General features: G+C 43.0%; 12 protein-coding genes across 12 annotated transcripts; 5 read left to right on the top strand and 7 right to left on the bottom strand.

Annotated features, from left to right (window-relative positions):
• Positions 1 to 2504: 2504 nt before the first annotated feature.
• On the bottom strand, positions 2505 to 3602 carry LOC119629681 (chorion class high-cysteine HCA protein 12-like). The gene is made up of 2 exons (XM_038016362.2): positions 3518 to 3602; positions 2505 to 3012 (listed from the first exon to the last, which is right to left on the bottom strand). Exons 1-2 carry the CDS (start codon positions 3566 to 3568, stop codon positions 2674 to 2676), a joined length of 390 nt encoding a protein of 129 aa, XP_037872290.1. The 5' UTR covers positions 3569 to 3602; the 3' UTR covers positions 2505 to 2673.
• A 25512-nt stretch (positions 3603 to 29114) lies between these two features.
• On the bottom strand, positions 29115 to 30212 carry LOC134198681 (chorion class high-cysteine HCA protein 12-like). Its single transcript, XM_038016358.2, has 2 exons — positions 30130 to 30212; positions 29115 to 29622 (listed from the first exon to the last, which is right to left on the bottom strand). The coding sequence occupies exons 1-2, from the start codon at positions 30178 to 30180 to the stop codon at positions 29284 to 29286; spliced, it is 390 nt and encodes a 129-aa protein (XP_037872286.1). The 5' UTR covers positions 30181 to 30212; the 3' UTR covers positions 29115 to 29283.
• A 272-nt stretch (positions 30213 to 30484) lies between these two features.
• LOC101741601 (chorion class high-cysteine HCB protein 12) lies at positions 30485 to 31093 on the top strand. Its single transcript, XM_004933767.4, has 2 exons — positions 30485 to 30561; positions 30643 to 31093. The coding sequence occupies exons 1-2, from the start codon at positions 30511 to 30513 to the stop codon at positions 30994 to 30996; spliced, it is 405 nt and encodes a 134-aa protein (XP_004933824.2). The 5' UTR covers positions 30485 to 30510; the 3' UTR covers positions 30997 to 31093.
• A 2194-nt stretch (positions 31094 to 33287) lies between these two features.
• LOC119629698 (chorion class high-cysteine HCA protein 12-like) lies at positions 33288 to 34219 on the bottom strand. Its single transcript, XM_038016467.2, has 2 exons — positions 34160 to 34219; positions 33288 to 33654 (listed from the first exon to the last, which is right to left on the bottom strand). Exons 1-2 carry the CDS (start codon positions 34208 to 34210, stop codon positions 33346 to 33348), a joined length of 360 nt encoding a protein of 119 aa, XP_037872395.1. The 5' UTR covers positions 34211 to 34219; the 3' UTR covers positions 33288 to 33345.
• A 205-nt stretch (positions 34220 to 34424) lies between these two features.
• Positions 34425 to 35230, top strand: LOC119629605 (chorion class high-cysteine HCB protein 13-like). Its single transcript, XM_038016050.2, has 2 exons — positions 34425 to 34586; positions 34672 to 35230. Exons 1-2 carry the CDS (start codon positions 34536 to 34538, stop codon positions 35131 to 35133), a joined length of 513 nt encoding a protein of 170 aa, XP_037871978.1. The 5' UTR covers positions 34425 to 34535; the 3' UTR covers positions 35134 to 35230.
• Positions 35231 to 39019: 3789 nt separating this feature from the next.
• On the bottom strand, positions 39020 to 39915 carry LOC119629685 (chorion class high-cysteine HCA protein 12-like). The gene is made up of 2 exons (XM_038016392.2): positions 39865 to 39915; positions 39020 to 39358 (listed from the first exon to the last, which is right to left on the bottom strand). Exons 1-2 carry the CDS (start codon positions 39913 to 39915, stop codon positions 39020 to 39022), a joined length of 390 nt encoding a protein of 129 aa, XP_037872320.1.
• A 331-nt stretch (positions 39916 to 40246) lies between these two features.
• Positions 40247 to 40796, top strand: LOC110386575 (chorion class high-cysteine HCB protein 13-like). The gene is made up of 2 exons (XM_038015893.2): positions 40247 to 40297; positions 40383 to 40796. Exons 1-2 carry the CDS (start codon positions 40247 to 40249, stop codon positions 40794 to 40796), a joined length of 465 nt encoding a protein of 154 aa, XP_037871821.1.
• Positions 40797 to 45745: 4949 nt separating this feature from the next.
• Positions 45746 to 46829, bottom strand: LOC119629675 (chorion class high-cysteine HCA protein 12-like). Its single transcript, XM_038016321.2, has 2 exons — positions 46770 to 46829; positions 45746 to 46262 (listed from the first exon to the last, which is right to left on the bottom strand). Exons 1-2 carry the CDS (start codon positions 46818 to 46820, stop codon positions 45915 to 45917), a joined length of 399 nt encoding a protein of 132 aa, XP_037872249.1. The 5' UTR covers positions 46821 to 46829; the 3' UTR covers positions 45746 to 45914.
• Positions 46830 to 47152: 323 nt separating this feature from the next.
• Positions 47153 to 47726, top strand: LOC134198694 (chorion class high-cysteine HCB protein 12-like). Its single transcript, XM_038015890.2, has 2 exons — positions 47153 to 47203; positions 47285 to 47726. The coding sequence occupies exons 1-2, from the start codon at positions 47153 to 47155 to the stop codon at positions 47627 to 47629; spliced, it is 396 nt and encodes a 131-aa protein (XP_037871818.2). The 3' UTR covers positions 47630 to 47726.
• Positions 47727 to 50787: 3061 nt separating this feature from the next.
• On the bottom strand, positions 50788 to 51844 carry LOC119629703 (chorion class high-cysteine HCA protein 12-like). Its single transcript, XM_062673385.1, has 2 exons — positions 51728 to 51844; positions 50788 to 51238 (listed from the first exon to the last, which is right to left on the bottom strand). Exons 1-2 carry the CDS (start codon positions 51776 to 51778, stop codon positions 50921 to 50923), a joined length of 369 nt encoding a protein of 122 aa, XP_062529369.1. The 5' UTR covers positions 51779 to 51844; the 3' UTR covers positions 50788 to 50920.
• Positions 51845 to 57227: 5383 nt separating this feature from the next.
• LOC134198678 (chorion class high-cysteine HCA protein 12) lies at positions 57228 to 58276 on the bottom strand. The gene is made up of 2 exons (XM_038016241.2): positions 58217 to 58276; positions 57228 to 57733 (listed from the first exon to the last, which is right to left on the bottom strand). The coding sequence occupies exons 1-2, from the start codon at positions 58265 to 58267 to the stop codon at positions 57410 to 57412; spliced, it is 375 nt and encodes a 124-aa protein (XP_037872169.1). The 5' UTR covers positions 58268 to 58276; the 3' UTR covers positions 57228 to 57409.
• A 295-nt stretch (positions 58277 to 58571) lies between these two features.
• LOC119629679 (chorion class high-cysteine HCB protein 12) lies at positions 58572 to 59173 on the top strand. The gene is made up of 2 exons (XM_038016342.2): positions 58572 to 58648; positions 58730 to 59173. The coding sequence occupies exons 1-2, from the start codon at positions 58598 to 58600 to the stop codon at positions 59072 to 59074; spliced, it is 396 nt and encodes a 131-aa protein (XP_037872270.1). The 5' UTR covers positions 58572 to 58597; the 3' UTR covers positions 59075 to 59173.
• The last annotated feature ends 9665 nt before the right edge of the window (positions 59174 to 68838 follow it).

The raw sequence follows: 68838 nt of genomic DNA, 5'->3' as shown, positions 1-68838 counted from the left end.
TGTAAAGTTGTATGACGCTCAGTTTGAGTTTAGACCTGGGCTATTGCCTGAGGCAGCTATACTGAATCTCCAACACACCGTTGAAAATACGTCTGTCCAGGCTTGTTTCTTAAACTCACCTAATACTTTGTTCTGGTGGTGTATGACAAGCTTTGGCGAAAGTGGTCGAATGGTCGACCTTCCAGTAGAACCTATTTCACTACTTAAATACTGGTACGGGAATCAGGATAATGTGGTCATATGGTCGGAGTCGCTTTTGGATGTATACATATTGCAGTGTGGTGTCAGGCGGGGCGGGCTAACATCATTGAACCTCTTCAACTTCTATTTGGATCAGCCCAGCAGTGCCGGTTGTTCGGCTAATTAAGTTTTTATAAACAACATTACTTATATAAATTAATATAAATGATATGGTTCTGCCAAGCCCATTAATCAGACCATCATCATCATCATCATCAGCCTTTATCTACCCACTGCTGGACATAGGCCTTCCCCAATGGCTATGTCCAGATCAATCAGACCGATCAATCAGAATTGAAATCCGATCAAAACATACATTATTCAATATTATGTAGCTCCAAACGGATGTGCTCTTAAAGTAGTATCTGCTTTTAAATATTTGGGACATTAAAGTCTTTGATGCTCACAGATGACGTTGACAACGGAATAGAGCGCAGACGGTGGTCGGTTAGCGCTAATATACTGGCTCGCAGTGCACCTTTTACCGCACAAGTGAAGACGACACTCTTCAGAGAAATTGTCAGTTTTTTACACATGCAGCCTGTGGGTCTATCGTACAAAGATAGACTAAAAAGTCTTACAGAATACGTATACAGTATGTTTATTGTTAGCGTACTGATGGGACCGACGCCGTGGTGTAGCGCGTCAGGGATTTTGGGGGTTTTTCAGCGATTATAGGTGGTTTTTCAGAGATTCTCCCACAAGGTGGAATGACCAGGTCAAAGCTGCAATGGATTGTCTCTTCACGTAAGCACCAGACGCGCAGCCGGAAGGGAGGAGTGGCGCTGGGTTGTTAATCTCGTTACTGACAGCATGGCGACCACAACCAGTCTGCCAAAAGTGTAACAACGAAGAAGAAGAATAGAACCTATTGTCTACACATGAAATTGATTATTTACTATGATTATTAATATTTTAATTCTTCCGGAACAATGGCGTATTTTTTTTATACACATACATACTTTAGGTAAATTATGTCGGCAAGAAATACGTAAGTAAAATTATGAAGATATGATCCCTGTGAACTGCAACAAAGCGGTTACTTTGCTTATTTCTAAATGTCATATTATCATGACTGGGATTAAAGACGTAACAGATTGATATCAAAATAAATTATTTCGAAAACTAATCAATATTGTTTTAAATCAATTATAGACGTATCTGCAGCTTAATTTTATCCGTGAAGTCTCGAACATTTTCAGCTATGATTTAGCATTTCTAAACGAAAGAGTTTTTTTACGTTCCTGCAAAATTCGAGTTTTTAATTTGCCTCCTTTTTCTAGAAATGGTGCGATATAAACCAATTGTTTACTAATCTAAAATTATACCTCTTCCCAACTATAGAAGCTTTAGCACGTAACAAATACTGCAGTTGCCTAATATAAAGGACATCATTTCAAGTTTGTCAAGAAATAGAGACAGTGGTTGACAACAAAATAATATAGAAAGTGGAATTAGGAAGTCGGAAGATATTTGAGTATTCCTTGGTGACCGTGTGAATAAGCGTCCCGGGGCTAACAGTCGCATTAACGTGTTTGTATCCCTCTCATAAAGCACCAACAGGGATTCGTTTTTATTTAAGACCAGGTCCGCCGTATCTCCAAGAAGGATGACCGGTCGGTCCTTTTGAGTTAAAGGCCCTTTGCGATGAGATCCTTGCTTTTTAATGTGAGGAAGCTATCTATTATACAGATTTGCCGTTTCTTATTGCGGCTGCCCACTTTGAGACTCGAGTCTCAACTGTATTGTATTGACTGACTGTTCCCCCTCTCACACCGGAGTGCGTAGCTACTTCGTGGCACAATGTTAGTAGAATGATGCTACCTATAATAATTAATAATATTTAATTACGAAAATATAGTTTTTCATGAATGTCATATTTATTACTCTCTCTACTCTTCTCTCTCTCTACTCACTATATCTCATTTCTTCTACAAGTGCAACGGGCTTCTTAGCCTTCGTCGAACTGTTTGTCGAATACCAAGTCCATGAGCATCACAGTGGACATTGACGGCTACTGCTCCAATATCATTATGCTGAGCTGCGCGTTGAGAATACATCCGCCCAAAAATTAAGCAAATGTACAGTTTTTTGTGTGTTTCATGCTTATTACACGATCTCATTCTTTCACAGTAGAAGTCGTTCGTGAACTTTTGTTATGTAATTCTACATGTACATACATATTAGCTGCATCCGGAGTTTCAAAATCGCTATTATCGCTTTGCCAAGATGCCAAGATAATAGATCTAATGAAAATAGACGAATTATGAACTCTCTTTTATTGAAAATTCTATTCAGATCTTTTTTATTACACAAAGATGATAGTTTTCAAACTTAAGCAAAATACAATTATGGTATTGAAAACACAATCAGAATTATTATTGAATCTGGATTTTATTGATTCTTTCAATAATAAATAACTCAGTGTGTTTTTTAGCAGCAACAACATCTACGTCCGCATCCGCATCCACCGCAGCCTCCACAGCCACATCCGCATCCACCGCAGCCTCCACAGCCACATCCGCATCCACCGCAGCCTCCACAGCCGCACCCGCATCCGCAGCAACGTCCGCAGATAGAGACACAACCACTAGCACAGGCAGGACCCCCGTAGCAAACACTACCGCAGATGGGCACGCGACCACAGACACAGGTTTCACCACACACGGGCAGTTCACCGCAGACGTTCACATTACCGTCGCCCTCGCCGCCATAGCAACCGCAACCGCAACCACCACCGCATCCACAGCCACAGCACTGACCGTACGCATTCTAAAACAGCCACATAAATTAAAATTAAACAGTGACACCTTAGTTCCTCTGTACATAACCCACCAGTTTCGTCAATTGTAGAATTAATGTAAGCATCTTCCTCAGTTACAATGTATCTAAAATAATGGAGTCAAAATGTTAACGTACATAAGTATATCACAAAAAGTGTATCTCATATATAACTACCCATCACGTTTTTAATAACAGATTCCACGGTGAAGGCATAATATCGTGTGATGCTTATTAAAATATACGTAATTATTAGCAGTAGCATGGTCTACAATGAGCTGATACGGGCAGGAAACATTGTTCTCCGGTTTGAATGGAGCACTTACAGAACATATCAGAATTCGACCTCATGTCTCAAGATCTATAAAATCCCCTGCGTTATAGTTTTGATTACGAAGATAATCAGGGAACAACGAAAAGGTACAAAAAGGGGTCCACCGACATTAGATTTAAAAAAATTGCTTAAATTTGGAAGCTTTTCAAAAACAAAACTTACTTTGATCAGGCAGCCCTGAACGCAGAGAAGGAGAAGAGCGAAGGTAAACATGATGCTGGATATTCAGGCACTTAATCTTGAATGCTTTAAGCTTCAAAACTTTGTTCTTATATAGTAACTAAGGATCGTGTTCACCTTGAGATAAAAAACAATTCAATGACAAACAGTTGAGAAACAATGATAGTTTGGTTTTTAATCACACAGGTGTTCGTAATTGTTTCCTGATTAGATCGCCCGAAGGACGAAAACTGCAGAATATCTCCAAAGTCACGTCTATATGCTATTTAGATATGAAGCATGCGGATTTTCAAGGAAACTGCTCGGTATAAAAGCTAGTGTAGTGCAGAGTCAACTCATTCTGAAGTAACTCAGTAAAACAACATGGCCGCTAAACTCATTCTCTTCGTCTGCGCCATCGCCCTCGTGGCCCAGGTAAGTCTTTTAATTTTTAAATTGAATTAAATGGACTTAAAATGATTACTTAAAAAGATATAATTGTTTTTTTTTCATAGTCCGTTTTGGGCACCGGTTGCGGCTGCGGCTGTAGAGGTTGTGGCTGCGGCTGTGGATGTTGTGACCGTTTCTGTGTGTGTTCCAACTCTGCTGCTCCTACTGGTCTAAGTATATGTTCCGAGAACAGGTACAATGGTGATGTCTGTGTCTGCGGTGAAGTGCCTTTCCTTGGTACTGCTGATGTCTGCGGCGACATGTGCAGCTCGGGTTGTGGTCGTATCGACTACGGCTGTGGAGACGATTGCATCGGTATCACCCAAAGCTGTGGCGGGTGCGGATGTGGCTGCGGAGGCTGCGGTGGATGCGGATGCGGCTGTGGAGGTTGTGGAGGATGCGGATGCGGCTGTGGAGGCTGCGGTGGATGCGGATGCGGCTGTGGAGGTTGTGGAGGATGCAGATGCGGCTGTGGAGGCTGCGGTTGCTGCTGAAGATGTGGTTGCGGACGTTCATATTGTGACATCTAAAAAAAAGCTCATTGAGTTATGTATTATTAAAAAAATCAATAAAAACCCACATTTAGTAGTTATCCTCATTGTCTTTTCAGTACCGCAATTGAATTCTATTCTAATGTGTGAAATGTTCCTGAATACGTGTTATGTTTTTTAAATGCTTAATTGAGTGGACGAGATGTTATGTGTTTGCTGGAGCTCATAGACATCAACAACGTTAATGCCACCCTACCCGTCTTGAGATATGAGTTCCCAATCTCAGCTTTATAGTACAATGACTGTCCCACCCTTTAAATAGCCATGCGTTACTTGTCAAGGCAGAAATGGACGGGGTGTTGATACTTAACTATGAGGGCTCCCAGACGCCCTACCGTATATTTTTTGATTGGAAAAAACGTGGCTGTCAAATATATTGAACCGACACGGTCACATCTGATATCGAATATAATTAGATAGATAGAGCAATAGAATAGCAATAGAAGTTTCTCTCTAGCCTAGAAGAGCCTCTAAAAATTGAATGTTTAAATGTTGGATTGCTCGATTTAACTTATTTCTAAAATACAGATAGTAGCTTTGTTGTGCCCCTGGCATAGCTGATGTATTCCGATTGATGCACAAGGACAGGTATCATTCCATAACAATTGAATTCTATCTATTTGCAAACAGTACAGTCATTAGACATAAATAGACATAAGTAATATAATGAAATTTAGATATTTAAGGATATCAAAAAATTACATGTTTAAATTTAACTTATACAAATTTTAGACAAGTAGCAACATCGCTACAGTATTTTATACACAATTTCCTAGCTATAAATTTAGCTAAAAAAATACCTGCTTCTATTGAGTAGGAAAAAAATATCAAATGTTTTAAGACTTTGGAATCTGTTTCCAATTTAAATTAATTAGTAAGACAAAGGAGTCACACTCTTGCAATTACAACAAATAGACTATACCCATCAAAAGACGTTAAGATTTCAATTATTAACATATTCAATTTGGTGCATCAAAATTTACAAGGGATGATGGGTAAAGAGCTAGAAATTGAAATGTTTTTAAATATACATAATATTAATGTATTCTGTGTCACTGAGCACTGGTTTAGAGACTATGAATTATTGTTTAATTTTAATGATCACCAGTTGTCAAGTTCCTTCTGCAGAGAGAACGCTATTCGCGGTGGCTCACTAGTTAGTAAATGTTTGAAATCTAAGGAACGAAAGGATGTAGTGGCCCTCTCTGTTGAGAGAATTATTGAAATTTCCTGTGTTGAGCTTGAGCACCTCATCGTTGTCTGCGTCTAAAGACCTCCTGATGCGTTTTATGATTCTTTTGAAAATATTTTGGAAAATGTATTGCTAAACCTTTCTGTCTCTAATAAATAATTTTTTATATGTGGTGATTTTAATATTAATCTTTTAGAAAACACAAATACCACTATTAGATTCAGAACATTGTTAAAGTAATATAAGCTCCCAAACTTATTTTTAGAGCCTACTAGGACAACGACTACATCGGCAACATGTTTAGATAACATATTTACAAATGTAACACCGATTAACAAAAAAAATATTAATCAGTTAACATCAGACCATAGTCATTCCGATAGAGGCACCCGTCACGTGCGGACGTGCTCATCGTCCACTCGATCGGCCGGTCTTTGTTCGCCCGGCTTTTGTTAGCCCGGCCATTGTTCGCGCGGCCTGTGTTCGTGATACATCTGCCGACCAAGTGTGTTTCCTGGAAGCTTTTATTTGTTTTGTTTAAGTTATTTTTGTGTTCGTGGAACATTTGCCGACAAAGTGTTTTCCTGCAAGTATTTATTTGTTTTGTTTCTTTTTGTAATTTCTGTTTTGTTGTGCTTTTTCTTTGTCCTGTAGTAATCGCGCCGCATTGCCACCTGTGTTCAATAGAACCGCTCAGGTCCGAGAAGCTGGGGCCTCGCCGCAAGGCGAGTGTTTTCAAGACCCGGGGCCGCCCCACCTGGGCACTCAGCGATCATGGACGCTGTATTCGCGGAATTCCTCCGACTTCGCCACCCACAGCTCGCCTCAGAGTTTCTGGCCTTCAAGACCGATCACACCGCGAGCCCTCTCGTGGACTCCGCTGAGCTCGCTGCTCCTGCGTCGCCTGTACCTGCGTGCAAAGCTTCTGCATGGAGTACCGCAGCCTCCGTCGTGCCTGCCGTTCCCGCGTCGCCTATACTGGCGAGTAAAACTGCTGCGTCGTCCGCCGTGGCCACCGTTCCAGCAGCGCGATCATCCGCAGCCTCCGTCGTGCCCTCCATAACACCTGCTCGTAGGTCACCTGCGCCCGCCTCCTCGTCCTCCGACTCTGACTCGGAGATGGAGGTCGACCTCGCTCCCGCCTCATCGACGGATGGATTCACCCTGGTACAAAAGGGTAAGAAGCGTGCCGCGGAGTCTCGAGCTCCCGCGGCCACTAAAATTAGCAAAGCCGTGAACGCGTCGCGCCCCCGCCCTCAGACTCCTGTTGCGCCCCCAGCCCGTGCCACTCCGTCGCCGCGTGCGGTGGCACAAAATAAAACCCAGACCCCTCCCCCGGTTATCCTTCAGGAGAAGGCAGCTTGGGATCGAGTTTGCCTGGCCCTTAAGGCCAAAAATATAAATTTCACGAATGCCCGTAACCTCGCGAACGGCATTCAAATTAAGGTTCAAACACCCGACGACCATAGGGCCCTCTCTTCTTACCTCCGTAAGGAACGTATAAGTTTCCATACTTATACGATCCAGGAGGAGCGCGAATTCCGCGTTGTAATACGCGGAATCCCTAAAGAGTTAGAGGTAGAGCTCGTCAAGGCCGATCTGTTAGAACAGGGCTTTCCAGTGAATTCTGTGCACCGTATGCACACCGGTCGCGGTAGGGAGCCATATAATATGGTTCTAGTCACCCTCCAGCCTACTCCCGAGGGTAAGAAAATCTTCAACACACAGACCGTCTGTAGGCTCTCCGGTATCGCCATCGAAGCCCCCCATAAAAAAGGCACTCCTAGCCAGTGCCATAACTGTCAATTGTACGGGCACTCTTCCCGTAACTGTCACTTGCGCCCCCGATGTGTTAAGTGTTTGGGCGATCACGCCACGGCCCTCTGCGCTCGCGACCAAAAAACCGCGACGGAACCGCCTAGCTGCGTCCTGTGTCGAACACAGGGTCACCCCGCGAATTACCGTGGTTGCCCCCGAGCCCCTAAAATAAATCGCCGCGTCGCCCGCCAAAACCGCCTCCGAGCTTCCGACCCAGACATCAAAGCCTCGGCACCCTCTGCGTCGCAGGCTAAGCCAGCGTTCGTTCCGGCGGCGGTGCCCAGTGTCTCGGCCTGGGCAAAACCGCTGCCGTACACGAACACGGCTACAACTCCCTCCTCCGCGATTCGTCCCGCCCCCGCGACTCGTCCCTCTCCCGCGACTTGCCCTCCGACCGCGTCCGAAAATCTCACTTTAGCGATCGACTTCTTTCAGTCGATCAACTTTGAGCGCGTTAACGCTTTGGGCGACGCCATTCGCGCTGCCTCCACTGCACAACACTTTATCGCCGTTGTGCAAGAATACGCCGACGTATACGCGTCATTAAATACGTACGTCCTCCCCTCACTCCGCCGGTAATCAATGGCGTATATAAGTAGAATAAAGCCCCTATCCGTAACGATAGGATTTTTTAACGCTTACGGTCTCGCAAATCAACGTGATCAGGTTTCTGACTTTTTGCGTGACCATCAAATTGATATCTTTTTAGTGCAGGAGACCCTACTTAAGCCCGCGCGCCGTGACCCTAAAATCGCGAACTATAACATGGTCAAGAACGACAGGCTCTCTGCCCGTGGTGGTGGTACCGTCATTTACTATAGAAGAGCCCTGCATTGCATCCCGCTCGATCCTCCCGCGCTCGCTAATATCGAAGCATCAGTGTGCCGAATCTCACTGACGGGACACGCGCCGATCGTTATCGCGTCCGTTTATCTTCCACCGGATAAGATCGTTCTAAGCAGTGATATCGAGGCGCTGCTCGGTATGGGGAGCTCTGTCATTCTGGCGGGCGACCTAAATTGTAAACACATCAGGTGGAACTCACACACCACAACCCCGAATGGCAGGCGGCTTGACGCGTTAGTCGATGATCTCGCCTTCGATATCGTCGCTCCGCTAACCCCGACTCACTACCCGCTAAATATCGCGCATCGCCCGGATATACTCGACATAGCGTTATTAAAAAACGTAACTCTGCGCTTACACTCGATCGAAGTAGTTTCAGAGTTAGATTCAGACCACCGTCCCGTCGTTATGAAGCTCGGTCGCGCTCCCGATTCCGTTCCCGTCACGAGGACTGTGGTGGATTGGCACACGCTGGGCATCAGCCTGGCTGAATCTGATCCACCATCGCTCCCGTTTAACCCGGACTCTATCCCGTCTCCTCAGGATACCGCTGAAGCCATAGACATCTTAACGTCACACATCACCTCGACATTAGATAGGTCATCGAAACAAGTTGTAGCGGAGGACTTCCTTCACCGCTTCAAATTGTCCGACGATATTAGGGAACTCCTTAGAGCTAAGAACGCCTCGATACGCGCCTACGACAGGTATCCTACCGCGGAAAATCGTATTCGAATGCGTGCCCTACAACGCGACGTAAAGTCTCGCATCGCCGAAGTCCGAGATGTCAGATGGTCTGATTTCTTAGAAGGACTCGCGCCCTCCCAAAGGTCTTACTACCGCTTAGCTCGTACTCTCAAATCGGATACGGTAGTAACTATGCCCCCCCTCGTAGGCCCCTCAGGCCGACTCGCGGCGTTCGATGATGACGAAAAAGCAGAGCTGCTGGCCGATACATTGCAAACCCAGTGCACGCCCAGCACTCAATCCGTGGACCCTGTTCATGTAGAATTAGTAGACAGTGAGGTAGAACGCAGAGCCTCCTTGCCATCATCGGATGCGTTACCACCCGTCACCCCGATAGAAGTTAAAGACTTGATCAAAGACCTACGTCCTCGCAAGGCTCCCGGTTCCGACGGTATATCTAACCGCGTTATTAAACTTCTACCCGTCCAACTCATCGTGATGTTGGCATCTATTTTCAATGCCGCTATGGCGAACTGTATCTTTCCCGCGGTGTGGAAAGAAGCGGACGTTATCGGCATACATAAACCCGGTAAACCAAAAAATCATCCGACGAGTTACCGCCCGATTAGCCTCCTCATGTCTCTAGGCAAGCTGTATGAGCGTCTGCTCTACAAGCGCCTCAGAGATTTCGTCTCATCCAAGGGCATTCTCATCGATGAACAATTCGGATTCCGTACAAATCACTCATGCGTTCAACAGGTGCACCGCCTCACGGAGCACATTCTTGTGGGGCTTAATCGACCAAACCGTTATACACGGGAGCTCTCTTCTTCGACGTCGCAAAAGCGTTCGACAAAGTCTGGCACAACGGTTTGATTTTCAAACTATTCAACATGGGCGTGCCGGATAGTCTCGTGCTCATCATACGGGACTTCTTGTCGAACCGCTCTTTTCGATATCGAGTCGAGGGAACTCGCTCCTCCCCACGACCTCTCACAGCTGGAGTCCCGCAAGGCTCTGTCCTCTCACCCCTCCTATTTAGCTTATTCGTCAACGATATTCCCCGGTCGCCGCCGACCCATTTAGCTTTATTCGCCGACGACACGACTGTTTACTATTCTAGTAGAAATAAGTCCCTAATCGCGAAGAAGCTTCAGAGCGCAGCCCTAGCCCTAGGACAATGGTTCCGAAAATGGCGCATAGACATCAACCCAGCGAAAAGTACTGCGGTGCTATTTCAGAGGGGAAGCTCCACACGGATTTCCTCCCGGATTAGGAGGAGGAATCTCACACCCCCGATTACTCTCTTTAGACAACCCATACCCTGGGCCAGGAAGGTCAAGTACCTGGGCGTTACCTTGGATGCATCGATGACATTCCGCCCGCATATAAAATCAGTCCGTGACCGTGCCGCGTTTATTCTCGGTAGACTCTACCCCATGATCTATAAGCGGAGTAAAATGTCCCTTCGGAACAAGGTGACACTTTACAAAACTTGCATAAGGCCCGTCATGACTTACGCGAGTGTTGTGTTCGCTCACGCGGCCCGCACACACATAGACACCCTCCAATCCCTACAATCCCGCTTTTGCAGGTTAGCTGTCGGGGCTCCGTGGTTCGTGAAGAACGTTGACCTACACGACGACCTGGGCCTCGAATCAATTCGGAAATACATGAAGTCAGCGTCGGAACGATACTTCGATAAGGCTATGCGTCATGATAATCGCCTTATCGTTGCCGCCGCTGACTACTCCCCGAATCCTGATCATGCAGGAGCCAGTCACCGTCGACGCCCTAGACACGTCCTTACGGATCCATCAGATCCAATAACCTTTGCATTAGATGCCTTCAGCTCTAATACTAGGGGCAGGCTTAAGGACCCCGGTAACCGTACTCGTCGAACTCGACAAAGAGGTCGACGTGCAACCTAACCCATGCATCAGCCCGCTTAGTTTCTCGCCGGATCTTCTCAGCGGGTCGCGATTCCGATCCGGTAGTGGATTCATTCGCGAAACAATTGCTCTTGAGTTGTTAGGTCTCCTTCGGAGGCGCTCGGGCAGTTGTTAGCAAATCCCACCCCTCTTGGCTGAGCCTTTGCTCACCTGTCCTGGTGAAACTGGAAAGGCCTTCGGGCCACCAGTAGACTTTCAATCATATAAAAATAAAAAAAATCAGACCATAGTGGACAATTTGTGTCTTTTGAATCTAATATGAATTCTAAAGATAAAAATACTCTTGTGATTGTTCCTATTAATAAAAAACGAATTGAGAAGCTTAGAAATAATATTATGCAAGAACATTCAGAAATTATTCATAACAAAAACCCAAATTTGTCATACTAGAATCTGTTTGAGAGAATTAATTTGGTCTTTACTGATGTATTTATTCCTAAAACTGTAACATTAAAAACAAAACAGTGTTCAGAGAGTGGGCCGCCACCGGAGTGTACAAAAGTAAAAAAAAGTTGTATGATCTGTACTCTGAAAAAGTTTATAATAATGATGAAACATTTCATCAATATGTCAGGACCTATTCAAAACTATTTAGAAAAGTTTGTTTAGCGGCAAAATCTTTACATTTAAGTGATTTAATAAAAAATGCCCCTGACAAGATAAAGATGACTTGGAACATCATTGGTAGAGAAAGTGGAAAAGTCAGAAATAGCCACCAAGAATTCTCATTAAAAATAGATGATAAATTGGTAACTAGTCATGAAGATGTGGCTAATGCTTTTGAAAAGTTTTTCTCTGACATTCCAGTTTCAACTACCACTTCTCTAAATTCATCCCCCACAGCAGCTGAAATATTATTGCATAACCATGTCAACAAACGTAATGAAATTTTCATATTTAAGAAAATTAATTCAAGCAATATAATAAAAAGTTTTAATAGCCTTAACGTAAAAAATACAGCTGACTTGTGGGGAATATCAGTAAAGGTTTTGAAGTCTGTAATAGACATTATTGCTCCTCGTCTTGTTAGTATTTTTAATGATTGTATTAGGTGTGGTGTATTTCCTGACTAAATGAAACATACAAGTGATTCCTCTTTTTAAATATGGTAGTACTGATGACCCCTCTAACTATAGACCTATTTCAGTACTTACAGTACAAATCGGACCAGTAGTTCCTGAGATTAGCGCGTTCAATCAAACAAACAAACAAACTCTTCAGTTTTATAATACTAGTATACAAATGTACAATTTTTGTGAGTTTCATGTTTATGACGCGATCTAATTTCTTTACAGTAGAAGTCGTTTGTGAACTCATGTTAGGTATTTCTGCATGTAAATACATATTAGCTGCAGCGAAGTTTAAAAGCCGCCATTATCGCTTTGCTGGATGTGACCAAGACAACAGATCCAATGAAAATAGACGAAACATAAACTCGCTTTTGTTGAAAACTCAATTTAGAATTTTTTTATTGCACAAAGATGTTTGTTTTCAAGCTTAAATCAAATACAATTGTGGCATTGAAAAAACTATAAGAATTATTATTGAATCTGGGTTTTTTGAATTTTTTCAATAATAAATAACTCAATCAGTTTTTTAGCAGCAACAACATCTACGTCCGCATCCGCATCCGCATCCGCATCCGCATCCTCCGCAGCCTCCACAGCCGCATCCGCAGCCTCCGCAGCCTCCACAGCCGCATCCACATCCGCAGCAACGTCCGCAGATAGAGACACAACCACTAGCACAGGCAGGGCCCTTGAAGCAAACACCACCGCAGATGGGCACGCGACCACAGACACAAGTTTCACCACACACGGGCAGCTCACCGCAGACGTTCACATTACCTTCGCCCTCGCCGCCATAGCAACCGCAACCGCAACCACTACCGCATCCACAGCCACAGCACTGACCGTACGCATTCTAAAACAACCACATAAATTAAAATTAAACAGTGACACCTTAGTTCCTCTGTACATAGCCCACCAATTTCGTCAATTGTAGAATTTGAGCAAGTATCTACCTTAGTTACAATGTATCTAAAGTAGTGGAGTCAAAAAGTAGATGTACATAAATGTATCATTTACGTACTCATCACGTTTTTAATAAAAATTTCCACGGTGAAGGAATAATATCGTGTAATGATTATTGAATGCAACATGGTCTATTATGAGCTGCTACGGACAGGAAACATTGTTCTCCGGCTTGAAGGGAGCACTTGTAGAACAAATCAGAGTTAGACCTCATGTCTCAAGATCTGTGAAATCCTCTACGTTATCGTTTTTATTACGATGATAATCAGAGAACAATGAAAGGGTACAAAAGGGGACTACCGATATCAAAGTTAAAAATATCGCTTAAATTCGGAAAATTTTAAAAAACAAAACTTACTTGGATCAGGCAACCCTGAACGCAGAGAAGGAGAAGAGCGAAGGTAAACATAATGCTGGATATTCAGGCACTTAATCTTGAATGCTTTAAGCTTCAAGACTTCGTTCTTATATAGTAACTAAGGATTATGTTCACCTTGAGATAAGAAGCAATTCAATGACAAACAGTTTAGAAACAATGATAGTTTGGTTTTTAATCACACAGGTGTAGAGCTCGTCAAGGCCGATCTGTTAGAACAGGGCTTTCCAGTGAATTCTGTGCACCGTATGCACACCGGTCGCGGTAGGGAGCCATATAATATGGTTCTAGTCACCCTCCAGCCTACTCCCGAGGGTAAGAAAATCTTCAACACACAGACCGTCTGTAGGCTCTCCGGTATCGCCATCGAAGCCCCCCATAAAAAAGGCACTCCTAGCCAGTGCCATAACTGTCAATTGTACGGGCACTCTTCCCGTAACTGTCACTTGCGCCCCCGATGTGTTAAGTGTTTGGGCGATCACGCCACGGCCCTCTGCGCTCGCGACCAAAAAACCGCGACGGAACCGCCTAGCTGCGTCCTGTGTCGAACACAGGGTCACCCCGCGAATTACCGTGGTTGCCCCCGAGCCCCTAAAATAAATCGCCGCGTCGCCCGCCAAAACCGCCTCCGAGCTTCCGACCCAGACATCAAAGCCTCGGCACCCTCTGCGTCGCAGGCTAAGCCAGCGTTCGTTCCGGCGGCGGTGCCCAGTGTCTCGGCCTGGGCAAAACCGCTGCCGTACACGAACACGGCTACAACTCCCTCCTCCGCGATTCGTCCCGCCCCCGCGACTCGCCCCTCTCCCGCGACTTGCCCTCCGACCGCGTCCGAAAATCTCACTTTAGCGATCGACTTCTTTCAGTCGATCAACTTTGAGCGCGTTAACGCTTTGGGCGACGCCATTCGCGCTGCCTCCACTGCACAACACTTTATCGCCGTTGTGCAAGAATACGCCGACGTATACGCGTCATTAAATACGTACGTCCTCCCCTCACTCCGCCGGTAATCAATGGCGTATATAAGTAGAATAAAGCCCCTATCCGTAACGATAGGATTTTTTAACGCTTACGGTCTCGCAAATCAACGTGATCAGGTTTCTGACTTTTTGCGTGACCATCAAATTGATATCTTTTTAGTGCAGGAGACCCTACTTAAGCCCGCGCGCCGTGACCCTAAAATCGCGAACTATAACATGGTCAAGAACGACAGGCTCTCTGCCCGTGGTGGTGGTACCGTCATTTACTATAGAAGAGCCCTGCATTGCATCCCGCTCGATCCTCCCGCGCTCGCTAATATCGAAGCATCAGTGTGCCGAATCTCACTGACGGGACACGCGCCGATCGTTATCGCGTCCGTTTATCTTCCACCGGATAAGATCGTTCTAAGCAGTGATATCGAGGCGCTGCTCGGTATGGGGAGCTCTGTCATTCTGGCGGGCGACCTAAATTGTAAACACATCAGGTGGAACTCACACACCACAACCCCGAATGGCAGGCGGCTTGACGCGTTAGTCGATGATCTCGCCTTCGATATCGTCGCTCCGCTAACCCCGACTCACTACCCGCTAAATATCGCGCATCGCCCGGATATACTCGACATAGCGTTATTAAAAAACGTAACTCTGCGCTTACACTCGATCGAAGTAGTTTCAGAGTTAGATTCAGACCACCGTCCCGTCGTTATGAAGCTCGGTCGCGCTCCCGATTCCGTTCCCGTCACGAGGACTGTGGTGGATTGGCACACGCTGGGCATCAGCCTGGCTGAATCTGATCCACCATCGCTCCCGTTTAACCCGGACTCTATCCCGTCTCCTCAGGATACCGCTGAAGCCATAGACATCTTAACGTCACACATCACCTCGACATTAGATAGGTCATCGAAACAAGTTGTAGCGGAGGACTTCCTTCACCGCTTCAAATTGTCCGACGATATTAGGGAACTCCTTAGAGCTAAGAACGCCTCGATACGCGCCTACGACAGGTATCCTACCGCGGAAAATCGTATTCGAATGCGTGCCCTACAACGCGACGTAAAGTCTCGCATCGCCGAAGTCCGAGATGTCAGATGGTCTGATTTCTTAGAAGGACTCGCGCCCTCCCAAAGGTCTTACTACCGCTTAGCTCGTACTCTCAAATCGGATACGGTAGTAACTATGCCCCCCCTCGTAGGCCCCTCAGGCCGACTCGCGGCGTTCGATGATGACGAAAAAGCAGAGCTGCTGGCCGATACATTGCAAACCCAGTGCACGCCCAGCACTCAATCCGTGGACCCTGTTCATGTAGAATTAGTAGACAGTGAGGTAGAACGCAGAGCCTCCTTGCCATCATCGGATGCGTTACCACCCGTCACCCCGATAGAAGTTAAAGACTTGATCAAAGACCTACGTCCTCGCAAGGCTCCCGGTTCCGACGGTATATCTAACCGCGTTATTAAACTTCTACCCGTCCAACTCATCGTGATGTTGGCATCTATTTTCAATGCCGCTATGGCGAACTGTATCTTTCCCGCGGTGTGGAAAGAAGCGGACGTTATCGGCATACATAAACCCGGTAAACCAAAAAATCATCCGACGAGTTACCGCCCGATTAGCCTCCTCATGTCTCTAGGCAAGCTGTATGAGCGTCTGCTCTACAAGCGCCTCAGAGATTTCGTCTCATCCAAGGGCATTCTCATCGATGAACAATTCGGATTCCGTACAAATCACTCATGCGTTCAACAGGTGCACCGCCTCACGGAGCACATTCTTGTGGGGCTTAATCGACCAAACCGTTATACACGGGAGCTCTCTTCTTCGACGTCGCAAAAGCGTTCGACAAAGTCTGGCACAACGGTTTGATTTTCAAACTATTCAACATGGGCGTGCCGGATAGTCTCGTGCTCATCATACGGGACTTCTTGTCGAACCGCTCTTTTCGATATCGAGTCGAGGGAACTCGCTCCTCCCCACGACCTCTCACAGCTGGAGTCCCGCAAGGCTCTGTCCTCTCACCCCTCCTATTTAGCTTATTCGTCAACGATATTCCCCGGTCGCCGCCGACCCATTTAGCTTTATTCGCCGACGACACGACTGTTTACTATTCTAGTAGAAATAAGTCCCTAATCGCGAAGAAGCTTCAGAGCGCAGCCCTAGCCCTAGGACAATGGTTCCGAAAATGGCGCATAGACATCAACCCAGCGAAAAGTACTGCGGTGCTATTTCAGAGGGGAAGCTCCACACGGATTTCCTCCCGGATTAGGAGGAGGAATCTCACACCCCCGATTACTCTCTTTAGACAACCCATACCCTGGGCCAGGAAGGTCAAGTACCTGGGCGTTACCTTGGATGCATCGATGACATTCCGCCCGCATATAAAATCAGTCCGTGACCGTGCCGCGTTTATTCTCGGTAGACTCTACCCCATGATCTATAAGCGGAGTAAAATGTCCCTTCGGAACAAGGTGACACTTTACAAAACTTGCATAAGGCCCGTCATGACTTACGCGAGTGTTGTGTTCGCTCACGCGGCCCGCACACACATAGACACCCTCCAATCCCTACAATCCCGCTTTTGCAGGTTAGCTGTCGGGGCTCCGTGGTTCGTGAAGAACGTTGACCTACACGACGACCTGGGCCTCGAATCAATTCGGAAATACATGAAGTCAGCGTCGGAACGATACTTCGATAAGGCTATGCGTCATGATAATCGCCTTATCGTTGCCGCCGCTGACTACTCCCCGAATCCTGATCATGCAGGAGCCAGTCACCGTCGACGCCCTAGACACGTCCTTACGGATCCATCAGATCCAATAACCTTTGCATTAGATGCCTTCAGCTCTAATACTAGGGGCAGGCTTAAGGACCCCGGTAACCGTACTCGTCGAACTCGACAAAGAGGTCGACGTGCAACCTAACCCATGCATCAGCCCGCTTAGTTTCTCGCCGGATCTTCTCAGCGGGTCGCGATTCCGATCCGGTAGTGGATTCATTCGCGAAACAATTGCTCTTGAGTTGTTAGGTCTCCTTCGGAGGCGCTCGGGCAGTTGTTAGCAAATCCCACCCCTCTTGGCTGAGCCTTTGCTCACCTGTCCTGGTGAAACTGGAAAGGCCTTCGGGCCACCAGTAGACTTTCAATCATATAAAAATAAAAAAAATCAGACCATAGTGGACAATTTGTGTCTTTTGAATCTAATATGAATTCTAAAGATAAAAATACTCTTGTGATTGTTCCTATTAATAAAAAACGAATTGAGAAGCTTAGAAATAATATTATGCAAGAACATTCAGAAATTATTCATAACAAAAACCCAAATTTGTCATACTAGAATCTGTTTGAGAGAATTAATTTGGTCTTTACTGATGTATTTATTCCTAAAACTGTAACATTAAAAACAAAACAGTGTTCAGAGAGTGGGCCGCCACCGGAGTGTACAAAAGTAAAAAAAAGTTGTATGATCTGTACTCTGAAAAAGTTTATAATAATGATGAAACATTTCATCAATATGTCAGGACCTATTCAAAACTATTTAGAAAAGTTTGTTTAGCGGCAAAATCTTTACATTTAAGTGATTTAATAAAAAATGCCCCTGACAAGATAAAGATGACTTGGAACATCATTGGTAGAGAAAGTGGAAAAGTCAGAAATAGCCACCAAGAATTCTCATTAAAAATAGATGATAAATTGGTAACTAGTCATGAAGATGTGGCTAATGCTTTTGAAAAGTTTTTCTCTGACATTCCAGTTTCAACTACCACTTCTCTAAATTCATCCCCCACAGCAGCTGAAATATTATTGCATAACCATGTCAACAAACGTAATGAAATTTTCATATTTAAGAAAATTAATTCAAGCAATATAATAAAAAGTTTTAATAGCCTTAACGTAAAAAATACAGCTGACTTGTGGGGAATATCAGTAAAGGTTTTGAAGTCTGTAATAGACATTATTGCTCCTCGTCTTGTTAGTATTTTTAATGATTGTATTAGGTGTGGTGTATTTCCTGACTAAATGAAACATACAAGTGATTCCTCTTTTTAAATATGGTAGTACTGATGACCCCTCTAACTATAGACCTATTTCAGTACTTACAGTACAAATCGGACCAGTAGTTCCTGAGATTAGCGCGTTCAATCAAACAAACAAACAAACTCTTCAGTTTTATAATACTAGTATACAAATGTACAATTTTTGTGAGTTTCATGTTTATGACGCGATCTAATTTCTTTACAGTAGAAGTCGTTTGTGAACTCATGTTAGGTATTTCTGCATGTAAATACATATTAGCTGCAGCGAAGTTTAAAAGCCGCCATTATCGCTTTGCTGGATGTGACCAAGACAACAGATCCAATGAAAATAGACGAAACATAAACTCGCTTTTGTTGAAAACTCAATTTAGAATTTTTTTATTGCACAAAGATGTTTGTTTTCAAGCTTAAATCAAATACAATTGTGGCATTGAAAAAACTATAAGAATTATTATTGAATCTGGGTTTTTTGAATTTTTTCAATAATAAATAACTCAATCAGTTTTTTAGCAGCAACAACATCTACGTCCGCATCCGCATCCGCATCCGCATCCGCATCCTCCGCAGCCTCCACAGCCGCATCCGCAGCCTCCGCAGCCTCCACAGCCGCATCCACATCCGCAGCAACGTCCGCAGATAGAGACACAACCACTAGCACAGGCAGGGCCCTTGAAGCAAACACCACCGCAGATGGGCACGCGACCACAGACACAAGTTTCACCACACACGGGCAGCTCACCGCAGACGTTCACATTACCTTCGCCCTCGCCGCCATAGCAACCGCAACCGCAACCACTACCGCATCCACAGCCACAGCACTGACCGTACGCATTCTAAAACAACCACATAAATTAAAATTAAACAGTGACACCTTAGTTCCTCTGTACATAGCCCACCAATTTCGTCAATTGTAGAATTTGAGCAAGTATCTACCTTAGTTACAATGTATCTAAAGTAGTGGAGTCAAAAAGTAGATGTACATAAATGTATCATTTACGTACTCATCACGTTTTTAATAAAAATTTCCACGGTGAAGGAATAATATCGTGTAATGATTATTGAATGCAACATGGTCTATTATGAGCTGCTACGGACAGGAAACATTGTTCTCCGGCTTGAAGGGAGCACTTGTAGAACAAATCAGAGTTAGACCTCATGTCTCAAGATCTGTGAAATCCTCTACGTTATCGTTTTTATTACGATGATAATCAGAGAACAATGAAAGGGTACAAAAGGGGACTACCGATATCAAAGTTAAAAATATCGCTTAAATTCGGAAAATTTTAAAAAACAAAACTTACTTGGATCAGGCAACCCTGAACGCAGAGAAGGAGAAGAGCGAAGGTAAACATAATGCTGGATATTCAGGCACTTAATCTTGAATGCTTTAAGCTTCAAGACTTCGTTCTTATATAGTAACTAAGGATTATGTTCACCTTGAGATAAGAAGCAATTCAATGACAAACAGTTTAGAAACAATGATAGTTTGGTTTTTAATCACACAGGTGTTCGTAATTGTTTCCTGATTAGATCGCCCGAAGGACGAAAACTGCAGCATATCTCCAAAGTCACGTCTTTATGCTATTTAGATATGAAGCATGCGGATTTTCAAGGAAACTGCTCGGTATAAAAGCTAGTGTAGTGCAGAGTCAACTCATTCTGAAGTAACTCAGTAAAACAATATGGCCGCTAAACTCATTCTCTTCGTCTGCGCCATCGCCCTCGTGGCCCAGGTAAGTCTTTTAATTTTTAAATTGAATTAAATGGACTTAAAATGATTACTTAAAAATATATAATTGTTTTTTTTTTCATAGTCTGTTTTGGGCACCGGTTGCGGCTGCGGCAGTAGAGGTTGTGGCTGCGGCTGTGGAGGTTGTGGCTGTGGATGTTGTGACCGTTTCTGTGTGTGTTCCAACTCCGCTGCTCCTACTGGTCTAAGTATATGTTCCGAGAACAGGTACAATGGTGATGTCTGTGTCTGCGGTGAAGTGCCTTTCCTTGGTACTGCCGATGTCTGCGGCGACATGTGCAGCTCGGGTTGTGGTCGTATCGACTACGGCTGTGGAGACGATTGCATCGGTATCACCCAAAGCTGTGGCGGGTGCGGATGTGGCTGCGGAGGCTGCGGTGGATGCGGATGCGGCTGTGGAGGTTGTGGAGGATGCGGATGCGGCTGTGGAGGCTGCGGTGGATGCGGATGCGGCTGTGGAGGTTGTGGAGGATGCAGATGCGGCTGTGGAGGCTGCGGTTGCTGCTGAGGATGTGGTTGCGGACGTTCATATTGTGACATCTAAAAAAAAGCTCAATGAGTTATGTATTATTGAAAAAATCAATAAAACCCACATTCAGTAATTATCCTAATTGTCTTTTTAGTACCGTAATTGTATTTTATTCTAATGTGTGAAATGTTCCTGAATACGTGTTATGTTTTTTAAATGCTTAATTGAGTGGACGAGATGTTATGTGTTTGCTGGAGCTCATAGACATCAACAACGTTAATGCCACCCTACCCGTCTTGAGATATGAGTTCCCAATCTCAGCTTTATAGTACAATGACTGTCCCACCCTTTAAATAGCCATGCGTTACTTGTCAAGGCAGAAATGGACGGGGTGTTGATACTTAACTATGAGGGCTCCCAGACGCCCTACCGTATATTTTTTGATTGGAAAAAACGTGGCTGTCAAATATATTGAACCGACACGGTCACATCTGATATCGAATATAATTAGATAGATAGAGCAATAGAATAGCAATAGAAGTTTCTCTCTAGCCTAGAAGAGCCTCTAAAAATTGAATGTTTAAATGTTGGATTGCTCGATTTAACTTATTTCTAAAATACAGATAGTAGCTTTGTTGTGCCCCTGGCATAGCTGATGTATTCCGATTGATGCACAAGGACAGGTATCATTCCATAACAATTGAATTCTATCTATTTGCAAACAGTACAGTCATTAGACATAAATAGACATAAGTAATATAATGAAATTTAGATATTTAAGGATATCAAAAAATTACATGTTTAAATTTAACTTATACAAATTTTAGACAAGTAGCAACATCGCTACAGTATTTTATACACAATTTCCTAGCTATAAATTTAGCTAAAAAAATACCTGCTTCTATTGAGTAGGAAAAAAATATCAAATGTTTTAAGACTTTGGAATCTGTTTCCAATTTAAATTAATTAGTAAGACAAAGGAGTCACACTCTTGCAATTACAACAAATAGACTATACCCATCAAAAGACGTTAAGATTTCAATTATTAACATATTCAATTTGGTGCATCAAAATTTACAAGGGATGATGGGTAAAGAGCTAGAAATTGAAATGTTTTTAAATATACATAATATTAATGTATTCTGTGTCACTGAGCACTGGTTTAGAAACTATGAATTATTGTTTAATTTTAGTGATCACCAGTTGTCAAGTTCCTTCTGCAGAGAGAACGCTATTCGCGGTGGCTCACTGATTCTCGTTAGTAAATGTTTGGAATGTAAGGAACGAAAGGATGTAGTGGCCCTCTCTGTTGAGAGAATTATTCAAATTTCCTGTGTGGAGCTTGAGCACCTCATCGTTGTCTGCGTCTACAGACCTCCTGATGCGTTATATGATTCTTTTGAAAATATTTTGGAAAATATATTGCTAAACCTTTCTGTCTCTAATAAATAATTTTTTATATGTGGTGATTTTAATATTAATCTTTTAGAAAACACAAATACCACTATTAGATTCAGAACATTGCTAAAGTCATAAAACCTCCCAAACTTATTTTTAGAGCCTACTAGGACAACGACCACATCGGCAACATGTTTAGATAACATATTTACAAATGTATCACCGATTAACAAAAAAAAATATTAATCAGTTAACATCAGACCATAGTGGACAATTTGTGTCTTTTGAATCTAATATGAATTCTAAAGATAAAAATACTCTTGTGATTGTTCCTATTAATAAAAAACGAATTGAGAAGCTTAGAAATAATATTATGCAAGAACATTCAGAAATTATTCATAACAAAAACCCAAATTTGTCATACTAGAATCTGTTTGAGAGAATTAATTTGGTCTTTACTGATGTATTTATTCCTAAAACTGTAACATTAAAAACAAAACGGTGTTCAGAGAGTGGGCCGCCACCGGAGTGTACAAAAGTAAAAAAAAGTTGTACGATGTGTACTCTGAAAAAGTTTATAATAATGATGAAACATTTCATCAATATGTCAGGACCTATTCAAAACTATTTAGAAAAGTTTGTTTAGCGGCAAAATCTTTACATTTAAGTGATTTAATAAAAAATGCCCCTGACAAGATAAAGATGACTTGGAACATCATTGGTAGAGAAAGTGGAAAAGTCAGAAATAGCCACCAAGAATTCTCATTAAAAATAGATGATAAATTGGTAACTAGTCATGAAGATGTGGCTAATGCTTTTGAAAAGTTTTTCTCTGACATTCCAGTTTCAACTACCACTTCTCTAAATTCATCCCCCACAGCAGCTGAAACATTATTGCATAACCATGTCAACAAATGTAATGAAATTTTCAAATTTAATGAAAATTAATTCAAGCAATATAATAAAGTTTTAATAGCCTTAACGTAAAAAATACGGCTGACTAGTGAGAAATATCAGTAAAGGTTTTGAAGTCTGTAATAGACATTATTGCTCCTCATCTTGTTAGTATTTTTAATTATTGTATTAGGTGTGGTGTATTTCCTGACTAAATGAAACATACAAGTGATTCCTCTTTTTAAATATGGTAGTACTGATGACCCCTCTAACTATAGACCTATTTCAGTACTTACAGTACAAATCGGACCAGTAGTTCCTGAGATTAGCGCGTTCAATCAAACAAATAAACAAACTCTTCAGTTTTATAATACTAGTATACAAATGTACAATTTTTGTGAGTTTCATGTTTATGACGCGATCTAATTTCTTTACAGTAGAAGTCGTTTGTGAACTTATGTTAGGTATTTCTGCATGTAAATACACATATTAGCTGCAGCGAAGTTTAAAAGCCGCCATTATCGCTTTGCTGGATGTGACCAAGACAACAGATCCAATGAAAATAGACGAAACATAAACTCGCTTTTGTTGAAAACTCAATTTAGAATTTTTTTATTGCACAAAGATGTTTGTTTTCAAGCTTAAATCAAATACAATTGTGGCATTGAAAAAACTATAAGAATTATTATTGAATCTGGGTTTTTTGAATTTTTTCAATAATAAATAACTGAATGAGTTTTTTAGCAGCAACAACATCTACGTCCGCATCCGCATCCTCCACAGCCGCATCCGCAGCCTCCGCAGCCTCCACAGCCGCATCCACATCCGCAGCAACGTCCGCAGATAGAGACACAACCACTAGCACAGGCAGGGCCCTTGAAGCAAACACCTCCGCAGATGGGCACGCGGCCACAGACACAGGTTTCACCACACACGGGCAGCTCACCGCAGACGTTCACATTACCTTCGCCCTCGCCGCCATAGCAACCGCAACCGCAACCACTACCGCATCCACAGCCACAGCACTGACCGTACGCATTCTAAAACAACCACATAAATTAAAATTAAACAGTGACACCTTAGTTCCTCTGTACATAGCCCACCAATTTCGTCAATTGTAGAATTTGAGCAAGTATCTACCTTAGTTACAATGTATCTAAAGTAGTGGAGTCAAAAAGTAGACGTACATAAATGTATCATTTACGTACTCATCACGTTTTAATAACAATTTCCACGGTGAAGGAATAATATCGTGTAATGATTATTGAATGCAACATGGTCTATTATGAGCTGCTACGGACAGGAAACATTGTTCTCCGGCTTGAAGGGAGCACTTGTAGAACAAATCAGAGTTAGACCTCATGTCTCAAGATCTGTGAAATCCTCTACGTTATCGTTTTTATTACGATGATAATCAGAGAACAATGAAAGGGTACAAAAGGGGACTGCCGATATCAAAGTTAAAAATATCGCTTAAATTCGGAAAATTTTAAAAAACAAAACTTACTTGGATCAGGCAGCCCTGAATGCAGAGAAGGAGAAGAGCGAAGGTAAACATAATGCTGGATATTCAGGCACTTAATCTTGAATGCTTTAAGCTTCAAGACTTCGTTCTTATATAGTAACTAAGAATCATGTTCACCTTGAGATAAGAAGCAATTCAATGACAAACAGTTGAGAAACAATGATAGTTTGGTTTTTAATCACACAGGTGTTCGTAATTGTTTCCTGATTAGATCGCCCGAAGGACGAATACTGCAGAATATCTCTAAAGTCACGTCTTTATGCTATTTAGATATGAAGCATGCGGATTTTCAAGGAAACTGCTCGGTATAAAAGCTGATGTAGTTCAGAGTCAGCTCATTCTGAAGTCATTCAGTGAAACAACATGGCCGCTAAACTCATTCTCTTCGTCTGCGCCATCGCCCTCGTGGCCCAGGTAAGTCTTTTAATTTTAAATGGAATTAAATGGACTTAAAATATGTAATTACTTAATAATATTTAATTGTTTCCTTTGTTCATAGTCCGTTTTGGGCACTGGTTGTGGCTGCGGCTGTAGAGGTTGTGGCTGCGGTTGTGGAGGATGTGGAGGTTGTGGCTCTGGATGTTGTGACCGTTTCTGTGTGTGTTCCAACTCGGCTGCTCCTACTGGTCTAAGTATATGTTCCGAGAACAGGTACAAGGGTGATGTCTGTGTCTGCGGTGAAGTGCCTTTCCTTGGTACTGCTGATGTCTGTGGCGACATGTGCAGCTCGGGTTGTGGTTGTATCGACTACGGCTGCGGAGACGGTTGCGTCGGTATTACCCAAAGCTGCGGTGGGTGCGGAGGCTGCGGCTGTGGATGCTGCGGTGGATGCGGATGCGGCTGTGGAGGCTGCGGCGGATGTGGATGCGGCTGTGGAGGCTGCGGTCGATGTGGATGCGGCGGATGCGGCTGTGGAGGCTGCGGTTGCTGCTGAGGATGCGGTTGCGGACGCTCATGTTGTGGTGTCTACTCAAAAGCTCATTGAGTTATGTATTACTGAAAAAAATCAATAAAAGCCACATTCAGTATTTATCGTCATTGTCTTTTCAGTACCACAAATATATTTTATTGGAAGTTTGTGAACTCTTCTTGAATACGTGCTAGATTCTTTTGATTGCTTAATTGCGTGGACGAGGCCCGTCTGATGCTATTTTTTCTTAGTGGCTAGATGGTTGGACAAGCTCACAGCCCACCTGATATTGAGTGGTTACTGGAGCCTATAGACATTTACAACGTAAATGCCGCCATCCACATTGAGATATAAGTTCTAAGGTCTTATATTGTTACAACGGCTGCCCCGCCCTTCAAACCGGAACGCATCACTGCTTCACAGAAATAGACAGGGTGGTGGAAGCTACCCGTGCGAACTCACAAAACGTCCTACCAGTAATTACGCAAATTATAATTTTGCGTGTTTGATTTTTATTACACGATTTTTATTACATTTTGTTATTCCTTATCCGTAGAAGTCAATGTTTAAATGTCAGGACAGATTGACAGATTTAATTTATTTTTAAAATTCAAACAGAAGCTTGATTATGCCCCTGGCATAGCTGATGTATTCTCATTTGACGCACAAGAACAGGCATTATTCTATAACAATTGAATTCTATCTATTCGCAAACAGTACAGTAATTATAGGTCACTGTAACTAAACATCGGGCGACTGTGATAAAACCTCCAGTTTTTAGTCACAATCCTAGATCAGTGAAGAAGAAAAATGGTCGTATGCGGACATTGAGTATCTCGGGGTGTCTTTGAATTAGTACACATTCCCGAGCGACGCGCATGGATCTACCTTTTGGTTAGATAATGCAATCACGACTGAGATTGCGAGAAAATCGGCTATATGCATGAACATCAGATACAAAGTGTCGTAATGGGATCATTTTATTGTGGAGTTTAATTATGACTTAAACGCTGCAATGCCTAAAGCCGAGCAGCAATGCTCCGTACCAGACAATGGAGTTTGGGACTTTTTTATCCTTTGTTTCAGCCACTATTGCGTGCCTGACGCTCTAATGAAAACTGATAGGATCTCGATGACCACAGAAGATGCATCGTTTGTGGTCATCAACTATAGACCCATATCACTCGCAATGATAATTGCCAAGGTGTTGGTCAGTATAATTGAGACCCAATTGCGTCAACATGTAAAGTTGTATGACGCTCAGTTTGAGTTTAGACCTGGGCTATTGCCTGAGGCAGCTATACTGAATCTCCAACACACCGTTGAAAATACGTCTGTCCAGGCTTGTTTCTTAAACTCACCTAATACTTTGTTCTGGTGGTGTATGACAAGCTTTGGCGAAAGTGGTCGAATGGTCGACCTTCCAGTAGAACCTATTTCACTACTTAAATACTGGTACGGGAATCAGGATAATGTGGTCATATGGTCGGAGTCGCTTTTGGATGTATACATATTGCAGTGTGGTGTCAGGCGGGGCGGGCTAACATCATTGAACCTCTTCAACTTCTATTTGGATCAGCCCAGCAGTGCCGGTTGTTCGGCTAATTAAGTTTTTATAAACAACATTACTTATATAAATTAATATAAATGATATGGTTCTGCCAAGCCCATTAATCAGACCATCATCATCATCATCATCAGCCTTTATCTACCCACTGCTGGACATAGGCCTTCCCCAATGGCTATGTCCAGATCAATCAGACCGATCAATCAGAATTGAAATCCGATCAAAACATACATTATTCAATATTATGTAGCTCCAAACGGATGTGCTCTTAAAGTAGTATCTGCTTTTAAATATTTGGGACATTAAAGTCTTTGATGCTCACAGATGACGTTGACAACGGAATAGAGCGCAGACGGTGGTCGGTTAGCGCTAATATACTGGCTCGCAGTGCACCTTTTACCGCACAAGTGAAGACGACACTCTTCAGAGAAATTGTCAGTTTTTTACACATGCAGCCTGTGGGTCTATCGTACAAAGATAGACTAAAAAGTCTTACAGAATACGTATACAGTATGTTTATTGTTAGCGTACTGATGGGACCGACGCCGTGGTGTAGCGCGTCAGGGATTTTGGGGGTTTTTCAGCGATTATAGGTGGTTTTTCAGAGATTCTCCCACAAGGTGGAATGACCAGGTCAAAGCTGCAATGGATTGTCTCTTCACGTAAGCACCAGACGCGCAGCCGGAAGGGAGGAGTGGCGCTGGGTTGTTAATCTCGTTACTGACAGCATGGCGACCACAACCAGTCTGCCAAAAGTGTAACAACGAAGAAGAAGAATAGAACCTATTGTCTACACATGAAATTGATTATTTACTATGATTATTAATATTTTAATTCTTCCGGAACAATGGCGTATTTTTTTTATACACATACATACTTTAGGTAAATTATGTCGGCAAGAAATACGTAAGTAAAATTATGAAGATATGATCCCTGTGAACTGCAACAAAGCGGTTACTTTGCTTATTTCTAAATGTCATATTATCATGACTGGGATTAAAGACGTAACAGATTGATATCAAAATAAATTATTTCGAAAACTAATCAATATTGTTTTAAATCAATTATAGACGTATCTGCAGCTTAATTTTATCCGTGAAGTCTCGAACATTTTCAGCTATGATTTAGCATTTCTAAACGAAAGAGTTTTTTTACGTTCCTGCAAAATTCGAGTTTTTAATTTGCCTCCTTTTTCTAGAAATGGTGCGATATAAACCAATTGTTTACTAATCTAAAATTATACCTCTTCCCAACTATAGAAGCTTTAGCACGTAACAAATACTGCAGTTGCCTAATATAAAGGACATCATTTCAAGTTTGTCAAGAAATAGAGACAGTGGTTGACAACAAAATAATATAGAAAGTGGAATTAGGAAGTCGGAAGATATTTGAGTATTCCTTGGTGACCGTGTGAATAAGCGTCCCGGGGCTAACAGTCGCATTAACGTGTTTGTATCCCTCTCATAAAGCACCAACAGGGATTCGTTTTTATTTAAGACCAGGTCCGCCGTATCTCCAAGAAGGATGACCGGTCGGTCCTTTTGAGTTAAAGGCCCTTTGCGATGAGATCCTTGCTTTTTAATGTGAGGAAGCTATCTATTATACAGATTTGCCGTTTCTTATTGCGGCTGCCCACTTTGAGACTCGAGTCTCAACTGTATTGTATTGACTGACTGTTCCCCCTCTCACACCGGAGTGCGTAGCTACTTCGTGGCACAATGTTAGTAGAATGATGCTACCTATAATAATTAATAATATTTAATTACGAAAATATAGTTTTTCATGAATGTCATATTTATTACTCTCTCTACTCTTCTCTCTCTCTACTCACTATATCTCATTTCTTCTACAAGTGCAACGGGCTTCTTAGCCTTCGTCGAACTGTTTGTCGAATACCAAGTCCATGAGCATCACAGTGGACATTGACGGCTACTGCTCCAATATCATTATGCTGAGCTGCGCGTTGAGAATACATCCGCCCAAAAATTAAGCAAATGTACAGTTTTTTGTGTGTTTCATGCTTATTACACGATCTCATTCTTTCACAGTAGAAGTCGTTCGTGAACTTTTGTTATGTAATTCTACATGTACATACATATTAGCTGCATCCGGAGTTTCAAAATCGCTATTATCGCTTTGCCAAGATGCCAAGATAATAGATCTAATGAAAATAGACGAATTATGAACTCTCTTTTATTGAAAATTCTATTCAGATCTTTTTTATTACACAAAGATGATAGTTTTCAAACTTAAGCAAAATACAATTATGGTATTGAAAACACAATCAGAATTATTATTGAATCTGGATTTTATTGATTCTTTCAATAATAAATAACTCAGTGTGTTTTTTAGCAGCAACAACATCTACGTCCGCATCCGCATCCACCGCAGCCTCCACAGCCACATCCGCATCCACCGCAGCCTCCACAGCCACATCCGCATCCACCGCAGCCTCCACAGCCGCACCCGCATCCGCAGCAACGTCCGCAGATAGAGACACAACCACTAGCACAGGCAGGACCCCCGTAGCAAACACTACCGCAGATGGGCACGCGACCACAGACACAGGTTTCACCACACACGGGCAGTTCACCGCAGACGTTCACATTACCGTCGCCCTCGCCGCCATAGCAACCGCAACCGCAACCACTACCGCATCCACAGCCACAGCACTGACCGTACGCATTCTAAAACAGCCACACAAATTAAAATTAAACAGTGACACCTTAGTCCCTCTGTACATAACGCACCAGTTTTGTTAATTGCAGAATTTATGTAAGTATCTACCTCAGTAACAATGTATCTAAAGTAGTGGAATCAAAAAGTTAACGTACATACATATGTCATAAAAAGTGTATCTCATACGTAACTACCCATCACGTTTTTAATAACAGATTCCACGATGAAGGCATAATATCGTGTGATGTTTATTAAAATATACGTAATTATTAGCGGTAACATGGTCTACAATGAGCCGATACGGGCAGGAAACATTGTTCTCCGGCTTGAACGGAGCACTTAGAGAACACAATATCAGAAGTCGACCTCATGTCTCAAGATTTATGAAATCCTGTATGTTTTTGTTTTTAGTACGATGATAATCAGAGAACAATGAACAGGTACAAAAGAGGTATACCGATTTAAAGTTTAAAAAACATGCTTACATTCGGAAGTTTTTAAAAAATAAAACTTACTTGGATCAGGCAGCCCTGCACGCAGAGAAGGAGAATAGCGAAGGTAAACATGATGCTGGATATTCAGGCACTTAATCTTGAATGCTTTAAGCTTCAAGACTTCGTTCTTATATAGTAACTAAGGATCATGTTCACCTTGAGATAAGAAACAATTCAATGACAAACAGTTGAGAAACAATGATAGTTTGGTTTTTAATCAAACAGGTGTTCGTAATTGTTTCCTTATTAGATCGCCCGAAGGACGAAAACTGCAGAATATCTCAGAAGTCACGTCTATATGCTATTTAGATATGAAGCATGCGGATTTTCAAGGAAACTGCTCGGTATAAAAGCTGATGTAGTTCAGAGTCAACTCATTGTGAAGTCATTCAGTGAAACAACATGGCCGCTAAACTCATTGTCTTCGTCTGCGCCATCGCCCTCATGGCCCAGGTAAGTCTTTTAATTATAAATTGAATTAAATTGACTTAAAATGATTACTTAAAAATATTTAATTTTTTCATTTGTTCATAGTCCGTTTTGGGCACCGGTTGTGGCTGCGGCTGTAGAGGTTGTGGCTGCGGTTGTGGAGGTTGTGGCTGTGGATGTTGTGAGCGTTTCCCTGTATGTTCCAACTCTGCTGCTCCCACTGGTCTAAGTATATGTTCCGAGAACACGTACAAGGGTGGTGTCTGTGTCTGCGGTGAAGTGCCTTTCCTTGGTACTGCTGATGTCTGTGGCCAGATGTGCAGCTCGGGTTGTGGTTGTATCGACTACGGCTGCGGAAACGGTTGCGTCGGTATCACCCGAAGCTGCGGCGGGTGCGGATGCGGCTGTGGAGGCTGCGGTGGCTGCGGATGCGGCTGTGAAGGCTGCGGTTGCTGCTGAGGATGCGGTTGCGTACGTTCATGTTATGGCGTCTACTACAAATCTCATTGAGTTATGTATTATTAAAAAAATCAATAAAATCCACATTCAGTATTTATCCTCATTGTCTTTTCAGTACGACAATTGTATTTTATTGGAACGTGTGAACTGTTTTTGAATAAGTGATAAATTCTTTTAATTGCTTATTTCGGTGGACGAGGCCCACCTGATATTATTTTTTGATGGATGGTCTATCCGTTCTTCGTTAAATAAAGCAGCACGACACGAGAACCCTCTCATCGTGGCCGCCGGTAACTACATAGCCGATGCTGCGGACCAAATGATAAACAGTCGACGTCGGCCAAAAGACGTCACCTCCGATCCTCCCGGTCCACTAACGGTGCTTTTAGGTACCCCAAGTACCGGTCATCGTTCTTGTCGAACCCGTCGCTTGCGACGAAGAGTTCGGCGAGTAAATTAACCCACAGACACAGCTCACTGAGTTTCTCGCCGGATCTTCTCAGTGTAGGTCGCGTTTCCGATCCGGTGGTAGATTCTGCAAAGCACGGCTCTTTCTAGGGTTCGTGTTAGCAACGTCAGGTTTGAGCCCAGTGAGCTCACCTACTAGCCCGGCGAAGCCGGCATGGTCTCTCTAGAGTCTAGAGTCTAGACCATCAACTTAGGCAGAAAAAAAAGTGTCCACCAGCGGCAGCTTCTTAGTACCACGCACTCGCGTACGCAGCACACCACATCTTGCTGTCTCGCTGTCATCGCTACTCAATGACTTGCTAGCCTGTGCTCTGAAAATAGGTATATTCCATGATGGTTTGCAGCGATTTATAGCTGTTACTAGAAATTACCTAAGCTAATATTATTAGTACCTTACAAATGTTTTAGATATACTGTTAATTTGTAAGAAGACTAAAATAAATTATGCATTGACCAGGGCCCATAGACATCAACAACGTAAATGTCGCCCTACCCGTCTTGAGATATGAGTTCCAAATCTCAGTTTCATAGTTGCCCCATCCTTTAAATTGCCATGCGTTACTTGTCAAGGCAGAAATGAACGAGGTGTTGATACTTAACCATGAGAGCTCACCGACGCCTTACCACCAATATGTTTTTTACAAACAAACAAATTAAAGAGCGGACGGTTAGCGTGGTATGGACATGTGATGCGTAGAGAGAACATACGTGTGACTAGGAGATGTATGGAAATAGTAGTGCAAGGTAGAGGGGGAAGAGGTCGACCGAAGAAGACATGGATGGCGTGCGTGAATGACGATATGAAAAAGAGAGGTGTGAGTGTTGAGATGACGGCTGATGAGTATGGAAGAGAAAATTTTGTTGTGCCGACTCCACCTAATTGGATAAGGTGGAGAAAAAGAAGTAGTTTTTTTTTGGTTGGAAGAAACGTGGCTATCAAAAAGATTGAAGCGACACAGTCACATCTGATATCGATAGGGAATAGAAGCTTCACAAAATTTTCAGAAAACCTATTAGCTTAAAAAAATTTAAATATTTAAATGTCAGAACAGATTGTCAGATTTAATTTATTTCTAAAGTTCAGATAGTAGCTTGATTATGCCCCTGGCATAGCTGATGTATTCCGATTTGAAGCACAAGGACAGGCATCATTCTATAACGATTGAACTCTATCTATTCTCAAACAGTGCACTAATTATAGGTCACTATAACGAAACACTGGGTGACTGTGATAAAATCTCCAGTTTTTGTCAGAGTATTGGATCAGTGAAGAAGAAAAATAGTCGTATGCGGGGATTGAGTAACTGGGGGTGTCTTCGACATTCCTGGGTGACGCGCACGGTACTGCTTCTTGTCGTACCGCTCTTTTCGATATCGAGTCGAAGGAACCCGTTCCTCCCCGCGATCGCTCACCGCTGGAGTCCCGCAAGTAAGTGGATGACCTGGGCCTCGAATCAATCCGAAACCACATGAAGTCAGCATCGGAACGTTACTTCGATAAGGCTATGGCGTCATGATAATCGCCTTGTCGTTGCCGCCACCGACTACTCCCCGAATCCTGATCACGCAGGAGCCAGTCACCGTCTACGCCCTGGACACGTCCTTACGGATCCATCAGATCCAATAACCGTTAAATTAGACAACTTTAGCTCGGAGACTAGGAGTAGGGACCCCGGTAACCTTACTCGTAGAGCTCGACAAAGAATTCGATGTACAAAACTCGCTTTTATTAAAAACTCTATTTAGATTTTTTTTATTATACAAAGATGTTTGCTTTCAAACTTAAATCAAATACAATTGTGGTATTGAAAAAACTATGACAATTATTATTGAATCAAAATTTTATTGATTTTTTCAATAATAAATAACACAATGAGTTTTTTAGCAGCAACAACATCTACGTCCGCATCCGCATCCACCGCAGCCTCCACAGCCACATCCGCATCCACCGCAGCCTCCACAGCCGCATCCGCATCCGCAGCAACGTCCGCAGATAGACACACAACCACTAGCACAGGCAGGACCCCCGTAGCAAACACTACCGCAGATGGGCACGCGACCACAGACACAGGTTTCACCACACACGGGCAGTTCACCGCAGACGTTCACATTACCGTCGCCCTCGCCGCCATAGCAACCGCAACCGCAACCACTACCGCATCCACAGCCACAGCACTGACCGTACGCATTCTAAAACAAACACATAAATTAAAATTAAACAGTGACACCTTAGTTCCTCTGTACATAACCCACCAATTTCGTTAATTGTAGAATTAATGTAAGTATCTACCTCAGTTACAATGTATTTAAAGTAGTGGAGTCAAAGAGTAACCGTACATATGTACGTATGTCACAAAAATGTATCTCATACGTACCCATCAGGTTTTTTAATAGTAGGTTCCACGATGAAGGCATAATATCGTGTGATGTTTATTAAAATATACGTAATTATTAGCGGTAACATGGTCTACAATGAGCCGATACGGGCAGGAAGCGTTGTTCTCCGACTTGAATGGAGGACTTAGAGGACATATCAGAGTTCGACCTCATGTCTCAAGATCTATGAAATCCCCTATGTTTTCGTTTTTGTTACGACGATAATCAGAGAACAATGAAATGGAGCAAAAGAGGTCTACCGATTTAAAGTTTAAAAAAAATTGCTTACATTCGGAAGCTTTTAAAAAATAAAACTTACTTGGATCAGGCAGCCCTGCACGCAGAGAAGGAGAATAGCGAAGGTAAACATGATGCTGGATATTCAGGCACTTAATCTTGAATACTTTAAGCTTCAAGACTTCGTTCTTATATAGTAACTAAGAATCATGTTCACCTTGAGAAACAATTCAATGACAAACAGTTGAGAAACAATGATAGTTTGGTTTATAATCAAACAGGTGTTCGTAATTGTTTCCTTATTACACCGCCCGAAGGACGAAAACTGCAGAATATCTCCAAAGTCACGTCTATATGCTATTTAGATATGAAGCAGGTGGATTTTCAAGGAAACTGCTCGGTATAAAAGCTGATGTAGTTCAGAGTCAACTCATTCTGAAGTCATTCAGTGAAACAACATGGCCGCTAAACTCATTCTTTTCGTCTGCGCCATCGCCCTCGTGGCCCAGGTAAGTCTTTTAATTTTTAAATTGAATTAAATGGACTTATAATTATTACTTAAAAATATTTAATTGCTTTTTTTTTATTTCATAGTCCGTTTTGGGCACCGGTTGCGGCTGCGGCTGTAGAGGTTGTGGCTGCGGTTGTGGAGGTTGTGGCTCTGGATGCTGTGAGCGTTTCTGTGTCTGTTCCAACTCTGCTGCTCCTACTGGTCTAAGTATATGTTCCGAGAACAGGTACAATGGTGATGTCTGTGTCTGCGGTGAAGTGCCTTTCCTTGGTACTGCCGATGTCTGCGGCGACATGTGCAGCTCGGGTTGTGGTTGTATCGACTACGGCTGCGGAGACGATTGCATCGGAATCACCCAAAGCTGTGGCGGGTGCGGATGTGGCTGCGGAGGCTGCGGTGGATGTGGGTGTGGAGGCTGCGGTGGATGTGGCTGCGGAGGCTGCGGTGGATGTGGATGTAGGTGTGGAGGCTGCGGTGGATGCGGATGCGGCTGTGGAGGTTGTGGAGGATGCAGATGCGGCTGTGGAGGCTGCGGTTGCTGCTGAGGATGTGGTGTCAAACGTTCATGTTGTGGCGTCTACTAAAAAGCTCATTGAGTTATGTATTATTGAAAAAATCAATAAAAACCCACATTTACTAATTATCCTCATAGTCCTTTCAGTACCGCAATTGTATTTTATTCTAATGTGTGAAATGTTCCTGAATACGTGTTAGGTTTTTTCAATTCTTAATTGAGTTATATGTTTACTGGAGCTCATAGACATCAACAATGGTAATGCCACCCTACCCGTCTTGAGAAATGAGTTCCCAATCTCAGCTTTATAGTATAATGGCTGCCCCATCCTTTAAATAGCCATGCGTTACTTGTTAAGGCAGAAACAGGCGGGGTGTTGATACTTAACCACGAGGGCTCAGAGACGCCCTACCACTAGTATGTTTCTTGGTTGGAAGAAACGTGGCTGTCAAATATATTGTAGTGACACGGTCACATCTGATATCGATTATAATTTAACAATAGAAGCTTTATAAAATTTTCAGAAAACCTATTAGCTTCAAAATATTTGAATGTTTAAATGTCAGGACAGATTGCCAGATTTAATTTATTGCTAAAATTCAGATAGTAGCTTTATTATGCCCCTAGCATAGCTCATGTATTCCGATTTGACGCACAAGGACAGGCATCATTCCTGAATTCATTGAATTCTATGTATTCTCAAACAGTACAGTTATTATAGTTTACTATAACGAAACACTGGGCGACTGTGATAAAACTTCCAGTTTATGTCAGAATCTTAGATCAGTGAAGAAAAAAAATGGTCGTATGCGGACATTGAGTACATGGGTTTTCTTTGATTTCATAAAAATTTCTGAGTGACGCGCATGGTACTAAATTTTAGTTAGATAATAAAGATTTGTCGAGTTCGACGAGGATGGTTACCGAGGTCCGTAAGCCTAGGGGACTTCTTGTCGAACCGCTCTTTTCGATATCGAGTCGAACGAACCCGCTCCTCCCCGCGACCGCTCACGGCTGGAGTCCCGCAAGTAAGACCTGTAAGTAACCTGGGCCTCAAATCAATCCGAAAACACATGAATTAGTCAGCATCGGAACGTTACTTCGATTAGGCTAAGCGTCATGATAATCGCCTTTTCGTTGCCGCTGCTGACTCTCGCCGAATCCTGATCACGCAGGAGCCAGTCACCGTCGACGTCCTAGACACGTCCTTACGGATCCACCAGATCCAATAACTCTTACATTAGACGCCTTTAGTTCTAACACTAGGAGTAGGCTCAGGGACTTCGGTAGCCGTACTCATCGAACTCGGCAAAGAGTTTGACGTGAAACCTAACCCATGCATCAGCCCGCTGAGTTTCCCGCCGGATCTTCTCAGCGGGTCGTAATTCCGATCCGGTAGTAGATTCATTCGCGAAACAGTTGCTCCCGAGTGTTAGGTCTCCTTCGGAAGCGCTGGGGCAGCTGTAAGCTTATCCCACCATCCTGGCTGAGACTTTGCTCGCCCGCCTGTCCTGTTGAAACTGAAAAGGCCTACGAGCCAATAGTAACAGTTCGATAAAAAAAAAGATTGGCCGGGTAATGTCTGATTGTTCAAAAGACACTTTTTCTGTTATTAAACAAATTGCTTATTATTCTGAAATTATACCTCTTCCCAAACTTAGAAACTTGTTTTTGTCTTCCATGTTTACATAACAAATACTGCAGTTACACAATTAATGCTTAATATAAAGGACGTCTAACCGGTGGAGCGAGCAGTCTTCAGAAAGGGTTTTTCAACGATTGACCACATTCGTACTCTTGAATTGATAATGGAAAAGTATCAGAAATACGAAAGAACACTTTATATATCATTCATCGACTACCAGAAAGCCTTTGATACAGTAAGAGTACATACAAGTATCTGAGAAAGCTTAAAGGAATAAGGAGTGGAGGAAGCATATGTAAAAATCATCAAATCCATTTATAAAAACAACAACGGTGACTTTAAACTTGAAACCTCAGGCTCTAGCTTCCCAATAGAAAGGGGAGTAAGACAAGGCGATCCGCTGTCTCCAATAATATTTATAGCTGTCCTCGACGCGATCATAAACAAACTAGACTGGAGCAAACGAGGAATATACATAAATTGCACCTGCTTAAGCCACCTGAGATTCACTGATGACCTAGTTCTGCTATCCGAGTCATCCTCCCAACTACAGAACATGGTAGAAACCCCACACCTAGCTAGTGTAAAGGTAGGAGTAGAGATGAATGTTACAAAGGCTAAGACAATGATAAATAGCTCGAGAAGACCAATAACTGTCAATAGCAGATCATTAGAATACGTGGAAAAATATGTCCAACTATAAGCTTCGACAGGAAAAATAAAAAACATAGAAATCGAGAAAAAAATAAAATCAACATGGAACAAGTCGTCGTGGCCTAAAGGATAAGACGTCCGGTGCATTCGTGTTGAAGCGATGCAACGGTGTTCGAATCCCGCAGGCGGGTACCAATTTTTCTTATGAAATACGTACTCAACAAATGTTCGCGATTGACTTCTACGGTGAAGGAATAACATCGTGTAATAAAAACCAAACCCGCAAAATTATAATTTGCGTAATTACTGGTGGTAGGACCACTTGTGAGTCCGCGCGGATAGGTACCACCGCCCGGCCTATTTCCGCCGTGAAGCAGTAATGCGTTTCGGTTTGAAGGGTGGGGCAGCCGTTGTAACTATACTGTGACCTTAGAACTTGTATCTCAAGGTGGGTGGTGCGTCTACGTTGTAGATGTCTATGGGCTCAGGTAACCACTTAACACCAGGTGGGCTGTGAGCTCGTCCACCCATCTAAGCAATAAAAAAATATATTGGGGTCTCAAGGATATTTTTAAAAGTAATCTACCACAATCCATTATAACAAAAGTCATGAACTCGAGCCTCTTACCATGTCTGACATAATATGGTTGCCAAACGTAGTAATTCACTGCTGAAACAAGAAAAAAGATAAGCGTTTGTCAGAGAAGACTTGAACGAAGCATGCTAAAGATAAGGAAGCTGGACAAAATACGACACACTTAAATAAGAAATATAACGAAAGCAACAAACGCTCTGAGTTACGCTCAAAAATTGTAATCGAAGTGGACGGGACATGTTGCATGACTGACTGATCACAGATGGACCAAAACAGTTAGTTTCTGGAATGGTTTCCTATGCAAAAGAGCAAGAGGTAGACCTATAACAAGATGGAAAGACGATATTAAATATTCTGGTCCTGGCAGCTGGTCCAAACTGGAAAAAAGTAGCTGAAGACAGAATCAAATGGCAGAATTTTGGTGAAGGCATCATTGGAGGAGGCCTTCACCCAATCTGGGGTTGAAGACGACGTGCACCGTATCTACACGCAGGATGATCGATTGGTCCTCTTGAGTTACAGGCTTATTGCGATAAGTTCCTTGTTTTTCAAGGCGACTGAGCGGTCTATTAGACAGATATTGGCTGCTCCGCCCCACATACCATAATGCGTATCTACTTCGTGGCAGAATGCTGGTAGGATGATCCTACCTATATATTTGATTACAAATTTACAATTTTTGTGAGTTTCATGTTTATTGCACGATCTCATTTCTTCATAGTAGAAGTCGTTCGTCAACTCATGTTAAGTATTTCTGCAAGTAAATAAATATTAGCTGCATCTGGGGCTTAAAAACCGCCATTATCGCTTTGCCGAATGCTACCAAGACAACAAATCTAATGAAAATAGCCGAATTATGAACTCGCTTTTATTGAAAACTCTATTTAGATTTTTTTTACTACACAAAGATGTTTACTTTCAAACATAAATAAAATAAAATTGTGGTAATGAAAATACAATAAGAAATATTATTGAATCTAAGTTTTGTTGATTTCTTCAATAATAAATAACTTATAGAGTATCTTAGCAGCAACAACATCTACGTCCGCATCCGCATCCTCCGCAGCCGCATCCGCATCCACCGCAGCCTCCACAGCCTCCACAGCCACACCCGCATCCACCGCAGCCTCCACAGCCGCATCCGCATCCGCAGCAACGTCCACAGATAGAGACACAGCCACTAGCACAGGCAGGGCCCCCGTAGCAAACACTACCGCAGATGGGCACGCGGCCACAGACACAGGTTTCACCACAGACGGGCAGTTCACCGCAGACGTTCACATTACCGTCGCCCTCGCCGCCATAGCAACCGCAACCGCAACCACCACCGCATCCACAGCCACAGCACTGACCGTACGCATTCTAAAACAAACACATAAATTAAAATTAAACAGTGACACCTTAGTTCCTCTGTACATAATCCACTAGTTTCGTCAATTGTAGAATTAATGTAAGTATCTACCTCAGTTACAATGTATTTAAAGTAGTGGAGTCAAAGAGTAACCGTACATATGTACGTATGTCACAAAAATGTAACTCATACGTACCCATCAGGTTTTTTAATAGCAGCTTCCAAAGTGAAGGCACAATATAGTGTGATGATTATTAACATACACGTAATTATTAGCGGTAGCATGGTCTACAGAGAGCTGATACGGGCAGGAAACATTGTTCTCCGGCTTGAAAGGAGCACTTAGAGAACACAATATCAGAAGTCGACCATATGTCTCAAGATTTATGAAATCCTGTATGTTTTTGTTTTTAGTATAATGATAATCAGAGAACAATGAACAGGTACAAAAGAGGTATACCGATTTAAAGTTTAAAAAAAATGCTTACATTCGGAAGCTTTTAAAAATAAAACTTACTTGGATCAGGCAGCCCTGCACGCAGAGAAGGAGAATAGCGAAGGTAAACATGATGCTGGATATTCAGGCACTTAATCTTGAATGCTTTAAGCTTCAAGACTTCGTTCTTATATAGTAACTAAGGATCATGTTCACCTTGAGATAAAAAACAATTCAATGACAAACAGTAGAGTAAACAATAATAGTTTGGTTTTTAATCAAACAGGTGTTCGTAATTGTTTCCTGATTACACGGCCCGAAGGGCGAAAACTGCAGAATATCTCCAAAGTCACGTCTATATGCTATTTAGATATGAAGCAGGTGGATTTTCAAGGAAACTGCTCGGTATAAAAGCTGATGTAGTTCAGAGTCAACTCATTCTGAAGTCATTCAGTGAAACAACATGGCCGCTAAACTCATTCTCTTCGTCTGCGCCATCGCCCTCGTGGCCCAGGTAAGTCTTTTAATTTTTAAATTGAATTAAATGGACTTAAAATGATTACTTAAAAATATTTCATTGTTTTTTTTTTATTTCATAGTCTGTTTTGGGCACCGGTTGCGGCTGCGGCTGTAGAGGTTGTGGCTGCGGTTGTGGAGGTTGTGGCTCTGGATGTTGTGACCGTTTCTGTGTCCGTTCCAACTCTGCTGCTCCTACTGGTCTAAGTATATGTTCCGAGAACAGGTACAATGGTGATGTCTGTGTCTGCGGTGAAGTGCCTTTCCTTGGTACTGCCGATGTCTGCGGCGACATGTGCAGCTCGGGTTGTGGTTGTATCGACTACGGCTGCGGAGACGATTGCATCGGTATCACCCAAAGCTGTGGCGGATGCGGATGTGGCTGCGGAGGCTGCGGTGGATGTGGATGTGGGTGTGGAGGCTGCGGTGGATGCGGATGCGGCTGTGGAGGTTGTGGAGGATGCAGATGCGGCTGTGGAGGCTGCGGTTGCTGCTGAGGATGTGGTGTCAAACGTTCATGTTGTGGCGTCTACTAAAAAGCTCATTGAGTTATGTATTATTGAAAAAATCAATAAAAACCCACATTTACTAATTATCCTCATAGTCCTTTCAGTACCGCAATTGTATTTTATTCTAATGTGTGAAATGTTCCTGAATACGTGTTAGGTTTTTTCAATTCTTAATTCAGTGGACGAGATGTTATATGTTTACTGGAGCTCATAGACATCAACAATGGTAATGCCACCCTACCCGTCTTGAGAAATGAGTTCCCAATCTCAGTTTTATAGTACAATGGATGCCCCATCCTTTAAATAGCCATGCGTTACTTGTTAAGGCAGAAACAGGCGGGGTGTTGATACTTAACCACGAGGGCTCAGAGACGCCCTACCACCAGTATGTTTCTTGGTTGGAAGAAACGTGGCTGTCAAATATATTGTAGTGACACGGTCACATCTGATATCGAATATAATTTAACAATAGAAGCTTTATAAAATTTTCAGAAAACCTATTAGCTTCAAGATATTTGAATGTATAAACGTCAGAACAGATTGCCAGATTTAATTTATTTATAAAATTCAGATAGTAGCTTTAATATGCCCTGGCATAGCTGATGTGTCTCGATTTGATGCACAATAACAGGTATCATTCCATAACAACTGAATTCTATGAATTCTCAAACAGTACAGTTATTATAGTTTACTATAACGAAACACTGGGCGACTGTGATAAAACTTCCAGTTTTTGTCAGAATCTTAGATCAGTGAAGAAGAAAAATGGTCGTATGCGGACATTGAGTACATGGGGGTTTCTTTGATTTCATACAAATTTCTGAGTGACGCGCATGGTACTAAATTTTAGTTAGATAATAAAGATTTGTCGAGTTTGACGAGGATGGTTACCGAGGTCCGTAAGCCTAGGGGACTTCTTGTCGAACCGCTCTTTTCGATATCGAGTCGAACGAACCCGCTCCTCCCCGCGACCGCTCACGGCTGAAGTCCCGCAAGTAAGACCTGTAAGTAACCTGGGCCTCAAATCAATCCGAAAACACATGAATTAGCATCGGAACGTTACTTCGATCAGGCTAAGCGTCATGATAATCGCCTTATCGTTGCCGCTGCTGACTCTCGCCGAATCCTGATCACGCAGGAGCCAGTCACCGTCGACGTCTTAGACACGCACTTACGGATTCACCAGATCCAATAACTCTTACATTAGACGCCTTTAGCTCTAACACTAGGAGTAGGCTCAGGGACTTCGGTAGCCGTACTCATCGAACTTGGCAAAGAGTTTGACGTGAAACCTAACCCATGCATCAGCCCGCTGAGTTTCCCGCCGGATCTTCTCAGCGGGTCGTGATTCCGATCCGGTAGTAGATTCATTCGCGAAACAGTTGCTCCCGAGTGTTAGGTCTCCTTCGGAGGCGTTCGGGCAGCTGTAAGCTTATCCCACCACCATGGCTGAGCTTTTGCTCGTCCACCTGTTCTGGTGAAACTTAAAATCCCTCCGAGCCAATAGTAACACTTCGATAAAAAATTAAAAAATTACCCGGGTAATGTCTGATTGTTGAAGACACTTGTTCTTTTGTTAAACAAATTGCTTATTATTCTGAAATTATACCTCTTCCTAAACTTAGAAACTTGTTTTTGTCTTCCGTGTTTACATAATAAATACTGCAGTTACACAATTAATGCTTAATATAAAGGACGTCTAACCGGTGGAGCGAGCAGTCTTCAGAAAGGGTTTTTCAACGATTGACCACATTCGTACTCTTGAATTGATAATGGAAAAGTATCAGAAATACGAAAGAACACTTTATATATCATTCGTCGACTACCAGAAAGCCTTTGATACAGTAAGAGTACATACAAGTATCTGAGAAAGCTTAAAGGAATAAGGAGTGGAGGAAGCATATGTAAAAATCATCAAATCCATTTATAAAAACAACAACGGTGACATTAAACTTGAAACCTCAGGCTCTAGCTTCCCAATAGAAAGGGAAGTAAGACAAGACGATCCGCTGTCTCCAATAATATTTATAGCTATCCTCGACGCGATCATAAACAAACTAGACTGGAGCAAACGAGGAATATACATAAATTGCACCTGCTTAAGCCACCTGAGATTCACTGATGACCTAGTTCTGCTATCCGAGCCATCCTCCCAACTACAGAACATGGTAGAAACCCCACACCTAGCTAGTGTAAAGGTAGGAGTAGAGATGAATGTTACAAAGGCTAAGACAATGATAAATAGCTCGAGAAGACCAATAACTGTCAATAGCAGATCATTAGAATACGTGGAAAAATATGTCCAACTATAAGCTTCGACAGGAAAAATAAAAAACATAGAAATCGAGAAAAAAATAAAATCAACATGGAACAAGTCGTCGTGGCCTAAAGGATAAGACGTCCGGTGCATTCGTGTTGAAGCGATGCAACGGTGCTCGAATCCCGCAGGCGGGTACCAATTTTTCTAATGAAATACGTACTCAACAAATGTTCGCGATTGACTTCTACGGTGAAGGAATAACATCGTGTAATAAAAACCAAACCCGCAAAATTATAATTTGCGTAATTACTGGTGGTAGGACCACTTGTGAGTCCGCGCGGATAGGTACCACCGCCCGGCCTATTTCCGCCGTGAAGCAGTAATGCGTTTCGGTTTGAAGGATGGGGCAGCCGTTGTAACTATACTGTGACCTTAGAACTTGTATCTCAAGGTGGGTGGTGCGTCTACGTTGTAGATGTCTATGGGCTCAGGTAACCACTTAACACCAGGTGGGCTGTGAGCTCGTCCACCCATCTAAGCAATAAAAAAATATATTGGGGTCTCAAGGATATTTTTAAAAGTAATCTACCACAATCCATTATAACAAAAGTCATGAACTCGAGCCTCTTACCATGTCTGACATAATATGGTTGCCAAACGTAGTAATTCACTGCTGAAACAAGAAAAAAGATATGCGTCTGTCAGAGAAGACTTGAACGAAGCATGCTAAAGATAAGGAAGCTGGACAAAATACGACACACTTAAATAAGAAATATAACGAAAGCAACAAACGCTCTGAGTTACGCTCAAAAATTGTAATCTAAGTGGGCGGGACATGTTGCATGACTGACTGATCACAGATGGACCAAAAAAGTTAGTTTCTGGAATGGTTTCCTATGCAAAAGAGCAAGTATACCTATAACAAGATGGAAAGACGATATTAAATATTCTGGACCTGGTAGCTGGTCCAAACTGGAAAAAAGTAGCTGAAGACAGAATCAAATGGCAGAATTTTGGTAAAGGCATCACTGGAGGAGGCTTTCACCCAATCTGGGGTTGAAGACGACGTGCACCGTATCTACACGCAGGATGGTCGGTTGGTCCTCTTGAGTTACAGGCTTATTGCGATAAGTTCCTTGTTTTTCAAGGCGAGTGAGTGGTCTATTAGACAGATATTGGCTGCTCCCCCCCACATACCATAATGCGTATCTACTTCGTGGCAGAATGCTGGTAGGATGATCCTACCTATATATTTGATTACAAATTTACAATTTTTGTGAGTTTCATGTTTATTGCACAATCTCATTTCTTCACAGTAGAAGTCGTTCGTAAACATATGTTAAGTACTTCTGCATCTACATATTAGCTGCATTCGGAGTTTAAAAACCGCTATTATCGCTTTGCTGAATGCGACCAAGACAACAAATCTAATGAAAATAGCCGAAGTATGAACTCACTTTTATTGAAAACTCTATTTAGATTTTTTTACTACACAAAGATACCTTTAAACATAAATAAAATATAATTGTGGTAATGAAAATACAATAAAAATTATCATTGAATCTGGATTTTGTTGAGTTTTTCAATAATAAGTTAAGTAGCTTAATGAGTATCTTAGCGGCAACAACATCTACGTCCGCATCCGCATCCTCCGCAGCCGCATCCGCATCCACCTGACTAGCAGGTCATAAATTCTGTCACATGTTTAATGTAAAATAATTGAAACAAGTTTATTCATTATGTAACCATCACAAAAATGTACCTCTGTTAAGCCCCAATAAGAAACTCCCAACCATACCATGAGCGAGGATGGAAAATGACCTCGTTGGTCACGCGGAATACGGTTGCTCGCTTCTTCACTACTGTGTGCGTACACCGTATCATTTTGTTTGTTGTAGCTCTCTTCTACGGAAAAAAATTTTTCATCCAAAAAAAGAATTTCCCGATTTTTTTTTCCCGCGTACCGCTTCAACAAACCGCGGCATCTCTTCAGTCTCAGGTCCATTAGACGAGCATTCAAACGATGTCCTGTTTTTATTCGATATGCCCGAAGCCCTAAGTCTTCATTTAACACCCTTTTTACCGTGGTTCTGCTTAACCCCATCTGAAGGGCCAACAGTTTCTGCTTACGTTTGGGATTTCTTTGAATTCGCGCCTTCACAGCTTTTATCACTGCTGGAGTCCTAACAGACCGAGGGCGACCACTTCTTGACCTGTCATCTACACTAGAGCCTTCATTGTATCGTTTGATGGTACGATAAACGAATCTTTTGGTTATATTCAAATTTTTCAGTATGTTGAAAATTTGAATTGGCGCGTAACCGCAACGATGCAACGCAATAACTGCAACAAGGTCTTCTTTAAGCGTCCACTCCATATTTAAAAATGAGTAAAATTCTAAAATAATACATTTTTATTTTCATGAACAATTCGAAATTCGAATTCAATAAACTTTTTTGTGGCCAGTATTCTAAAAGAAAAGTTTTTACTGTGTGACAATACTTATGACCTGACTAGTTATTACAAGATCTCATTTCTTCATAGTAGAAGTCGTTCGTCAACTCATGTTAAGTATTTCTGCAAGTAAATAAATATTAGCTGCATCTGGGGCTTAAAAACCGCCATTATCGCTTTGCCGAATGCTACCAAGACAACAAATATAATGAAAATAGCCGAATTATGAACTCGCTTTTATTGAAAACTCTATTTAGATTTTTTTTACTACACAAAGATGTTTACTTTCAAACATAAATAAAATAAAATTGTGGTAATGAAAATACAATAAGAAATATTATTGAATCTAAGTTTTGTTGATTTCTTCAATAATAAATAACTTATAGAGTATCTTAGCAGCAACAACATCTACGTCCGCATCCGCATCCTCCGCAGCCGCATCCGCATCCACCGCAGCCTCCACAGCCTCCGCAGCCTCCACAGCCACACCCGCATCCACCGCAGCCTCCACAGCCGCATCCGCATCCGCAGCAACGTCCACAGATAGAGACACAGCCACTAGCACAGGCAGGGCCCCCGTAGCAAACACTACCGCAGATGGGCACGCGGCCACAGACACAGGTTTCACCACACACGGGCAGTTCACCGCAGACGTTCACATTACCGTCGCCCTCGCCGCCATAGCAACCGCAACCGCAACCACCACCGCATCCACAGCCACAGCACTGACCGTACGCATTCTAAAACAAACACATAAATTAAAATTAAACAGTGACACCTTAGTTCCTCTGTACATAATCCACTAGTTTCGTCAATTGTAGAATTAATGTAAGTATCTACCTCAGTTACAATGTATTTAAAGTAGTGGGGTCAAAGAGTATCCGTACATATGTACGTATGTCACAAAAATCTAACTCATACGTACCCATCAGGTTTTTTAATAGCAGCTTCCAAAGTGAAGGCACAATATAGTGGGATGATTATTAACATACACGTAATTATTAGCGGTAGCATGGTCTACAGAGAGCTGATACGGGCAGGAAACATTGTTCTCCGGCTTGAACGGAGCACTTAGAGAACACAATATCAGAAGTCGACCTCATGTCTCAAGATTTATGAAATCCTGTATGTTTTTCTTTTTAGTACGATGATAATCAGAGAACAATGAACAGGTATAAAAGAGGTATACCGATTTAAAGTTTAAAAAAAATGCTTACATTCGGAAGCTTTTAAAAAATAAAACTTACTTGTATCAGACAGCCCTGAAGACAGAGAAGGAGAATAGCGAAGGTAAACATGATGCTGGATATTCAGGCACTTAATCTTGAATACTTTAAGCTTCAAAACTTCGTTCTTATATAGTAACTAAGGATCATGTTCACCTTGAGATAAAAAAAACAATTCAATGACAAACAGTTGAGAAACAATGATAGTTTGGTTTTTAATCAAACAGGTGTTCGTAATTGTTTCCTTATTACACCGCCCGAAGGACGAAAACTGCAGATTATTTCCAAAGTCACGTCTATGTGCTATTTAGATATGAAGGAGGTGGATTTTCAAGGAAGTTGCTTGGTATAAAAGCTGATGTAGTTCAGAGTCAACTCATTCTGAAGTCATTCAGTGAAACAAGATGGCCGCTAAACTCATTCTCTTCGTCTGCGCCACCGCCCTCGTGGCTCAGGTAAGTCTTTTAATTTTTAAATTGAATTAAAAGGACTTAAAATGATTACTTAAACAATTAAATTGTTTCATTTGTTCATAGTCCGTTTTGGGCACCGGTTGTGGCTGCGGCTGTAGAGGTTGTGGCTGCGGTTGTGGAGGTTGTGGCTGTGGATGTTGTGAAAATTTCCGTGTATGTTCCAATTCGGCTGCTCCTACTGGTCTAAGTATATGTTCCGAGAACAGGTACAAGGGTGGTGTCTGTGTCTGCGGTGAAGTGCCTTTCCTTGGTACTGCTGATGTCTGTGGCAACATGTGCAGCTCGGGTTGTGGTTGTATCGACTACGGATGCGGAAACGGTTGCGTCGGTATCACCCGAAGCTGCGGCGGGTGCGGATGCGGCTGTGGAGGCTGCGGATGCGGCTGTGGAGGCTGCGGTTGCTGCTAAGGATGCAGTTGCGGACGTTCATGTTGTGGCGTCTATTAAAAAGCTCATTGAGTTATGTATTATTGAAAAAATCAATAAAACCGACATTCAGTAATTATCCTCATTGTCTTTTCAGTACCACAATTGTATTTTATTGTAATGTGTGAAATGTCCCTGAATACGTGTTAATTGCTTATTCTTTTAATTGCTTAATTGGGTGGACGAGGCTCACCTGATGTTATGTGTTGACCGGAGCCCATAGACATCAACAACGTAAATGCCTCCCTACCCTTCTTGAGATATAAGTTCCCAATCTCAGTTTTATAGTACAACTAGCTGTACCCGTCCGCTTCGCTGGGCATTTAAAATTAACATTATTATATCTCACCCCCACAAAGATTCTCATCATTAACGCCCCCGGAACTGGTGTAGGGAATCCAACACTCATATAAATATTACCCTATCCATTAAGTACATGAATTTTCTACATGTATACCAAGTTTCAAGTCAATCGGATGCATGGTTCAGTAGTTATAACGGAATATCCGTAAAAACCATTGTAGATTTATATGTTAGTACACTTTAAATAGCCATGTGTTACTTGTCAAGGCTGAAATGGACGGGGTGTTGATACGTAACCATGAGTAATTCCAGGATGTTTTTTGGTTGGATAAAAGTTGGCCGGCAAATTTATTGAAGAATCACGGTCACATCTGATATCAAATATAACTAAATAGGCAATAGGAGCTTAACTTCTTTTTCAGAAAACTAATAGTAAAAAAAATTTTATGTTTAAATGTCAGGATAGATTGTCGGATTTAATTTATTTCTTAAATACAGATAGTAGCTTGGTCGTATGCTCCTGGCTCAGTGCACAAGAACAGGCATCATTCAATTACAATTGAATTCTATCTCTTCGCAAACAGTACAATGTTAACGTACTTATAGTACTTATAAATCACGACAACTCGACTCCAGGTGGCTGTGGTGAGTGAAGCCAATAAGTGTGGCTAATTGAATAGTCTATTAAATTCCTAATACGGACTTAAGCCTTAGGGCTTCGATTCATTCGTGATCTTCTTAATGTAATTTTATCTTCCAAATACTGCGCAAAGCTTGGCCTAGTTTTACCCCTCAATTTAGTGGTAGCGACACGTGCAGATCACCTGTATGGGTGGATAACTCTACTGACTTCTGCGGTACAACACTAGACCATTTCGGTCTTAAGATTATCAAACAAAATCGCTTATTTTTATTAATGGACAGCCTTATTTTTCACTACGCATCATATTACGGTACCTTGCTATGGTACTTCAAAAATTAATCAAGTGTTGGTAGAAGAAGAGTTTGTTCATTATATTCGAGTACTCTTTACTTGGGACCTGTTTTTTCGTCAAATCGGTTATTCTAATAGATCACTATCTACACTTGGCGGCTCTATATATCATTTGTGGGACACCCTGAATATAAACAGCCAAGGTATTAGATTGTAAAATTTTGAGTTCCTATATTTAAAAGTTTGTCTGTTTCAATACATCTAAATAATGTGATTCAAATATGTTTATCTAACACGTTTTTAATAACAATTTCCACGGTGGTAGGTAATAACTACTGTACTGAGTCCATTATGAGCTAATGCATTGTTCTACGGCTTGAAGGGAGCACTTACTGAACAAATCAGAATTCGACCTCACGCCTCAAGGTCTGTGAAATCCGTTTTAGTTTTTATTGCACTGATATTCAGCAAACAACGAAAACGCACTAAGCCGAGAGTAATAAAAATCATATGGTCAAATATGGGAAGACTAAAAAAGTTAAACATATTTGGATTCTGATTCACAACTCTGAGCGCAGATAAGGAGAATAGATAGAACAGAAGGTAACAATGCTCAGAATTTTGGGAATCTTGAATACTTCAAGCGTCAAGACTTCATTCTTATATCGAGGGGACACAGATGATGATCTTCAATTATGTTTAAACCATTCAAATGGCTGAAGAAGCTTTTTTGTTGATGACAGCTTTTTCAAAATTTAAACTTTTAATAGCTTTTCTGTAAAGTTGCAACGTCGCTTACACCAAATAGCCATTCGCCCCTCGATATAGTAACTGAGGATCATGTTAACCTTGAGATATGAAACAATTCAATTCAATTCATTTATTTATCAGATAACAATAATCCATCAATCCACGTACACATCAAAATCACAATTTAATTACAACAGGTACATAATATAAAAAGCAAAATAAAATAAGCAAAGAATAAACAAGTAGTTAGGCCTTCTCAGCTAAGATTATAATGAAACAGTTGAGAAAAAACGATAGTTTGATTTTTAATGAAACAGGTGTCCGTAATTGTTTCTTGATTACACCGTCCGAAGGACGAAATTCCAGAATATCTCTGAAGTCACGTCTATATGCTATTTAGATACAGAGCAAGTGGATTTTCAAGGAAGCTGCTTGGTATAGAAGCTGATCCAGTTCAAAGTCAACTGATTCTGAAGTCGCTACCTACTTCGTGGTTCAGGTAAGTCTTTCAAAATTAAATTTGAAATAAGTGGACATAGAGCGGTAAATACTTAACCGTTCCGCAGTCCAGCCAGTTCAGTTTTGGGCATTGGTTGTGGTTGCGGTTGTGGAGGTTGTGGCAACGGCGGTTACAGCTTTGGGAGTCTGAGCGCTGGATGGGATAGATTCTCTGGTGGGGGTCTCAGTGTCTTCTGCTTGCTGCTCCTACTGCCCAGGGTTTGTCGGTGTCTGCGGTAACATGCCTTACCTCGGTACTACTGATATCGCTAACTAATTCCCCACCGCTAGTGCTAGTAGTCTCAACTACTCGGCTCGACGAACGAATCAACGAATCGGCTATGACGCTGGCTATGGTCTCAGCTTCGGAGACGGCTGTAGAGGTGTAGGTGTAGGTGACTATCAAATGTTGCAAAGGAACGCATAATTATTATTATTGGTGCAGGACAGAGTATGGGGTTTTTTATTACTTAGACGGGTCTATGAGCTCACATCCCACCTAGTATGAAGTGGTCATGCGTGTATACCTCAACAACTTGGGACACTCGGGCCACACACGTGGGCCACTTGCAATTCATAATCTTTAGAGCGTATTGTCAGCATAAGCGCTTTGCTGGATGCGACCAAGACAACAGATCTAATGAAAATAGACGAATTATGAACTCGCTTTTATTGAAAACTCAATTTAGATTATTTTTTTTGCATTGTGGTATTAAAAATACAATGAGAATTATTATTGAATCTGAATTTTACTGATTTTTTCAATAATAAATAACTCAATGGGTTTTTTAGCAGCAACAGCATCTACGTCCGCATCCGCATCCTCCGCAGCCTCCACAGCCGCATCCGCATCCACCGCAGCCGCATCCACCGCAACCTCCGCACCCGCATCCGCAGCAACGTCCGCAGATAGAGACACAACCACTAGCACAGGCAGGGCCCTTGAAGCAAACACCTCCGCAGATGGGCACGCGGCCACAGACACAGGTTTCACCACACACGGGCAGCTCACCGCAGACGTTCACATTACCTTCGCCCTCGCCGCCATAGCAACCGCAACCGCAACCACCACCGCATCCACAGCCACAGCACTGACCGTACACATTCTAAAACAGCCACATAAATTAAAATTTAACATTGACACATTAGTTTCTCTGTACATAATCCACAATTTCGTCAATTGTAGAATTTGAGTAAGTATCTACCTCAATTATAAGGTATCTAAAGTATTGGAGTAAAAAAGTAGACGTACATAAATATATAATTTACGTACCCATCACGTTTTTAATAATAATTTCCACGGTGAAGGAATAATATCGTGTAATGATTAAATTATTAAATGCACAATTACTAGTGGTAACATGATCTATTATGAGCTGCTACAGACAGGAAAAATTGTTTTCCGGCTTGAAGGGAGCAAGCACTTACAGAACAAATCAGAATTCGACCTCATGTCTCAAGATCTGTGAAATCCTCTACGTTTTCGTTTTTATTACGAAGACAATCAGAGAACAATGAAAGGGCACAAAGAGATCTACTGCTATTAAGTTAAAAATATTACTTACATTCGGAAGATTTTAAAAAATAAAACTTACTTGGATCAGGCAGCCCTGCACACAGAGAAGGAGAAGAGCGAAGGTAAACATGATGCTGGATATTCAGGCACTTAATCTTGAATACTTTAAGCTTCAAGACTTCGTTCTTATATAGTAACTAAGAATCATGTTCACCTTGAGATAAGAAACAATTCAATGACAAACAGTTGAGAAACAATGATAGTTTGGTTTTTAATCAAACAGGTGTTCATAATTGTTTCCTGATTAGATCGCCCGAAGGACAAAAACTGCAGAATATCTCCAAAGTCACGTCTATATGCTATTTAGATATGAAGCATGCGGATTTTCAAGGAAACTGCTCGGTATAAAAGCTGATGTAGTTCAGAGTCAACTCATTCTGAAGTCATTCAGTGAAACAACATGGCCGCTAAACTCATTCTCTTCGTCTGCACCATCGCCCTCGTGGCTCATATAAGTCTTATAATTTTAAATTTAATTAATTGAACTTAAAATGATTACTTAAAAATATTTAATTTTTTCATTTGTTCATAGTCCGTTTTGGGCACCGGTTGCGGCTGCGGCTGTAGAGGTTGTGGCTGCGGTTGTGGAGGTTGTGGCTCTGGATGTTGTGACCGTTTCTGTGTCCGTTCCAACTCTGCTGCTCCTACTGGTCTAAGTATATGTTCCGAGAACAGGTACAATGGTGATGTCTGTGTCTGCGGTGAAGTGCCTTTCCTTGGTACTGCTGATGTCTGCGGCGACATGTGCAGCTCGGGTTGTGGTTGTATCGACTACGGCTGCGGAGACGATTGCATCGGTATCACCCAAAGCTGTGGCGGATGCGGATGTGGCTGCGGAGGCTGCGGTGGATGTGGATGTGGGTGTGGAGGCTGCGGTGGATGCGGATGCGGCTGTGGAGGCTGCGGTGGATGCGGATGCGGCTGTGGAGGCTGCGGCGGATGCGGCTGTGGAGGCTGCGGCGGATGCGGCTGTGGAGGCTGCGGTGGATGCGGATGCGGCTGTGGAGGCTGCGGTGGATGCGGATGCGGCTGTGGAGGCTGCGGTGGATGCGGATGCGGCTGTGGAGGCTGCGGCTGCTGCTGAGGATGCAGTTGCGGACATTCATGTTGTGGCGTCTACTAAAAAGCTCATTGAGTTATGTATTATTGAAAAAATCAATAAAACCCACCTTCAGTAATTATCCTCATTGTCTTTTCAGTACCACAATTGTATTTTATTGTAACGTGTGAAATGTTCCTGAATACGTGTTAATTGCTTATTCTTTTAATTGCTTAATTGGGTGGACGAGGCTCACCTGATGTTATGTGTTGACCGGAGCCCATAGACATCAACAAATGGCGCCCTACCCGTCTTGAGATATAAGTTCCTAATCTCAATTTTATACTACAACTAGTTGTACCCGTCCGCTTCGCTGGGCATTTAAAATTAACATTATTATATCTCACCCCCACAAAGATTCTCATCATGAACGCCCCCGGAATAGGTGTAGTAAATCCAACACTCATATTAAATATTAGCCTATCTATTAAGTACATGTATTGTCTATATGGATACCAAGTTTCAAGTCAATCGGATGCATGGTTCAGTAGTTATAACGGAACATCCGTAAAAACCACGGGGGAAGCGCGATATATCGGCCATCAGAGTCTCTCTCGAAGCGTTGTACACAAGAGGCGATTAAAACTTGTGTCTGAAGTGGAGAATTCTCTGGGGCGGGTTCCCAAGTGGGGTGAACTGAATTCAGTTCAGTTCAACCCATTGAAGACACAGGTTTGCGCGTTCACTGCGAGGAATGACCCTTTTGTCATGGCGCCGGAATTTCAAGGAGTATCCCTGCAGCTTTCTGCGAGTATCAGGATTCTAGGGGTCGATATTTCGAACGATGTCCAATATTGGAGTCATTTGGAAGGTAAAACCAAATTGGCCTCTAAAATGTTAGGAGTCCTCAACAGCGCGAAGCGGTATTTCACGCCTGGGCAGAGACTTGCGCTTTATAAAGCGCAGGTCCGGCCTCGCGTGGAGTACTGCTCCCACTTCTGGGCCGGGGCTCCCAAATACCAGCTACTTCAATTTGACTCCATACAGAAACGGGCTGTTCGGATGGTCGATAGTCCCGCTCTCGCGGATCGCTTGGGGCCTCTGGATCTACGGAGGGACTTCGGTTCTCTCTGTGTTTTATACCGTATGATCCATGGGGAATGCTCTAAGGAATTATTCGAGATGATCCCCTCATCTCCTTTTTATCATCGCACCTCCCGCCATCGGAGCAGAGTTCATCCATATTATCTGGAACCACTGCGTTCATCGACAGTGCGTTTCCAAAGATCTTTTCTGCCACGTACCATCCGGCTTTGGAATGAACTCCCCTCCACGGTGTTTTCCGAGCGCTATTACATGTCCTCAAACGAGGCTTGCAGAGAGAACTTAATGGTACGCAGCGGCTTGGCTCTGCCCCTGGTATTGCTGACGTCCATGAGCGACGGTGACCACTTACCATCAGGTGGGCCGTATGCTCGTTTGCATACAAAGGCAATAAAAAAAAAAGTTATACATATTTGGATTCTGATTCACAACTCTGAACGCAGATAAGGAGAATAGATAGCACAGAAGGTAACAACGCTCAGAATTTAGGGAATCTTGAATACTTCAAGCTTCAAGACTTCGTTCTTATATCGAGGGGACACAGACTATTTGGTTTACGCGACATTTCGCCTAATACACAACATTTATCTTTGTAATTAAAGGTGCGTTTTATTTGGTACTAGCCCAACAATTCGATGCTTTTAACTGATCTTCAATTATGTTAAACCCATTCAAATGGCTGAAGAAGTTATTTTTGGTGATGACAACTTTTTCATATTTTAAACTTTTAACAGCTTTCCTGTAAAGCTGCAACGTCGCTTACATCAAATAGCCATTCATTCCTCGATATAGTAACTGAGGATCATGTTCACCTTGAGATATGAAACAATTCAATTCAATTCATTTATTTATCAGATAAAAATAATCCATCAATCCACATACACAACAAAATCTAAATTTAATTACAACAGGTACATAATATAAAAAACAAAATAAAATAAACAAAGAATAAACAAGTAGTTAGGTCTTCTCAGCTAAGATTATAATAAAACAGTTGAGAAACAATGATAGTTTGATTTTCTATCAAACAGGTAATTGTTTCTTAATTACACCGTCCGAAGGACGAAAACTCCAGAATATCTCTGAAGTTTTTTTTTTATTGCCTTTGTAGGCAGACGGGCATACGGCCCACCTTATGGTGAGTGGTTACCGTCGCCCATGGACTTCAGCAATGCCAGGGACAGAGCCAAGCCGCTGCCTACCGCTTAATACTCTCCACAAGCCTCGTTTGAAGAAGGACATGTCATAGCGCTCGGGAAACACCGTGGAGGGGAGCTCATTTTATAGCCGGACGGTACGTGGCAAAAAAGATCTCTGGAAACGTACTGTGGATGACCGCAGTGGCTCCAGGTAGTATGGATGAACTCTACTCCGGTGGCGGGCGGTGCGATGGTAAAAACGAGATGCCGGTATCAACTCGACCAATTTCTCACGTCTATATGCTATTTAGATACAGAGCAAGTGGATTTTCAAGGAAACTACTATATGGAAGCTGATCCAGTTCAAAGTCAACTGATTCTGAAGTCGCTACCGCCCTCGTGGTTCAGATAAGTGTTTTAAAATTAAAATTGAAATAAGTGGACATAGAGCAGTAAATACTTAACCATTCCGCATTGTTCGCAGTCCAGCCAGTTCAATTTTGGGCATTGGTTGTGGTTGCGGTTGTGAAGGTTGTGGCTACGGCTTTGGGAGTCTCAGCGCTGGATATGATAGCTCCGGTGGGGATCTCAATGTCTTCTGCTTGGGCTGCTCCTACTGCCCAGGGTTTACGAGGGCTGTATCGGTGTCTGCGGTAACATGCCTTACCTCGGTACTGCTGATATCGCTGACTAATTCCCCACCGCTAGTGCTAGTAGTCTCAACTACTCAGCTCGACGAACGAATCAACGAATCGGCTATGACGCTGGCTATGGTCTCGGCTGCGGAGGCGGCTGTAGAGGCTGCGGTGGACGCAAAGGATACGGATGCGGCTATGGAGGTTACAGTGGATGCAGATGTATGATGCATCTACTAAAAAGCTTATTAAATTAAGTGCATGAGAAATGAAATAAAATCAACATTCAATAATAAACTTCACTGTCCTTTCAGTAAGATAATTTAAGCAAAAAAAAAACTGGTAACTGATTTTAAATAAGTTCTGTGTATTCAAATACAATAAAAAAAAAACATAATAAATAATTGTAAACATTACAAAGTAGAATCCCTACTAAATCTGTAGCAGTTTGAAAACTTATACAGCCCTTTCCCAATTAGGACCTATCTTTGTTGATTTTAATGCAACCACGAATTCTTTAGTCTTTCGGAATTGTCGTATCTGAACTGAAACTTTCACTGTTGGGACTGGACATATTCGTTGTTGAACATCTCCATAAAGGACCACACGTGGGCTACTTTAAATCCATTTAGACGTATCACCCTCTTTGCTCCTTCGATAATGACACTAGACTAACTGGTTTATATAAATGGTGAGTATCAAATGTTGCAAAGGAACACATAATTATTATTATTGGTGCAGGACAGAGTATGGGGTTTTTATTACTTAGACGGGTCTATGAGATCACATCCCAACTAGTATGAAGTGGTCATGCGTGTATACCTTTTGGGAGGCAAAGTAAGCGAGATTCAGGCATCTGTCAAACATCTTATGTTCTGTGATGGCTACAGCCACACCACTCCCCTCCGAGACTGGAGGTCGTGTCATTTAGTTAGCGTTGTCCGTGCTGAGATTAGCTTGCAAGTGCCAGTACTGCTCGAAGTTTGCGGTGAGTCGAAACTGAGCTTGAAGTGCTGCGTGTTTGTCGCCAGTGCTGCTCGAAGTCTGCGGTGGGTCGAGACTGAGATTGAATGCCGCGTGATGAGGCAGTGTAGGTGCGTGCTGTAGGACCAGGAAGCGCGGTGAGTCGGCTGCGATGGTCCTGTTGAGGCTGCGATGCTGGCTTGCTGTGGGACGACTGTCGATGACTTGCTTTTATCTGCAAGAATGCGGGAATTGTGGCAGCCGAAGTTCTTGATGCGCTGATGATGAATCAGAAGGTTGCGTGTTCACATCACGTCGGGGTCACCAGTTTGGGAGGCTTAACGACGGAGGGAAGATCTTCCATCGAGCGGGTGATATTGCACGGTAGACCGACGGTCCTAATGTTGTTGTTCGGAACTTGTATATATGCGAGCTTATCTTGAAAATGTCGTAAGGGAGATTCAGGCATCTGTCAAACATCTTGTGTTCTGTGATGGCTACCGCCACATACCTCAACAACTTGGGACACTCGGGCCACACACGTGGGCCACTTGTAATCCATACTCTTTAGAGCATATTGTCAGCATTAGCGCTTTGCTGGATGCGACCAAGACAACAGATCTAATGAAAATAGACGAATTATGAACTCGCTTTTATTGAAAACTCAATTTAGATTTTTTTTATTGCACAAAGATGTTTCCTTTCAATCTTAAATAAAATACAATTGTGGTATAAATACAATGAGGTGAAAATACAATGAGAATTATTATTGAATCTGGATTTTATTGATTTTTTCAATAATAAATAACTCAATGAGTTTTTTAGCAGCAACAGCATCTACGTCCGCATCCGCATCCTCCGCAGCCTCCACAGCCACATCCGCATCCACCACAGCCGCATCCGCATCCACCGCAACCTCCGCACCCGCATCCGCAGCAACGTCCGCAGATAGAGACACAACCACTAGCACAGGCAGGACCCTTGAAGCAAACACCTCCGCAGATGGGCACGCGGCCACAGACGCAGGTTTCACCACACACGGGCAGCTCACCGCAGACGTTCACATTACCTTCGCCCTCGCCGCCATAGCAACCGCAACCGCAACCACCACCGCATCCACAGCCACAGCACTGACCGTACACATTCTAAAACAGCCACATAAATTAAAATTTAACATTGACACATTAGTTTCTCTGTACATAATCCACCAATTTCGTCAATTGTAGAATTTGAGTAAGTACTTATCTGCCTCAATTACAATGTATCTAAAGTATTGGAGTAAAAAAGTAGACGTACATAAATATATCATTTACGTACCCATCACGCTTTTAATAATAATTTCCACGGTGAAGGAATAATATCGTGTAATGATTAAATTATTAAATGCACAATTACTAGTGGTAACATGCTCTATTATGAGCCGATACGGACAGGAAACATTGTTCTCCGGCTTGAAGGGAGCACTTACAGAACAAATCAGAATTCGACCTCATGTCTCAAGATTTTTTCTACGTTTTCGTTTTTATTACGATGATAATAGAGAACAATGAAATGGTGCAAAAGAGGTCTACCGCTATTAAGTTAAAAATATTGCTTACATTAGGAAGCTTTTAAAAAATATTACTTACTTGGATCAGGCAGCCCTGAACGCAGAGAAGGAGAAGAGCGAAGGTAAACATGATGCTGGATATTCAGGCACTTAATCTTGAATACTTTAAGCTTCAAGACTTCGTTCTTATATAGTAACTAAGAATCATGTTCACCTTGAGATAAGAAACAATTCAATGACAAACAGTTGAGAAACAATGATAGTTTGGTTTTTAATCAAACAGGTGTTCATAATTGTTTCCTGATTAGATCGCCCGAAGGACGAAAACTGCAGAATATCTCCAAAGTCACGTCTATATGCTATTTAGATATGAAGCATGCGGATTTTCAAGGAAACTGCTCGGTATAAAAGCTGATGTAGTTCAGAGTCAACTCATTCTGAAGTCATTCAGTGAAACAACATGGCCGCTAAACTCATTCTCTTCGTCTGCGCCATCGCCCTCGTGGCTCAGGTAAGTCTTTTAATTTTAAATTTAATTAATTGAACCTAAAATGATTACTTAAAAATATTTAATTTTTTCATTTGTTCATAGTCCGTTTTGGGCACTGGTTGTGGCTGCTGCTGTAGAGGTTGTGGCTGCGGTTGTGGAGGTTGTGGCTGTGGATGTTGTGAAAATTTCCGTGTATGTTCCAATTCGGCTGCTCCTACTGGTCTAAGTATATGTTCCGAGAACAGATACAAGGGTGGTGTCTGTGTCTGCGGTGAAGTGCCTTTCCTTGGTACTGCCGATGTCTGCGGCGACATGTGCAGCTCGGGTTGTGGTTGTATCGACTACGGATGCGGAAACGGTTGCGTCGGTATCACCCGAAGCTGCGGCGGGTGCGGATGCGGCTGTGGAGGCTGCGGATGCGGCTGTGGAGGCTGCGGTTGCTGCTAAGGATGCAGTTGCGGACGTTCATGTTGTGGCGTCTATTAAAAAGCTCATTGAGTTATGTATTATTGAAAAAATCAATAAAACCGACATTCAGTAATTATCCTCATTGTCTTTTCAGTACCACAATTGTATTTTATTGTAATGTGTGAAATGTCCCTGAATACGTGTTAATTGCTTATTCTTTTAATTGCTTAATTGGGTGGACGAGGCTCACCTGATGTTATGTGTTGACCGGAGCCCATAGACACAACAACGTAAATGCCTCCCTACCCTTCTTGAGATATAAGTTCCCAATCTCAGTTTTATAGTACAACTAGCTGTACCCGTCCGCTTCGCTGGGCATTTAAAATTAACATTATTATATCTCACCCCCACAAAGATTCTCATCATTAACGCCCCCGGAACTGGTGTAGGGAACCCAACACTCATATGAATATTAGCCTATCCATTAAGTACATGTATTTTCTACATGAATACCAAGTTTCAAGTCAATCGGATGCATGGTTCAGTAGTTATAACGGAACTTCCGTAAAAACCACTGTAGATTTATATATTAGTATAGATGGCTGCCCCACCCTTTAAATAGCCATGTGTTACTTGTCAAGGCTAAAATGGACGGGGGTTGTTACTTAACCATGAGACATTCCAGTATGTTTTTCGGTTGGATAAAACTTAGCCGGCAAATATATTGAAGAATCACGATCACATCTGATATCAAATATAACTAATTAGGCGATAGGAGCTTACAATCTTTTTCAGAAAAACTAATAGTTTAAAAAACTGAATGGTTAAAATATGTCAGGATAGATTATTAGATTTAATTTATTTGTTCAATACAGATAGTAGCTTGGTCGTATGCCCCTGGCATAATTGATGTATTCCAATTTAATGCACAAGAACAGGCATTATTCCATAACAATTAAATTTTATCTATTCCCAAACAGTACAATGTTTACGTACTTATAGTACTTATAAATCACAACAACTCGACTCGAGGTGGCTGTGGTGAGTGAAGCCAATAAGTGTGGCTAGTTGAATAGTCTAGTAATTTCCTAATACAGACTTCAGCCTCAGGGCTTCGATTCATTCGTGATCTTCTCAATGTAATTTTATCTTCCAAATACTGCGCAAAGCTTGGCCTAGTTTTATCCCTCATTTTAGTGGTAGCGACACGTGCAGATCACCTGTATGGGTGGATAACTCTACTGACTTCTGCGGTACAATACTAGACGATTCCGGTCTTAAGGTTATGAAACCAGTATTAAAAATATTGGGTTAAAATTAATTTGTGCTATTAACCACTTAAAATGAACTAGTATCTTCCCATCTGCTGCATTAGAACTCTGAGTCTCTGGGTATATGAAGATATCTTAGTTCCAGTGTCTTTTGTATCCTATGTTCCATGGAAAATACTTTGAGGACTTGCTTGAAATGATTTCATAATCTGCTGACTGCTGAATTAGACTTCATCCCTGCTACTTAGATCCAGTGCGTTCATCCACAGTGTCACAGTTTTGCAGTCTATACAATCGAAATATTTATACAGCATACATTTATATCGGACGACACCGGTGCACCTTTAAGTACTTACGCTACCGGTCACAAATGTACAAGGGTTCTCAAAAAAGAAAAATAGTAAAAATTTAATTATGCTAATATCATTTATTTACAAGTACCGATGTTATTGCCAGATAGTTAAGCGAAACTTTGTTAATAGATGCTTTACGATGAATTATTAACTCATTTTTATTGAAAGCCCAATTTCGATGTTATTTTGCACAAAGACCTTTGCTTTCAACTTTCTTCTCAGTAGCCACGACATCTATATCCGCAGCTGCAGCTACCGGTAGGATCGAAACGTCCGCAGATAGAGACACGACCGCTAGCGCAGGCGGGACCTTTGCACTCGACAGTACCGATTTTGGACAATCAGGCATCGAAAGCGGTAACAACAGGCACGGGCATCTCACCGACTCCACCAACATTACCGACGCCCTAGCCCCCATAACTATTGCAAGCAGCTCCGCATCCGCAGTTGTAGCCTCCCAGACACTCAGGGTCGGATTTAAACTGAATGCCGCTCCTGGGCACCGGAAAAAGATCCACCCCATTACTGGAATTTTACTTAAGCTTACAGTTTACAACATATTTTATTTTTCAAAATTAAAATATGTAATTTATTGCAGAAACTTCATTAGATTGCTGAGTCTCTATATAGGGCAAGGATTAATAGGACACGTGTTCAGTTAAGTGACTAAAGTATATTGGGATAACAACCTAACGTGCTATCGACAGCCCCGACAGTCCCGAGACTGACGTAGCATTACTGCAATATAATTATTGCTCACACATACATATTAATAGTTGCTATGGGGACATTTGTGGTCCCTAAAATATGTTATATATTCCAAAAACATAAACAAATATTTGTTTTTCTTCTAACTTCAAAAATTTGCCGCCCTGGGCACTTATATAGACGCCCGGTGTATTCGTATGTAGCGAGGCAAGGGTGTTTGAATCCTGCAGGCAAGTGCCAATTTTTCTGATGAAATCCGTACTTAACAAATGTTCAGGATCGATTTCCACAATGAAGGAATAACTTGCATAATTACTGTTGGTAGGACGTCTTGTGAGTCCGCACGGGAGTCGACTAAAGCTCTATTGAGAGAATTTCTCCGCCTACGACACCGGAAACTAACCACGGAATTACTGGCCTTCAAAGCTGAACACGCCGCAAACTCTCTCGCGGATTTCGTCGCGCTCGCCGCTTCCGTGTCCTCGGTACCCGAATGCAAAGCTCCCGCGTCGTACACGGCGGGTTCGGTCGTGCCCTCCGCTCCGGCGTCGCCTGTACTGGTGCGTAAAACCGCCGCGGCCCCCGTTTCTTCCGTGCGATCGTCCGCGGCCTCCGTCACGCCCCGCCGCTCCCGCGACTTCTGAACTAACTGCACCCACCCACATGTCGTCCGCGCCTGCCTCCTTGTCCTCCGATTCTGACACAGATATGGAGGTCGACATTGCCCCTGTCTCATTGACGGACGGATTCACCTCGTACAAAAGGGTAAGAAACACGCCGCGGAGTCTCGAGCTCCTGCAGCCGTTAAAGTAAGTAAAGGCGCAAACGCGTTGCGCCTCCGGCCTCGGACCCCCGTCGCTCCCCCTTTTTTTTTTTTTTTTTTTTTTTTTTTTCGGGTAGAGGGCCGAACCTCCTTCGAGGTCCCCGCGCAAAAGGGGCGCGCGGGGTATGTGAGACTCAACGATCTGCATGGTGTTGTGAGCAGACCGCGGGCCCAAGGATTTTAGGACCCACCCACTAAACGACTCCCCTGCACTCTTACACCCGACGTCCGATCCCCTCCGAGGTCAGAACCCGGATGAGGTAGGGGGGCTACCGCGGTCAACACTACAACCAGACGGCGCGGCTCACCCCAAGGACGCCCAGCCGACGGAGCCTTCGAGGCGAATCGAAGGCTCTGAAACGTCGGCCGTCTCGGTACGGCAGCCCGTCGGGCCGCCCAGACGGTGCCGCTGGTGTCCCGGAATACCCCGCTGGACCAGAACCAGCCTGCCGGGTCGGGACGCGATACACCGTCGACCGGTCGCTCTATTCATTCCACGGCAGCCCGCTAGAGTGCTGGTAGCGCGCCGCGCGGCCTCGCCCCCTCAGGTCGCCCCTTGACCTTCACCGGGGGGAGGCCGCCACCTACAGGGGCCGGGACGTACGGGCGTATTCCCGCCTCCGGCCCCCGGCTCGACGGCGACGGATCGGTGCGGAAAGGGAAGAGCTCTCCCTCTCTCGCTCCGCCGCCTCCTTCTGCGAGATGGTGGACTCGCAGAAGTCGAGCATCGCCTTCCAGGACGCGTCGCTGCCGAGCATCGTAGCCACGACGCGCGGCAGCGAGAGATCCTCTCCTATGACCGCGACGAGGGCGGCGCGTTGCTCGTCAAATCCAGAGCAACGCGCCAGCGTGTGTTCCGCTGTGTCTTCCTCGTCGCGGTCCGCGCAGTGGTGGCACTGCGCCGTCGGTTCCCTTCCGGCTATCTTATGCAAGTACCGGCCGAAACATCCGTGGCCGGTAAGCATTTGCGTCAGCCGGAAGGTGAGGCATCCGCGGTCGCGGCCCACCCAGTCCGCGAGAACCGGGCGGACCGCCTCGACGGTACGGAGGCCGGCCGACGGGTCCGCCAAGCGGCGTGACCACGCCTCCAGCACGGACCGCCGAGATTGGAGCCTCCGCGCTCGAACTACTCCTTCGCCGGGGCGCCCTTCCCCCCTAGAGCGAAGGTCGCTACGCCACCGGTAATCGGCAGCGAGCGCCTCCGCCTCCAGGTCCCAGGGTGGCGCCCCGGCGAGCAAGCCGCTCCCCCTGCCCGCGCCACACCGTTACCGCGTCTGGTGGTACAAAATAAAACTCAGACCCCTCCCCCGATTATCCTTCAAGAGAAGGCAGCTTGGGACCGAATTTCCCTGGCCCTTAAGGCCAAAAATATCAATTTTGTCAGCGTCCGTAATCTCGCCAACGGGATTCAAATAAAAGTAACGACACCCGACGACCATAAGGCTCTTTTCAAGTTACCTCCGCGAGGAGCGTATAAGTTTCCACACAAAAGTAAGTTTCCACACTTATACGCTCCAGGAGGAGCGCGAACTCCGCGTTATCATACGCGGAATCCCGAAGGAGCTAGATGCCGAGCTCGTCATAGCTGACCTGCTAGAACAAGGTCTACCATTCCGTGCACCGCATGCACACCGGCCGTGGTAGGGAGCCATATAATATGGTTCTAGTCGCTCTCCAGCCTACCCCCGAGGGTAAGCAAATTTTTAACATACGGACCGTCTGCAGGCTCTCCGGTATCGCCGTCGAAGTCCCTCATAAAAAAGGCACTCCTAGTCAGGGCCATAACTGCCAACTGCGCGCCCCCGATGTGTTAAGTGTTTGGTTCTCGGCCGTCTTTATCCTATGATCTGTAAGCGGAGTAAAATGTCTCTTCGGAACAAGGTGACACTCTATAAAACCGATAAGAAACAATTTAATTCATTTATTTATCAGATAGCAATAATCCATCAAATTACATACACATCAATATCAAAATTAAATTATAACAGGTACATATAAAAAACAAAATAAAATAAACAAAGAATAAACAACTAGGCCTTCTCAACTAAGATTATAATGAGACTATTGAGAAACAATTACAGTTTGGTTTTTAATCAAACAGGTGTTCGTAATTGTTTCCTTATTAGATCGCCCGAAGGACGAAAACTGCATAATATCTCCAAAGTCACGTTTTTATGCTATTTAGATATGAACCAAGCGGATTTTCAAGGAAACTGCTCGGTATAAAAGCTGATACAGTTCAGAGTCAACTCATTCTCTTCGTCTGCGACACCGCCCTCGTGGTCCAGGTAAGTCTTTTAATTTTAAATTGATTTAAATGAATTTAAAATGATTACTTAAAAATATGTAATTGTTTTATATTTTGTTCATAGTCCATTTTGAGCATCGGTTGTGGCTGCGACTGTAGAGGTTGTGACTGTTTCCGTGTGTTTCCAACCGACTGCTCCTACTGGTATATATACCGAGAACCGGTACAATGGTGAAGTTTGTGCCTACGGTGAAGTGCCGTTCCTTGGTATTGCTGTTATCTGTGGCGACATGTGCAGCTCAGGTTGTGGTTGAATCGACTACGTCTGCGGAAACAGTTGCGTCGGTATCACCCAAAGCTGCGGCGGATGCGGATGTGGCAGCGGAGGCGGCTGTGGATGCTGTAGACCATGCGGATGCCGCGGTAGTGGTTATGGATGATGGGGATGCGGTTGTGGAGGTTGTGGAGGATGTGGATGCTGTTGTAGAGGCTGCGGTGGATGCGGATGCGGCTGTGGAGGTTGTGGAAGCAGTGAATGCTGCTGTGGAGGCTGCCGTGACTGCGGAGGATGCGGATGCGGACAAAGATGTTGAGGCTCATTGAGCTGAATATTAGTGAAAAAATCAATAAAACCTACATTCAGTAATAATCGGGCTCGAAGGACCATATGTTGCGTTGTAGTGAATAAGAGTGGACTGTATTATTAGTTTGATATTTTTATTTATCTATAAGTGACAAAATAAAGAATTTAAAATTAATGACTATAAGAAATTAGAAACAGATGTATCGCCCTTGACGGCTGGAAATGGAAAAAGGGGTAAGGCGTCATAGCGGACGTCGCTCGTTGACACCTTTTTCGTTCCGAATTCAAACATCCTCATTGTCTGTTTAGTGACAAAATTGTATTTTATTTGAACGTGCGAACTATTTTCCTCAATACATGTTAGGTTTTCTAATTCCTTAATCAAGTGGACGCGATCCTCCTGATGTAATGTGTATACGGGATCACATAGACATCAACAACGTAGCTTCCGCCTTACCCATCTTGAGACATGAGTTCCAAATCTCAGTTTTGTAAATACATTGGCTGCCTCGCTCTTCAAATCGCATTGCGTTAATGTTTCATGGCTGACCTATGTCAGCCATGAAACATTAACGCCTATGCAGGGAGATGATAGTTCTCATACGGATTCGCAGAGATTCTACCACCAGTATTTTACCCAGTCGAACTTATGTCACTACCAACTATACCGACTCCAATCAACCAGTATTGATACGGGAATCAGGTTAATGTGGTGGGATGGTCGGAGACGCCACGGAATAGATAAATAAGGTTGGAAAGGCCTTTGCTCTAATTTTGTATTAGAACCAGTGTCGCCGCTTCATCCCCACTATTTTAATTTCTACACATACACACACTGTGATTACAAGTATTTCGCACACAACAAAAACACCCACACATAAATCTCAGGACAGATATTCGTTCACAAACTAGCACAAAACACCCGTAGGCATACACACTCACACACGCAAAAAGGCAATAAAAATGTTCATACACGCTAGTGCTTGATAAAATCGATATTCTTTATCGATAAATTATCTGATGAATGAATGGAGAAAATGAAACATTAAATAAATATTGAAAAAAAAAAAAACTATTTTACTTTTATTAATTACAAATAGTCACTGTCGCTGGAATAAAACGTATTTGTTAAGCAGTTGGCGCTTGCTATTAATTGCGAATGAATTTTTCAGAGCTAAGTGTATTCTGATTTTTTTTATGGTAAAATCATTTTCAGTAAAATGTTTAGAGCAAATAGTACTCGTCTTTGTCTCCAGTTTCCTCTACCTGTCACGTCAATCCATTGTTCCCTGGTGTTAGGTTCTTTAGGAAACCTAAATTTTTTTATTTACTGCATTAGTCAAATGGCATTTTACTTAGATTTTAATACGTCTTAGACAATATAGTAAATACCCGTAAATGAGAGGTCTACATGTCCCTTTATATTATACCTTCACTTTAATTCAATGATAATAATTCAATAATAATAATACATATTTATTTTACTCAAAATACGTCTCACTAAGAATATACTAGGTATCATTAATTAAATATAAAATAATGCAAAAATTATCCATGTCAAATGTAAATATAGTCGAGAATTCTGTCGATGATTTTATTTCACCACATGGTCACCTCACTATCGACAAACTAGCGCCGTGCACCACGGCCAATCAGAGCAAAGGCCGAAATTTCAAAGATTGAAGTGTAGAGAACGCAATGCATGTAGTACATTGGAAGCTGACTTGGTCATTGCGTTCATTGGGCGAGTACACATCGCGCAATGTATGCTATTTATAACTTGCTGCAATAATATTGTTAATGTTTGGAATTTCATAATGCTCAGTATATTTTTATGTTTTAGACAAATAATATTGTAATTAAATGGTAATTTCGACTTACCGATCGAAATATATACCTCCTCGCTCTATACTTGATGTCTGATTTTTTGTTTTACAAGTTATAATTGCACAACACGGCACTATAAAGCGGAGATCTGTTCGCCCAAGTATTCCGAAGCGCACTAAACGCGGTGAATGCAAGAATCGGTCGAGTTATGTTTGTTCGATCATAACTGTGGCACGCTTGCCCCGCCTACATTACCATTCCAACCTTATTTATCTTTTTTTTTTTTTTTTTTTTTTTTATGATTGAAAGTTTACTGGTGGCCCGAAGGCCTTTCCAGTTTCACCAGGACAGGTGGGCGAGCAAAGGCTCAGCCAAGAGGGGTGGGATTTGCTAACAACTGCCCGAGCGCCTCCGAAGGAGACCTAACAACTCAAGAGCAATTGTTTCGCGAATGAATCTACTACCGGATCGGAATCGCGACCCGCTGAGAAGATCCGGCGAGAAACTCAGCGGGCTGATGCATGGGTTAGGTTGCACGTCGACCTCTTTGTCGAGTTCGACGAGTACGGTTACCGGGGTCCCTAAGCCTGCCCCTAGTATTAGAGCTGAAGGCATCTAATGCAAAGGTTATTGGATCTGATGGATCCGTAAGGACGTGTCTAGGGCGTCGACGGTGACTGGCTCCTGCATGATCAGGATTCGGGGAGTAGTCAGCGGCGGCAACGATAAGGCGATTATCATGACGCATAGCCTTATCGAAGTATCGTTCCGACGCTGACTTCATGTATTTCCGAATTGATTCGAGGCCCAGGTCGTCGTGTAGGTCAACGTTCCTCACGAACCACGGAGCCCCGACAGCTAACCTGCAAAAGCGGGATTGTAGGGATTGGAGGGTGTCTATGTGTGTGCGGGCCGCGTGAGCGAACACCACACTCGCGTAAGTCATGACGGGCCTTATGCAAGTTTTGTAAAGTGTCACCTTGTTCCGAAGGGACATTTTACTCCGCTTACAGATCATGGGGTAGAGTCTACCGAGAATAAACGCGGCACGGTCACGGACTGATTTTATATGCGGGCGGAATGTCATCGATGCATCCAGGGTAACGCCCAGGTACTTGACCTTCCTGGCCCAGGGTATGGGTTGTCTAAAGAGAGTAATCGGGGGTGTGAGATTCCTCCTCCTAATCCGGGAGGAAATCCGTGTGGAGCTTCCCCTCTGAAATAGCACCGCAGTACTTTTCGCTGGGTTGATGTCTATGCGCCATTTTCGGAACCACTGTCCTAGGGCTAGGGCTGCGCTCTGAAGCTTCTTCGCGATTAGGGACTTATTTCTACTAGAATAGTAAACAGTCGTGTCGTCGGCGAATAAAGCTAAATGGGTCGGCGGCGACCGGGGAATATCGTTGACGAATAAGCTAAATAGGAGGGGTGAGAGGACAGAGCCTTGCGGGACTCCAGCTGTGAGAGGTCGTGGGGAGGAGCGGGTTCCCTCGACTCGATATCGAAAAGAGCGGTTCGACAAGAAGTCCCGTATGATGGGCACGAGACTATCCGGCACGCCCATGTTGAATAGTTTGAAAATCAAACCATTGTGCCAGACTTTGTCGAACGCTTTTGCGACGTCGAAGAAGAGAGCTCCCGTGTATAACGGTTTTGGTCGATTAAGCCCCACAAGAATGTGCTCCGTGAGGCGGTGCACCTGTTGAACGCATGAGTGATTTGTACGGAATCCGAATTGTTCATCGATAAGAATGCCCTTGGATGAGACGAAGTCTCTGAGGCGTTTGTAGAGCAGACGCTCATACAGTTTGCCTAGAGACATGAGGAGGCTAATCGGGCGGTAGCTCGTCGGATGATTTTTTGGTTTACCGGGTTTATGTATGCCGATAACGTCCGCTTCTTTCCACACCGCGGGAAAGATACAGTTCGCCATAGCGGCATTGAAAATAGATGCCAACATCACGATGAGTTGGACGGGTAGAAGTTTAAT

This window comes from Bombyx mori, chromosome 2 (assembly GCF_030269925.1).
Source record: "Bombyx mori chromosome 2, ASM3026992v2".
NCBI lineage: Eukaryota > Metazoa > Arthropoda > Insecta > Lepidoptera > Bombycidae > Bombyx > Bombyx mori.
Note: the sequence above shows the minus strand (reverse complement) of the source record. Positions and strands in the feature narration are given on the sequence as shown.

Coding starts and splice junctions, on each gene's coding strand:
- LOC119629681 (XM_038016362.2), bottom strand. CDS start 3,568: ATGTTTACCTTCGCTCTTCTCCTTCTCTGCGTTCAGGGCTGCCTGATC. Junction 3,013..3,517: donor TTCAGGGCTGCCTGATCAAA/GTAAGTTTTGTT, acceptor TGGCTGTTTTAG/AATGCGTACGGTCAGTGCTG.
- LOC134198681 (XM_038016358.2), bottom strand. CDS start 30,180: ATGTTTACCTTCGCTATTCTCCTTCTCTGCGTGCAGGGCTGCCTGATC. Junction 29,623..30,129: donor TGCAGGGCTGCCTGATCCAA/GTAAGTTTTATT, acceptor TGGCTGTTTTAG/AATGCGTACGGTCAGTGCTG.
- LOC101741601 (XM_004933767.4), top strand. CDS start 30,511: ATGGCCGCTAAACTCATTGTCTTCGTCTGCGCCATCGCCCTCATGGCC. Junction 30,562..30,642: donor CCATCGCCCTCATGGCCCAG/GTAAGTCTTTTA, acceptor ATTTGTTCATAG/TCCGTTTTGGGCACCGGTTG.
- LOC119629698 (XM_038016467.2), bottom strand. CDS start 34,210: ATGTTTACCTTCGCTATTCTCCTTCTCTGCGTGCAGGGCTGCCTGATC. Junction 33,655..34,159: donor TGCAGGGCTGCCTGATCCAA/GTAAGTTTTATT, acceptor TGTTTGTTTTAG/AATGCGTACGGTCAGTGCTG.
- LOC119629605 (XM_038016050.2), top strand. CDS start 34,536: ATGGCCGCTAAACTCATTCTTTTCGTCTGCGCCATCGCCCTCGTGGCC. Junction 34,587..34,671: donor CCATCGCCCTCGTGGCCCAG/GTAAGTCTTTTA, acceptor TTTATTTCATAG/TCCGTTTTGGGCACCGGTTG.
- LOC119629685 (XM_038016392.2), bottom strand. CDS start 39,915: ATGTTTACCTTCGCTATTCTCCTTCTCTGCGTGCAGGGCTGCCTGATC. Junction 39,359..39,864: donor TGCAGGGCTGCCTGATCCAA/GTAAGTTTTATT, acceptor TGTTTGTTTTAG/AATGCGTACGGTCAGTGCTG.
- LOC110386575 (XM_038015893.2), top strand. CDS start 40,247: ATGGCCGCTAAACTCATTCTCTTCGTCTGCGCCATCGCCCTCGTGGCC. Junction 40,298..40,382: donor CCATCGCCCTCGTGGCCCAG/GTAAGTCTTTTA, acceptor TTTATTTCATAG/TCTGTTTTGGGCACCGGTTG.
- LOC119629675 (XM_038016321.2), bottom strand. CDS start 46,820: ATGTTTACCTTCGCTATTCTCCTTCTCTGTCTTCAGGGCTGTCTGATA. Junction 46,263..46,769: donor TTCAGGGCTGTCTGATACAA/GTAAGTTTTATT, acceptor TGTTTGTTTTAG/AATGCGTACGGTCAGTGCTG.
- LOC134198694 (XM_038015890.2), top strand. CDS start 47,153: ATGGCCGCTAAACTCATTCTCTTCGTCTGCGCCACCGCCCTCGTGGCT. Junction 47,204..47,284: donor CCACCGCCCTCGTGGCTCAG/GTAAGTCTTTTA, acceptor ATTTGTTCATAG/TCCGTTTTGGGCACCGGTTG.
- LOC119629703 (XM_062673385.1), bottom strand. CDS start 51,778: ATGTTTACCTTCGCTCTTCTCCTTCTCTGTGTGCAGGGCTGCCTGATC. Junction 51,239..51,727: donor TGCAGGGCTGCCTGATCCAA/GTAAGTTTTATT, acceptor TGGCTGTTTTAG/AATGTGTACGGTCAGTGCTG.
- LOC134198678 (XM_038016241.2), bottom strand. CDS start 58,267: ATGTTTACCTTCGCTCTTCTCCTTCTCTGCGTTCAGGGCTGCCTGATC. Junction 57,734..58,216: donor TTCAGGGCTGCCTGATCCAA/GTAAGTAATATT, acceptor TGGCTGTTTTAG/AATGTGTACGGTCAGTGCTG.
- LOC119629679 (XM_038016342.2), top strand. CDS start 58,598: ATGGCCGCTAAACTCATTCTCTTCGTCTGCGCCATCGCCCTCGTGGCT. Junction 58,649..58,729: donor CCATCGCCCTCGTGGCTCAG/GTAAGTCTTTTA, acceptor ATTTGTTCATAG/TCCGTTTTGGGCACTGGTTG.